We start from the raw sequence: 69,931 nt of genomic DNA, 5'->3' as shown, positions 1-69,931 counted from the left end.
AAGTCTGTCACCTTTGTCTGCCATTCTTCCAGAGTAGGTAGTTCTTGCATCTTCCAATACTTTGCCAGAAGAATTCTTGCTGCTGTGGTAGCATACATAAAAAAGGTCCTGTCCTTCTTTGACACCAATTGGCCAACCATGCCCAGGAGAAAAGCCTCAGGTTTCTTAGGAAAAGTCCATTTAAGGACCTTCTTAATTTCATTATAGATCATTTCCCAGAAGGCTTTAATCTTTGGGCAGGTCCACCAAAGGTCATAAAAGGTACCTTCAGTCTCATTACATTTCCAACATTTATTATTGGGCAAATGGTATATTTTTGCAAGCTTGACTGGGGTCATGTACCACCTGTAAATCATTTTCATTATGTTCTCTTTTAAGGCATTACATGCCGTGAATGGACTTCCCTAACATTCCTCACTTCTACCTATGTTTTTCTTGCATCTTCTGCTCATCACTTGCCAAATTGCATATAAGAACCCTCCTATTTCTACCTTTTTCTGGATTTCAGTCCTAGGTCCACTGTGAATACTGTTTGTATAGTCAGTATTATAATGTTAAACCCAATCTCTGAGCACCAAGAGTTTTCAGGGGAGCCAGCTATTTAATGAGCACTCACTCTGATTTGTGTGCATCATATACATTTTTTTTAGCACCATGAAACTGGCTCTTCTAGTTCCTCACACTCTAGCTCAAAATTTGTTTAACTGTTATATGTGTCTCTGAAAATCCATGTGTATGTTGCCTTGGACACATGAGCTTTAAGCATTCTTGCAAGAGGGAAGTCTTTTATGTGGAGCAACCATGTCCCACCCTGGACAAGTATGTACAAGGAATTCAAAATGTACCAGAAACAAAGCCAATTACCACCAGGTCCTACTCCATTGTCCTTTGTGGGGAACCTCCTGCAAATAGATTTCAGGCATCTGTCCAAATCATATCAAAAGGTAAGACACACACATACACAACTTCCTGGCATTCTCTCACTATTCCCTATTTTTATTTTGGATCATACAATTGTTTGTTGATGTGGAGTGTTGCTGGGTTTCTTCTTCTTGTTAAATTAAAATAAAACATTGGTAATATAATGTTTTGTAGGATTTCAATGAAAGTGATATTCGGGGAGTCCTCATCAGATTTCATGTAAATTGATTGCTATAGGTTTGCTTTATTTTATTTTTTAAATGAGTTCTTTTTTTTAAAAAAATGTTGGGCTCAGTAAACATATTTATATACACCTGCTGACTTCTTCCTTTCTTTACTGTATATGAGCACCATACAGTATACAGTGTGCATTGCTTATATGTGGCATGGAAATTAACCTGAGGCACCTTAACTTTCCATTTTCTTGCCACTTAGTGCATGAGTGAATTTGGAAGTATTTTAACTCTTCTCAAATAGAATAACAATGAGAAACGTAGGTCTTCTGGAGCGTACTGACACCCCATAGGTCCCTTGAAAAACTGGGTTAGTGTGACAGTATCTATTTGTTACATTATTGGGTTAAAGAGTCTTCCTGTATTAAGGTGAGCATTTATAACTGGGGTACCAAGTAAGCCCCTTCAGTTATCAGGCTACATCTGCACTATATGTTTAAAACATTATTATGGTGCTTTAAACAGTCATGGCTTCCCCTAAAGACTCCTGGGGAACTGTAGTTTGTTAAGGGTGTTGAGAGTTGTTTGGATACCCTTATTCCTGTTACACAACTACCATACCCTGAGTGGTTTAACAATCAGTCCCTCTTCCCAGAGAACTCTGGGAATCTGAGCTCTGTGAGGGGATGTACATTCTGATTCTATACGTTTTCTCGCAGAGTTCATTGGTGCTCACTCTCAAGAAAACATGCATGATAGAGCACAGTATTACAACCTAACTGTGCATATGCATGCCTATCCAAAAGGAAGTCCCACTTAGTTCACTTTGCTTACTCGTAGGAAGCAGCATGCAAGTGTGCTGCCTATACCTCCCATTAAAGCATGCTAAGATCACAAACATTTTTTTAGTAGCAGTCTTTTAAGGCAGCTGCCTAATGAATCATACACCTCCATAATACTTTCCTCAGCTCACCAAGCAATATGACCAGATATTCACATCCTTCCAGGGATCAGCACCAGGAATAAAAAGAAATGGAAGGAACTGCATCGCTTCACTCTCTCCACGCTGCAGAACTTTGGGATGGGGAAGAAATCAATGGCTGAACGGATACAGGAGGAGGTCCATTGCCTGGTGGAAGTGATAGCAACTACTAAAGGTTTACTTCATTCTACCAAGGAACAGACTGAAAATTCAAATAATCAAAATTTTGGTGGATTTAGACAGTTTGGGGAAACAGGGCCCTAAAATCTACTTCCAATAGTTTGGAGTCTACAGTTACCCATGGCAGCAAGTAGTAGCAATGTCATCTGCCTCCTTCATTTTTAAAGCAGATGAATAGCTATCATAGGCAGCAGCTAAACTACCCCCCCAGTTAACAAATAGAGGAAGGGGATCCTGCCCCTGTCATTGCACCTTGAAACTGTTTTTTAAAAGGAACATTTCAGAGCCCTTGACTATCCAAAATTGTAGCAGAGTAATTTCAGTGGTTGCCAATGGTATCCATTAATTCCACAAGCACACAAATCAGTCCCTGGAGTGACGCTATATGCCATGAAGATATTGCTGCTAGTACAACTCCCATAGGGTTGCCATATTTCAAAAAGTGAAACTTGTTCAGCTTTTTTTGGTAAATTTGTTGAACCCCCCCCCCCCCAGTTGTTGTTTTTTTAAAAAATGAAGTTGAACTATTTTAAAGGAAATTCACCAAAATATAGATTTTTCAAGTGGGTTGTCATATGTCCAGATTTTCCTGGATATTCAAGCATCTTCCCAGACACTGCGACTGCCATATTCCGGCTATGTCCAGGAAATTCTGGATGGATGGCAACTCCCATCATCTCCATTTGAAAATGCCAATGGCTAGAGTTAATCAGAATGATGTTTCAGTCCCCATGATCTCAGGCACTTTAGCATCAAGCCAACTGCAAACATCTCCACTGATTTTCCAGGAAGCATGTGAGGGGGAAACTGTCCTGTGACTTGAACCACTTTGTACCTCCATTCTAGCACCTGAGGGCAATTCTAGCTCCACAGGGATGGAGAGTGTGTGTTTGGGTTTTTGTGTGCAGAATAGGGGCAGGTGGCCTGCTTAAGGTGTGCTCTGCTACCCCTCCCCAATCCTGCTTACAGAAACTGAGTCAGGTTGCTTGCCTGTGGAAACACCTCTAATTTTTATTAACCGACCAATCAAATCAAATCAAATCACATAAATTCCAAATTACAAAGCTGAATTTTAAATTTTTTTGAGGGGACCCATATTTCAAGATCCGAAGGGGGATTCTGATCATCTTCTTGCTGCTGCGTTAATGTCCAAATCAGTCCAAACAAAGTTCATATTTCTATCCAGTCTTATCTTGCTGTTTCCGCATCTCATCTTGTTCGTATATTTTCTCTTTTTTCTTTATGATCTCTTCTGATAATCTCCTTAAGGCGATAAACACCAATAATAATCCTGTGTGAATTTTTCCGTTCTTCCAATCCTCAAATTGAGATGGTTTCCATATATCATCCCATTCATAGATAACATCGCTTTTCCCGTTATTAATCACAGAACTGTCGTTCTTAAGTCACTCTGAGAAGTTTCACCCACAATATAAAAGCAGCTCTATTTCTCTCTTTCTCCTCCCAGACTTAAGTCCTCCGACAGAACTTCCCAATATGGCGACGGTATTTTTAACTGCATCATTCCAAAGCCCTTATACATTCCACGCTCTTCTTAAAGCATGCTTTGGTTAGAAAGTTTATCTCCACACAGACATAAATCCACAGCTTAAGTCCTTCAAACGACATTTCTGACTTGTGAGGGAGGGGGGGATTCTTGTTTAATCACACAGAGGAAAGAAAGGAAAGGTTTTTTCCTCTCCCCAATCCAGTCCTTTTGCCATACCGAGTCTTGGTGTGTCTTCATCTGGTTAATTCTTGTTCTTCCGACTCGTCTTGTTTATCAGAGATCTCTTCTGTTAGCAGTCTTTACTCCCCCTCCTTCCTTGAAATATGTGCATTCGCTTCATCCTAATCGTTTCTTTTGAAGTTCTTGCAGCTAGAGGTGTGGATCAGAGGCAGCGTCCAGGAGCTCTACCTCTCTTTCAAATCAGAACCAGTGAAGGCGGTGCAGGGCCTGTGTGAGTGTCTGGAGGCGGTTGGAGGATGGATGGAGGCTAACAGATTGAGGTTGAATACTGACAAGACAGAAGTACTGTTTTGGGGGGACAGGAGGTGGGCAGGTGTGGAGGATTCCCTGGTCCTGAATGGGGGTAACTGTGCCCCTGAAGTACCAGGTGCACAGCCTGGGAGTAATTTGGGACTCACAGCTGTCCATGGAGGCACAGATCAAATCTGTGTCCAGGGCAGCTGTTTACCAGCTCTATCTGGTATGCAGGCTAAGACCCTATCTGCCTGCAGACTGCCTCACCAGAGTGGTGCATGCTCTGGTTATCTCCCGCTTGGACTACTGCAATGTGCTCTATGTGGGGCTACCTTTGAAGGTGACCCGGAAACTACAACTAATCCAGAACGCAGCAGCTAGACTGGTGACTGGGAGCGGCCGCCGAGACCACATAATACTGGTCTTGAAAGACCTACATTGGCTCCCAGTACGTTTCCGAGCACAATTCAAAGTGTTGGTGCTGACCTTTAAAGCCCTAAACAGCCTCAGTCCAGTATATCTGAAGGAGCGTCTCCACCCCCATCATTCTACCTGGACAGGGCCTTCTGGCAGTTCCCTCACGGCGAGAAGCCAAGTTACAGGGAACCAGGCAGAGGGCCTTCTTGGTAGTGGTGCCCTCCCTGTGGAATGCCCTCCCACCAGATGTCAAAGAGAACAACTACCAAACTTTTAGAAGACATCTGAAGGCAGCCCTGTTTAGGCAAGCTTTTAATGTTTGATGCATTACAGTATTTTAATATTTTTTTGGAAGCCGCCCAGAGTGGCTGGGGAAGCCATTATTATTATTATTATTATTATTATTATTATTATTATTATTATTATTCATTCTTCTCGCCAATGCATAAGTCCTACTCAACGATCAATTACATCTTCGCTTCAAAAAACTTAATATCTAAAATAATGAATACTGAAATTGGAATAATAAAGATAACCAAGCACGCATTAGTTAATATGGTATTAAAAATAAAGAAAAATTATAAGGAAGCCATAAATCGGAGGCTAGACACGAGGATCTTCAATAACAGTCAAACAGTAAATAAGATAGGGAAATAATTATTAGACATATGGGAGATTAATGAGAAGGGGCAAAGTACTCAAGCAATAATATGGGATACAATGAAAGCGATGATGAAGGGAATTAGTATTTGGGAATCTAGTAAATTGAAAAAACAACAAGACATTAAAAAGTTAGAGAAAGAAATTAGGACACTGGAAAAATCAAAATATTAATGATAAAGATAAAAGAAGTTATGCATAATTGCAGGTAAGACAGGGAATATGCAGGAGAAATGATTTTGAGGAGATATGGAAGGTGTTTGTAGAATTTGTATTGTTAAAACAGAAAGGGGTCAAACCATCACAAGAGGTGTTGAAATTTTGTGGGGTTGGATAGTTACAACGGAATGATTTCAGTGGTGGGGTGCACATTTTTTTACTTATTTATTTATGATTATTACTTTGTCAAAAAAATTAGTTATAAGTTTAATGTAAAAAAAAAGACTTCATAAAATGTTGCTGCTTTTGACCCCTTGCTCATCCATCTCTGTGATATTAGAAAAGTACAGTAGCCCTAGACTTCAAACAAATAAAGACGATTGTATGTAGCAGATCCAGAATATTCAAATCACAAAAAATGACAGTTTGGCTAGGGAAGTGTGGTCTTTAAGCTTAGCAAAAACTTCCCATTTAATTTAATTTACCCAGCTTTCATAATTTTGTTTTCTATTAAGTTGGAATGATTTATTTTTAAACCCTCCATTTTGAATGGATATAGATGTTTATGAACCCTGTTTTCCACATAACACATTTTTAAGGCTGCTATGTTTGGGGATGAATACTAAGACCCACGCTTCTAAAATGGCTGTTAAACTGTGAAAATATCTGACACCCAATTACATTGGGTTGTAATTCAGGGGTCAGCAAACTTTTTCAGCAGGTCCACTGTCCCTCAGACCTTGTGTGTGTGGGGGGGGGGTGGACTATTTTTTTTTTTTAATGAATGAATTCCTATGCTGCACAAATAACATTTTAAATAAATGTTGCATTTTAAATAAAAGCATACATTCCACTTATGTAAAAACACCAGGCAGGTCCCACAAATAACCCAGAGATGCATTTTAAATAAAAGGACACATTCTACTCATGTAAAAACATGCTGATTCTCAGACCTTCCGAAGGCCGGATTTATTTTTTTAAAATAATTTTTATTAACAGACCAATCATATCAAATCAAATCAAATCACATTAGTTCTGAATTACAGAGCCTAATTTTAATTTTTTGTTGGGGGTACCCATATTTCAAGTTCCGAAAGGGATCCAATCCTCTTGTTGCTGCTGCTTTAAAAGTCCACAAATCTGTCCAAATAATGTTCAGAATTCTGTCCAATCCTTTCTTCCTGTTTTCCACATCTCTTCTAGTTGTTTTCATATATTTTTCCTTTCTCTTTGTCTTTGTGGCCTCTGATTATCTCCATAAGCGGGTTGAAACAAATTTGTATTCCTGTGTAGATTTTTCCGCTCGTCCAAGAGTCATATTTCAGACAGCTGAAGAGTCATATTTCATCGCTTCCATAAAGAAAAACATTCTTGCTGTCTACTCATTCACTTTTCACAGGTCTGTCCCTCTTTCTCAGTCCTCGAGGAGGTTCTACCAGGAATCCAATATGAAAACAAAGCTTCCTCCTCCCGATCATGAATCTTTCGACAGGACCTGTCAAAATGGCGACTCCCTTTTTGTTGCTGCGCCATCAAAAGCCCTTCTTCTTTTTCTCGATCTCACAAGCCAAACTTTTGGTAGTAAATCATTTCCACACAGTTTTTAATCATCCTGCTTAGGTCGGTTATGCGACGGTTCTTTTTGAGGAGGGGTTATTGGTCAATCACATAGAAGAAAAGAAGAAAAGTCCCCCCCCCATCCAGTCCCGCTCCAGCATACTGAACCTGGTGTATTTTCTTCATGTTGTATTCCGTTAAATCCAACTCGTTGCTCTCGTTTCACAGAGGTCACTTCAGTTAGCAGTCTTCACTCCCATTCTTCACTTGATTCTTTCGAATCCGGGGGTTAATTATGGACACAGCAGGCAAGGCAGCGTTCCCCATTCCCTTGGGGCAACGAAGGGAGGCTGCATACTCCCATATTAGCCTCTTAATTACCTCATGTGGGTCGGGGAGATGTTATTGTCAGCCATCTTCCAATGCGCCCCCTGGTGGCCCCCTCCGAAGGCCAGATTTAGAAGGCGATTGGGCTGGATCCGCCCCCCAGGCCTTAGTTTGCCTACCCATGGGTTATATCCAACATTTGCAATTCCCCCGTCCACTGCAGAACCCTCAAAAGGAAGGCCCACCAGGAGAGGCTTTTTTCAGGGGACCTGGCAGAGGGAGAAGCTGAGAAGAAAGATCATTTGCACAAGTAGTCTTTAATCTGCACAGCCATTTTATACACACCACTTTGTCTCAATGTGTCCAATCCTAAACAGTGTTTCACATTTGCTCTTTTCTTCCCGACTTTTTTTGGGGGTATTTTTATTGAAAACATTTCAATTATAAATAAAGTGACGCAAGGAAAGGAAAGGAAAAGAAAAAGGTACAAAACTGGGTAGAAAGAAACAATATATGAATATATAAAATATACAAAGAAAACTCTAACCCATACATTATTATATAAATTCAATATTATTATCCCGATGCATATGTAAATATTAAAAGCCTACTGCATTTTGTATAAAGTCCTCAACTTCAAGACGTGTTCAAAGCAATAAAACTGTACCTAATAAAATTAGATACTAAGGGGAGGATATGGTTGGTTCCTTGCAAGTGGAAGGAAAGCTAATGGAGGAAGAAGGTCAGCAGGTAAGAAACTCTATACATTAAGAAGTATATACAAGAGGGCAGGCCTTTTGTTTTCCTCTGGACAGCCAATTAGGCTGAGACATGGTGCCGAGACCATGGTCATCTAGATGGCTTTATGGATGAGTTGGGATTTGAACCTGGGTCTTCCCAGTACAACTCTAACATCCTAACCATCAACCCATGTTGGATCCTGATGTAGCATTCCCATGCTTGTGTGATTGTGCATCAGCTTCTTAGTCCTTTCCCTGTGTAGTGCGGCTATTCCCAAACATTGTGACTCCGGGTCCTTTAAAGCGGGAACAAGTCAGTTGACAAAGAAATGCTAGAGAATGGTTCATGAGTTCCTAGTAATGAGCAAAAGGGGCATTGTAGTTTATAATTAGTGCCGAATTCTTCTAGTGCAAACTGGTCCTCTGGCAGGAGGAAGAAGGGGAACGATGCTGGCCGCAGAATGGGGAAACAGGACAAGAAAAACTGCAAAGTTGCAGCGTCATTGAGCTAAAATAAGCAGCAATGCAAAGAACAGGAACTCAAACTGCAGGTAGGGGAAAGTGCAGAAGGTTAACAATTTGAGCCACTTTCAACAATATAGCAGAAAGGTCAACAACAACTTTGAGCCTAACCAAATTTGTTATGGCACAAGCTTTTGTAGACAGAAGCCCATTTTATTTATCATCATATATATTCATCTCATGTCACAATAAATCTGTAGGAGTGGTGTTCAGTTTTGTTCAGAGTAACAACACTGAAATGAAGGAATATGACTAAATTAGGCCAATTTATTTCAACGTGTCTGTTCTGAGTAAAAATGAATTGGCCTAATTTAGTGTTGAATATCATCCCATGTCTTTAAAGTACCAGAGTGTCAGGAACTGCTGACCACTGCTCCATGGGGGAAATAGGGTCAATGCATTTTCAAAGCACAAAACCAGTTAAATTCTAGTTTCAGTTATAAAAGAATGCTTCTACAAAGAACTAAGAATGGTCTGCAAGATCAGGCCAATGGCCCAAATAGCCTGGCATCCTGCTCTCAGAGGGGCCACCCAGACACCTGGGGGGAAACCAAAAGTGGGAGCTGAGCACAAGAGCCCTCTCACCTCCTTTCATTTCCAGCAACTGGTATTCAGAAGCATTACTGCCTCTGACCATGGAGAGAGACCATAGCCATCGTGACTAGTAGTTAATTCCAAACTTAATAAACACCCATTGTCCATTCCCTGACAAAAATCCACATGGGGATAAACTGACCTAAATCTATATCCCTTTCAAACTCCTACTTACTGGAATCTTGAACCTATGTTTATGATGATAATGGCAAATGAACCTTTACAGAAAAAAATAACAGGGATTGTGCCATTTATTTTTATTTGAAATCAAAACAGTAACTAAACAAGAGTTTTGTGAAAAGTTCTGTTGTGTCCCTAATCACTGGTGTAATTGACTAGCCTGCAGCTGTGTTAGCAGCAATGGAAGATACCAGGGGGATTGGAATCCAGGAAGGTAGAAAAAATGTCTCTTGCTGGCGTTCTGGGCGTGTCTCAAACTTTGTCACTTTCTTCTAGCTCAGCATCTCTTAAAAAGCTTCTGCCCTTTTGCCTTTACAGTGGACAGAGCAAGGATACAGATGGAGCTGTTAACTGGGGCAGGAGTGCTCCTTCTTCTTTTTCTGCTCACGGCCTTGTCCTTCAAACTTCACAAAGCTAGAGGCCAGCTACCTCCAGGACCCACTCCCTGGCTCTTTCTGGGGAACCTCCTGCAGAAAGATGTCCTGCCTCTACACAAAACCTACCGCAAAGTAAGTGCCCTCTTTTGCAAGGCTGCCACTGGAATCCTTTCGTTAAAAAGGCAGAGAATAAGAAATGGCTCAAGAAGCAAAGGCAGAAATAAAGGCAGGAGGTGAATGCATATGTGAGATTTCCAGGAATACCAATCCTCTTGTGCCACCACCTAATCCAAATGCTCCTTGGTTCTATTCTCATAACTACCCCATAATTTGGGAAGCATTTTCAAGATCCATTAGGATCGGATGGGTGAGATTTATTTCACTTTAACTCATCCAGCTGGCATGATTGAAGTTCTCTCCCCTGCCACCTTCATTTGATTGCATTTGGAAGTGTTCTTCTAGCCTGTATTTAACTCCCCCCCCCTTTATTCTGCTCTTTGCTTCTACTCTTAAGGTAAATTCATCACTATCTACTTCACGTTTTAGCTCTCCTCACACCATGACTCATGGTATTCCAATTGCCTTGTGATCTTTCCACTCAAAGCAACCTTGGCATGAAAGATCCATGATCTGATGAGTCCAGATGTGTGTGTGTCAGGGTTTCTGGGAGAGAGGAGGAGATGACAGAGGAGACGGAGAGCGAGTGGGAGGAGGGGCAGAAGGATGAGGAAGAAGATGACGGAATTCTGAGGGAATCCACGAGTCTGAGCAGCGAGTCAGAGGATTCTCAAAAGGGGGTTACCTTAATCAAGCAAAGGGGAGGAGAAGGGAGAAGCGGAGAGGAGCCCAGTGGAAGACAGAGGAAGCAAGAGACGTCTCAGCCGGAACGGAGTAAAGGGGGTGGAGTCGTCAGCCTCTCGGAGGGAGCAGGATTAGGAGAGAACAGAGAGAGGGGGTTGGAGCAGGGTGTTCAGCCGGAAAGGGTGGAGAGCAGAGCAGGGGGTGGTGTAGCGGTCGAAAGAAAGGTCAGCAGCAACGTACGCGCGCCAAGTTCAAACGTAGAGGCGCGCGGAAGTGGAGAGAGCTCAGGGGAGGAGCCCGGCCCTAAAGCCAGAAAGAGGGGGGAAGAGGCGGCAGAGGATTCAGCCTCAGGCGAGTCACGGAGAGAGGGAACCCAGGGGGGCAGGAAGACCCTGCGGAAAAGAAAGGAGAGGAAGAGGTGGTCTAGAGCCAGGCTATTAAGTTGGTGCGGAAGAGGGGAGGAGTCAGAGGGGACTTCAGCGGTCTAACGTGGCAGACGTACGGCCACAATGCTGAACTGTATGAGAAGCAGAAATCTTCAATAAACTTTTCCTGTAAATAAGCTGCAACGGAGTGAGGTCTCTTGTGAGCTGGGACCAGACCTGGGTGGCCGTGACAGTAACTCCCCTCTCTCAAAGCAAAAATTTTTTTTTGCGAAGCTCACGAACGGGAGCAGCCATGAGCGCTGAGGAGCAGCTGGTTGCATTGCGGAATCAGGTTACCGCTCTCACATCGGCAGTCATTGCTTCGCAGAAGAAGAATGACGACTTGGAGAAGACGTGCCAGGATTTGCAGGCAAGGTGGGAGCGCGCGGACAAGGCGGGGGCCCCAGGATCCAGAGCGGAGGGCATTGCGCTTGGACGGAGGGGGGGTGCCCTAGTTCCGCATTTTAATGGCAACTTGCAAGACTATCCCAATTTCAGAGCGGACGTTGTATATGCACTGCACTTACTCCGTCACGATTTTAAAGATGAGGAGGAGAGAGTGGGGTTCATTGTTTCGCACCTGCATGGGGAGGCCAGGGCTTGGCTACGCAATTTGTGGCGCGAAGATGGACCGGCCCGTCGCGATTCAACTGCGTTCATCAAAGCGATGGATTCTTGTTTTCAATCCTCTGTGGATGTGGACATTGCGCGCCGTCAAATGCACGGGCTGAGGCAGGGGAAAGCGACTGTGCGCCAATACCACTCTAAATTTTTTGCATTGCTCACCGCCTTAGATTGGCCAAAGGACAGTAAACCGGTCAGAGATCTTTTTTGGGAGGGATTGAGCCCCCCCATCAAGGATGAGATCGCTAGGGGGGACAGACCCCAGACCCTAGAAGACGTGGTGCAACGGGCTTTAGCTCTTGGAATTCGACATGAGGGGCGTCCGTGGCATGAGGAGGACGGGCCCCAAGCGCGTGCGCAAGCAAGGACTCTCCCTTTTGGGCACAGGGACTTCAGCCGTGCGCACCCCTCGCCAATGGGGAAGGACAGAGAGGAGCCAATGGAGATTGGTGGTGCTAGGGCTCAGAAGCCATCCCAGAGCCCTGTCCCTGGTGCAGCCAAAGCGAAGCCTCCTAGAGGAACCAGGAAGTGTTACATCTGTGACAGTGCGCACCATATGGCGAAAGAGTGCCCCCAGAGGCTCCAGAAGCACACTGCAGCGCTGGCAACTGTAACAGCAGAGGTGCAACCAGGGGAGCAGCTTCAGGGAAACGACAGTGCCTGGCTGGAAGCAGAGCTACTGGGGCTCAGCCAGGCGGATCTGTAGACAAGCCCCCAGCATCACTGCAGAGCGTGGACCCTTTGCCTCCCAAACCGGCAGTTCTGCTCACAGCAACACTCCAGTTGCCTGATGGGAGACTCCTCGAGGTTCCAATAACGATCGATTCGGGAAGCAACGCCGACTTCATGGGACTGCAGTTCGTTAAGCAGCACAACATGGCGCTCCTGCCTGCAACGACGCCTCTGAACGTGGTCACGGTGGACGGCAGGAAGTTGCTGGGGGGGCAAGTGGTGCAGCAAACCCCTCCCATGATGATGCAGATTGGCAACCATCGAGAGCTTATTAGTTTCAATGTCACCCACTTATCGGACACACCCATCGTGTTAGGCATGAGTTGGCTGGAGAGGCACAGTCCCGCGGTTGCGTGGTACCAGAGGCAGATCAACTTTTGTTCATCGTATTGTGCTCAGCATTGCTTTCAGACCGATCAGGGAGGAGAAGCCGAGCAGCAGTTGCATCTGGGTATGGTGCAAACAGTGCCTCACAAGTACCAGGACTTCTTGGAGGTTTTCTGTGAGAAGGAAGCTGACAAGTTGCCGCCTCATAGACCTTACGACTGCGCGATTGATTTAGTGCCAGGGGCGCAATTGCCTGCTGCCAAGCTGTACTCCATGTCGGAGGACGAAATGCAAGAGCTTCGGGAGTTCATAGACCATAACCTCAAGCGCGGTTTCATCCAGGAATCTAAAGCAGCGGGAGGCAGCCCTGTTTTCTTTGTGAAGAAGAAGGACACGCCCCAAAAAAGGCTTATAGTGGATTACAGGTTCATCAACAGCTTGACTAAGCCCAAAGCTTTCCCCATGCCCAAGATTGACGACCTTTTAGCGACCGTCAGGAGGGGCAAGATTTTCACCAAGCTGGACCTACGTGGAGCTTACAATCTCATCCGCATCCGGAAAGGAGATGAGTGGAAGACCGCCATGTTCACCCCTCTGGGCACATACGAATACAGAGTCATGCCTTTCGGCCTCCAAAATGGCAGCCACGTTTTTCAAGCATTTATGCACCACGTGCTAGCAGGTCTCCTCTACAAAAAGTGTGTCTGCTTTCTCGACGATATCCTGATTTTCTCGGAATCGCCGGAGGATCACGATAAGGACGTGAGGGAGGTCCTGCAGAGGCTGAAGGAACACAGGCTGTACGCCAAGTTGGAAAAGTGCCAGTTTGATGTCAGAGAGGTTGATTTCCTTGGCTACAAGTTGTCCGACGAGGGACTGGCCATGGACAGGGCTAAGGTTCAAGCGCTGTTGGACTGGAAAAGCCCTCGAAATCGGAAAGAGGTCCAGAGGTTCATCGGCTTTGCCAATTTTTACCGCAAGTTTATTAAAGGTTTTGCGAACGCGACGGCGGCGATCACTGACACCCTCAGTTCCAAGAAGAAGAAGTTCGTCTGGACCGAACAAGCGGAGCGGTCCTTCCGGACGCTTAAGGGTCTTTTCGCCTCCGAAGAGCAGCTGCTCCACGTGAATCCCGGCAGACCCATGCGGGTAGAGACCGATGCGTCGGATAGAGCGGTTGGGGCCGTTCTTTTGCAAGAGGATTCACAAGGCAACTGGCGACCGGGTGCGTTCTACTCCCGGAAGCTCAGCAAGACGGAGCGCAATTATACCATATGGGACAGGGAGTTGTTGGCCATTCATGCAGCTTTCGAAGCGTGGCGACACTTCTTAATAGGAGCCAAGCACACGGTGCAGGTCCGCACGGATCACAAGAACTTAGAGTATTGGCGGACGGCTAAGTTGCAGACCCAGCGACACATGCGCTGGGCGGAGTTCTTTGCGGACTTCGACTTCAAAATAGAATACATCCCAGGAGACTCCAATGTTATTGCAGACGCGCTGTCCCGAAAGCCGCAATACTTGGAGGAAGCAGCTCCAATCGCAGCAAAGCACATTTTCGCACCGCAGGCGTGGACGTGCGCTACCATCGCAGTCGACCTGGACGCGGTGCGACGCGCGTTGCAAAGGGATCAGTTTGCACAGTCTAAGATGGAGGAGCTACGCGGAGGGTCGCGACACAACGATGAGTTTCAATTACAAGATGGACTTTTGACTCGTAAGGGTGCCCTTTACGTGCCCACCGACGATCTTCGAGCCAAGGTTCTGCAACAGTTGCATGACGCCCCTAGTGCAGGCCATTTCGGCAAAGAAAAGACGATGGAGTTGGTGGCTAGAGACTTTTGGTGGCCCCAGATGAGAGGAGAGGTGGCGGACTACGTCGCCAGGTGTGATATCTGCCAGAGGTCCAAACCAGTGCACCAGAAGCAGGCGGGATTGCTAGAACCGCTGGAGACACCGCAGCAACCATGGGAGAGGGTAGCGTTGGACTTTGTTACAGACCTGCCCAGCTCCAGAGGTAAGACGGCGGTGTTAGTGGTGGTGGACTTGTTCACCAAGATGGCGCACTTCATCCCTTGTGCCAAGGTGGCGACGGCAGAACAGACCGCAAAGCTCTTCATCGATCACGTCTTCAGAGTGCATGGACTTCCGCAGTCCGTCTTGTCCGACAGGGGGCGCCAGTTTGTTTCCACTTTCTGGCGAAAGCTTCTGGGCATCTTGCACGTCAAAATCAACCTGACATCGGCGAGGCATCCACAAACCAACGGTCAAGCGGAGAGGGTCAACGCGATCATGCAGCAGTACCTGCGGTGCTACGCCAACCAGCGACCTGCGGCGTGGGTGGACTATCTGCCGATGGCTGAATTCGCCTACAACAACACGAAACACGCTTCCACCGGGGTGACGCCTTTCTTCGCGAACAATGGCCGTCATCCCAGAACCTTCCCGAGATTTGCGGCACCAGGAGGGGGGGGGCCTCAAGATGCCGACCAGTTTGCAGCGGAGTTGCAAGAGGTGCACGAGGAGCTGCGGAGACATTTGGAGCTGGCAAAACAGGCGTATAAGGTGCAGGCCGATAAGCACAGGAGGGCGGGAGAGGACATCCAGGTTGGGGACTGGGTGTGGTTAGCAGCCCACGCGATGCCGGCCAGGTCATTGGCCAAGAAGAAGTTAGGACACAGGCAGCTAGGGCCATATCAAGTTGAGGCTAAGATCAATCCGGTGGCTTTTCGTATAGCCCTTCCGGAAGGTTCCAGGGTGCACCCGGTCTTTCATAGGTCGGTGCTCACTCCCTACAAAACCCCACACAGGTTTCAAGAGTCAGGAGCACCCCCAGAGCCACGTAGGAGGGCGCCTGAGAGGGGGGAATCGCCAAGACCAGAACCTCTTAACGAGGTCACAGAGATACTGGACTCGAGATGGGGGGAGGAGGGAGTTGAATATTTTCTCGCCAGGGAGGGCACACCAGCCGCTGCTAATAGTTGGGTGCCAGGCTACGAGTTAGACGAACCCCTTTTGAAAGAAGAGTTCCATGCACTTTTCCCACATAGACCCATGCCAGCTGAGTACTTTGATGACTGGCTTTTCACACCCACATTGTCAGATAGCACGTTCAGGGGTTTCTCTTCCCCCGAGGAAAGAACACCAGAATCAAGCCCGCCCAGGGGATCGTGCTCGGGGGTGGACACGGAAACCCCTTATTGGTGGGAGGAGCAGCCAGAGGAGGAATGGCGTAAGAGGTGGCTGATAGGTCCTTGGCGGGCAGCACCGGAGGAAGTAGCGATGGAAGCAGAGACTGAGAAGCATTTGGGAGAAGAACCCGACTTCGAATACACTTACACAGAACTGCCAGCAGAGAACATTGACGTAGACGACCTGTATCCTGAGCCTACCCCCGAAGAGCCGCAGTTTCCACAACCGGTCCCCGGCGAGCGGGAGGGGGGAAGGGGGGGCTTCGAGGGGGGGATGGATGTCAGGGTTTCTGGGAGAGAGGAGGAGATGACAGAGGAGACGGAGAGCGAGTGGGAGGAGGGGCAGAAGGATGAGGAAGAAGATGACGGAATTCTGAGGGAATCCACGAGTCTGAGCAGCGAGTCAGAGGATTCTCAAAAGGGGGTTACCTTAATCAAGCAAAGGGGAGGAGAAGGGAGAAGCGGAGAGGAGCCCAGTGGAAGACAGAGGAAGCAAGAGACGTCTCAGCCGGAACGGAGTAAAGGGGGTGGAGTCGTCAGCCTCTCGGAGGGAGCAGGATTAGGAGAGAACAGAGAGAGGGGGTTGGAGCAGGGTGTTCAGCCGGAAAGGGTGGAGAGCAGAGCAGGGGGTGGTGTAGCGGTCGAAAGAAAGGTCAGCAGCAACGTACGCGCGCCAAGTTCAAACGTAGAGGCGCGCGGAAGTGGAGAGAGCTCAGGGGAGGAGCCCGGCCCTAAAGCCAGAAAGAGGGGGGAAGAGGCGGCAGAGGATTCAGCCTCAGGCGAGTCACGGAGAGAGGGAACCCAGGGGGGCAGGAAGACCCTGCGGAAAAGAAAGGAGAGGAAGAGGTGGTCTAGAGCCAGGCTATTAAGTTGGTGCGGAAGAGGGGAGGAGTCAGAGGGGACTTCAGCGGTCTAACGTGGCAGACGTACGGCCACAATGCTGAACTGTATGAGAAGCAGAAATCTTCAATAAACTTTTCCTGTAAATAAGCTGCAACGGAGTGAGGTCTCTTGTGAGCTGGGACCAGACCTGGGTGGCCGTGACAGTGTGTTTTCCCCTTTAAAGCAGCAGAGTGGGGGCAGGAAGGGTACATTGTTTTGCAAAGAGAGGGTCACATGCTCAATACCTGGAGAGCACCTGGAGAGCTGCTGCCAGTCAGTGTAGGCATTACTGGAGTAAATGGGCCGATGGTCTGACTCTGCATGAGGCAAATTGCTGCGTTCCTATGCTCAGAACCACCCATGCCGTCTCTTTAATGCTAGCATTTTTGGAACACTTCAAGGTTTCCCTGCATCTTGAAGAAATGATTGAATTGAACTTAGCACGCTAAATGCGAAGTGAAGTATTAATGTGCTTTGGGCGATAGCTGTGAATCAGAGGTGAAGTTCTAATGTGAATGCAATCTCAGTCTTACACTAGGCTGTTTCCTTTATTTGAGGTGAACTTATCACGTTCTCCCCAGTGCTAGAACTGAGATAAGTATAGCTGCAGAGCCCATTCAAGGTACTTACGTAGGTCAGGTGAGGATCTCTCCCCCCCCCCCGCATGCACACATTCTTTGAACTCCATTAAAAAAAATATTTTTAAAAAAGGAAGATCAATGCAACTGATCTGCAGTAAGCAATGGTATGGTGTGGGCAGCAAATTGGAGCAGATTTCCAAGAATGATATCTTACAGCTCAATGACTCGTGCTTTTCTTGGATTCTGTCCTCAGCTTATTGAGAAGTATGGCTCAGTCTTCACCATCTGGCTGGGGCCAAAGCCTGTGGTTGTGCTTTGTGGATATGATGCGGTCAAAGGTGCATTGGTGGATCACGCTGAAGCGTTTGGTGGGCGGCCACCCATACCTCTCATTGAAAAAGTGACTGGTGGCTACGGTGGGTGTTCTTAACTATCTTATCTTCCCCTTAATTTGAGATGCAGTTGCCAAGAGTCATGGCAATCTTTCCCAGGAATTGATGGCTGTCAATCTTCTTACAAATCTTGGGGACAACGAGCCATCTAAATCCTTTGGGAGAAGATCCTTGCCTCTGGACAAAACATGCTGCAGACTTCAGTGTCGTCTGATTAAACATAAATACAACAGTGCCAATTGTATTTTTCAGGGCTCCTCAACCCAGACAATGAAAAATGGAGGGAACTGCGCCGCTTCACTCTCGCCACACTGAGGAACTTTGGCATGGGGAGGAAACCGATGGCTGAGCGGATGCAAGAGGAGGCAAACTGCTTGGTGGAAGTGCTGGCAGCCAAACAAGGTTCTCTAGGCACCTTCCTGGTCTAGTATAGAGATGGGGAACCTGCGGCATTCCACATATTGTTGGACCCCAGCTCCCTTCAGCCACAGTCAGCATAACCAATGGCCAGGGTTAATGGAAGCAGGGGTCCAAAATATTTGGAACATGCTAGATTCCCATTCCTGGTATAGGGAACACAGAGCAGCCCTTCCTTTAGGGGGGAACAGTGTTAAGGAGGAAGTAAAGAAGAGTATGCTGGGGAATACAGATGTGTGACCAGGAGCAGGGGAATGTGGTGGATGTAGTGTATCTTGATTTCAGCAAAGCTTTTGACAAAGCCCTCCATGATGAGATAACTGTTATGTGCATTTATAGCTGGTTGACTGAAGAGTGCTCTCTAATGGTTTCTCATCATCCTGGAAAAAAGTAGTAGTAGTAGTAGGAGGAGGAGTAGGAGTATCCAAGTCACCTTCAAAGGTAGCCCCACGTAGAGTGCATTGCAGTAGTCTAAGTGGGAGATAACCAACACATGTATCACTCTGGTGAGACAGTGCACAGGCAGGTAGGGTCTCAGCCAGTGTACCAGATGGAGCTGGTAGACAGCCGCCTTGAACACAGAATTGACCTGTGACTCCATGGACAGCTGTGAGTTCAAAATGACTCCCAGGCTGTGCACCTGGTCCTTTAGGGGCACAGTTATGCCATTCAGCACCAGGGAATCCCCCACACCTGCTTGCCCTCTGTCCCCCAGGAACAATACTTCTGTCTTGTCAGGATTCAACCTCAATCCGTTAGCTGCCATCCATCCTCCAACCACCTACAGACACTCACACAAGGACATTCACCACCTTCACTATTTCCAATTTAAATGAGAGGCAGAGCTGGATATCATCCGCATACTGGTGAACACCCAGCCCAAACCCCCTGATGATCTCTCCCAGTGACTTCATATAGATGTTGAAAAGCATGTGGGAGAGGATAGAACTCTGAGGCACCCCAAAAGTGAGAGCCCAGGGGTCTGAACATTCATCCCCCAACACCACTTTTTGGACATGGCCCAGAAGTGGGGTGCCCCAGGGTTCTGTCCTGGGCCCGTTGTTGCTCAGCATCTTTATAAATGACTTGGATGAAGGTATTGAGGGAATGCTAATCAAATTTGCAGATGATATCAAACTGGGAGAGGTAGCTAACACTGCAGAAGACAGAATTGGGATTCAAAATGGCCTTAACAGATTGGAGACCTGGGCCCAAACTAATACAATGAAATTCAATGCAAGATTCTACACTTTGGCATGAAGAACCTGTTTCCCTGCACATTACACATGCATTGGCAGTATCTCTAATGTGTTGGAAGTACATTTCTCATAGGTTGATGACTCGCTGGATTGTGGTAGTGAATTCTGGCATTCATTTCACCTTTTGTCCTTGCGTGTGTTTGTTTGTGTGTCCTTGCCAATATCTTAGGTGTGTATGTCTGTGGAGGAATTAAGGCAGCGATCCTATGGCCATTTACCTGGGAGTAAGCCCCACTGAACACAGTGACTAACACATCTCTCTTTTGGTAGCTTTCTTTGGGGGAGCAAAATTGCTTGCTCCCATGCTTTTCATAATGCTTGTTTTAATCAGCCTCTTCATGTTATAATTTTTTTCAGAAATGTGTCTTGCTAGAGCTGCTGTATTTTCCATATAAATTCTGTGTGGAAAAAATGATTTCATGATGAATTCAGATGAAATTCTCTTCTTCTTCTTTTTCTTAAAAAAGTTCATCACTTTTGGCACACCACCTTCACTTATTTGAATGTGCCAACCTTGAGCTTTAATTTCAGAACACACAGAGATAAAAGACCCAAATTCCAAACTATCAGTCACCGAGAAAGTTCACAAAGCCTTGACAGATGAAGGGCAGAGGATACAAATGCCAGTCACCTTTTTAACCCTCTCTTTGTGGTTGTAGGGCAGGCCTTTGATGCATTGCCAGACATCGCAACTGCTGCTTCTAATGTGCTCTGCTCTGTTATCTTTGGGACCCGATTCAGCTATGAAGACCCCCAATTAAAGGAGCTCATGGATGTGATCAAGAAATTTGTGAACCTCTTTTTCCATGTCTCCGGAGTGGTACGTCACCCTCATGCACTAGGAAAACTGGGGACTTCTCCCAGTCATTGAAAGTGTTCATTTATGCAAAATGCTCCTTTTATGAGCAAACATTCTCCTGCATTCCGAAGGAGAACAATCTGGACATAGGTTTTCCATGTTAGTGAGAACAAGGGTTGTCACCTATCCTGTATAATACAGGATAGCCCTGTCAGCGGTGTAGCTTGGGTGCCCGGTGCAGCGCGTGTGTCCTGCAGCTGGGGGTGGGGCAAACTACCCATGGGGGCGGGGCGAGCCAAGGCAGGGAGCGCTGCATGGAGCCTCTCTGCAGCCTCTCCCTCAGCTGTAGGGCGGCTGAGGTGGTGGGTAGACACAAGTCTCATGTTGCTCAAAAAAGCAGCATGGAGCTTGCAGGCAGTAGGCCGTCGCCTCCCCCTCAAGAGAGACACATGGCTCAGGCATGCTGCAATGTCCCCCGCTTTGCCTAGCTATCAGTGGTGTAGGAAGGGAGCTGTGGTGGGTGCGGGAGTTATTTTTTCCAAAAAAAAGAAAAGTTTTGTGAGCCCAATTTTTATTTATTTATTTTAAAAACACAAATTTTGCCATTTTGTCATACACACCCCTTAGTGATGACACCCAGGGCGGTCTGCACCCACCACACACCCTACACCACTGAGTCCTATATTTCAATGTAAAATGCTGTGTCCTATATTGATTCAATGCAGAATGCAGTTTGTCCTGTATTTCAGGTCAACTCTCTCCCTCCTCCTCCAAATGCATGTGTGTGAAAAGGTGTGTGAAAGGTTATGTATTTAAGTTCTGGGTAGCAAAACACAGACAGATTTACAATTTTTTTTTTTGTGTGTGTGTGTGTGTGTGTGTGTGTATGTCAAATTCCAGAGGGGCCATTCTGTTAGACTGTAATAGATTGTAATTGATTGTTTTGAAGTCATTTCAGTACCAGATCTTAAAAATAAAAATCACCCCCCCTTGCCCTGCCCTGTATTTTGCCAGAAAGAATGTGGCAACCCTTCTCTAATACATAGGTGCATATATTAAGGTGTGAATTGGGCCCAAGGTGGGAAAGTAAGCCACTGAAGATGGGGGCAGGAGAGGGGGGAGGGAATCACTGTCTCTAATGCACTGCATTGCCTTGTCCCAGGCATACAATGCTATCCCAAGGATTATGGACTTCGTACCTGGACCACACAAGAGTTCCTTCACTGACTCTTCCAAGCTCTTCCAGTTTATCCGAGATAGCGTGGAATCTCACAAATTGAACCTGGATCCACAAAATCCTGGTGATTTTATTGACTGCTTCCTGCTCAGGTTGAATAAGGTAGATGAGAAGTTTGTTGGCGGGAGAGAAGCTAAGGGAAGTGGCTTATTGCGTGTAACTACAGAACTTGTATCTTTTCAGCCTGGGGATTCCCACCCCCACCCCAACCCCAAAAGCTTAGGGCAGACTATTTTGATTGGAAATTGGCTATGCTCTCCAGAAAACTTTATATGTATATGGCATATAATGTCATGTCTGCTATAATTCTTTGCCTGTAAATTCAGTAGTGCATCCCTGTGATCCAAAGTCACTCACCTGGGTGTGCATCAACATGTCCACCTTGCTTGGCCATAGCCAGCAGCACACAGATCTGTTGGAGATGCTGATCAGGTAATGGGGGAACATGAAAATTTTGAGGGCTCCTTGAAGTGGAAGGCAATGAGAGGAACACACCAAGTGCATCAGGCTAGAGCTCCAAAGGAACATAGAAAGCAGGGTCAAGAAGAGGAGAGGAGGCGGCTGTGGCTGAGAGGCAAGTAAGTCAGATGGCCTTCCTTTGCACAGAGGGAAATGCTGAGCCACAAGGGTTATCTGTGGCAGGGTCCCACAGAGGGGTAGGTGGTGGAGGCAAGGGAGTAAGACACACCAGATATTAGGAGTTTGCTTGTACAAAGGCCATAGGAGAAGGAACTGGATCTGCTTCACCTTCACCTCAGTCCCTTTTCTTTTCCATTTAGCCATGAACCTAAGCTGCTACCTCTATCCAGATGGGTGGGACAGTCTCAGTAAGTTCCATGGGACATCCAAATTAATGTGTAGAGTATTGCATAGGATTGCCGCTTTTGGTGGCCCCTTCCTATAGCTTGATCTAGAATAGGGTTACCAGACGTCCCCATTCCCGGGGACAGTCCATGGATTTGCGAATAAGTCCCTGGACAAATTCTATCCCTGGAATGTCCCCAGATTTCATCTAATGTCCCCGGGAAACACAGCAGTGGCAGTCTCAGCAGCCCGGAGCTGTTGCCTCTGGCTGGCTTCAGGAGCTGCTTGGAAGTCCCCATATGATGGTGGGGCAGGGACTCTAAGATGCAGCTTCCAGGCTGCCTCTACCTTCCCTGACCCCAGCAACTAAGCTATGAAGGGAGGCTTCATGCTGCCTATCGGAGCTTGCGTGCAAGCAGGAGGGGGCAGGAAGCCTCCCTTCCCAGCTGAAGGATCCCCACCACCTCCTGCTTGCACGCAAGTAGGAATGGAATTGGGGCTTCTCCAATGGGAAGGGAGGCATTGCACTGCCTGAGCCTCGCCACCGCCACCGCTCTTGGCCCTCCTTCTCTGCCTTCCATGCCTGACCCACCACCGAAGAACCAACAACTCAGGGGCTGCCCAGGCTCATGGAGAAAGGAGATAGGAGCCTCAGAGGAAGGGGAAACGTGGCAGTTGAGGTCAAGGCAGTGGCCGCCCCTCTGCCACTGCCATTGTTGCAGCATCAACATCCCAAACGTGTAGTATTTATTTATTTATTGTGTCCCGGATTCATTGGAAAAAATCTGGTAACCTTAATCTAGAATGGAGCTAAAGCTGAGAAAACCAACTTGCCAGCTTACTGATGCACAGCTGTCTGGTGCTGCACAAATTCTGGTCCTTTATTTTAAGCAGGTATTTCCCTTCCACCTCTTCCCTTTCTTTCTGCATTAATTTACAGGAACAAAGCTCTGCTCAGGATATCTGTGTTGAAGACCTAGTGATGACTGTGTTTGCCCTCTTTGTTGCTGGTACAGATACCTCAAGCAATAGCATCTTCTATGGCCTCCTGTTGTTGGCAAGGTTCCCACACATACAAGGTACACAGTTTTAGCACCCCAACAGACGCTTCCAGATATTTCAGAGCTCCAGCTTAGCTCTCTCACCACCCCCACCCGCAGTCTGTGTTGTCTCTCCCACAAAACTACAGGCTGTTTCTCTCCCCACAAGTGCCACCCTTAGAGAAAGTGAAGAAAGCCATGCCCACCACACTCTAGTAGAAGTCTAAACTCCTCTACTTAACAGCTGGGACACCCTGGGCAACGTATTTCTGGAGTTTACTTAACAATGAGCCTAAACGTGCCTGTCCATTTCTTGGCCCACATCCTCTTAGAATCAAGAATGGCCAAGTTGAAAGAAACCCCAAGAGATTTCTCTGACCACCACAATCCCACAACCACCTCAGTATTTGAAATTAACAATTTAACCATGTTTGAAAATACATTTCACATTTTAAATGTGCACTGGATGTATAACCTTCTGAGGCAGAGCATTTTGCTGCCTGAGGCAAAACAGAAAATGGGGCCCCACGGCCACCCCTGCCTCTTACTCTGCTGCTGCCATCACCTCTGCCACGGCAACCTCCTGAGGCAATGGGAGGCAGCCTGGAGAGTCCCACACCTGTTGAAGACAGTGGGGGAGGGAGGAAAGGACCAGAGAGCAGCAGGTGGCAAGGAAGACTGGTGGGGGAAGGTGGGTGCTGAGGAGGCAGTGGCTGACAGGCAGAGGAGATGGCTCCTCAGGGGGCTGGATCTGCTGCCTCCTCCACTGTCCCTGGGCTGCTGCCTGAGGTGAATGCTTCACCAAGCCTCTTGGGCGGGCCGGTCCTATTCTGAGGCAAACAGGCCAATAAAGCAGCTATTCTCTCTATACAGTAATCTTTCACCCGCTCTAGAATGATTTCATACATTAGAGCTTCTTTCTTACATAGAAATGTAAGGCTATCATCACACTCTGCAATTCAGGTGGCTGCCAACAGGTGACCAAGCCAACTCTAGCACTATGAGCAGCAGGCAGGAGAGTTGAGGAAGCAGCACTGGTGGCAGGGGGCCCAGGGGAGCTGTTTAATAGAAAGGGATGAGGCATTTCACAGAGTGGTTTAGCAAGTTGCTCTACGAAGCATTAACCCTCTATTAAGCATGGCTGCAATGAGGTTTAACACAAGCGGAGAGTGACTTTCATAGAGCAGTTTAGCAAACCACTCTGGGAAGCACCCCCAGAGTAGGTGAGGTGTAATGGAAGAGGGTTGGCCAGTGTGGGGAGAAGGTAGTTGGCAAATGGGGAGGCAGAGCTGGCGGGTGGAGCGAGCAGGGACAGACCTCCTAATTATTCTTTTAAGATAGCTCAGACTTGATGGATTGATTATGGGAAACTGCTAGAGTAGTGGGCCTTGGACTTTCAGGAATAAGAAACTAGGTGCAGAACAAAGCTTAACAGATGCAGAATTTCATCTTCATGCTCCTGTTCTGGTTTTAGCAGGAGCAGGTTCCTTTTATTGCTTCTAGAATTCCACTGGTCCCTTCAGTCGAACGCAAGTCCTTGGCAGTGCTATTTTTCTAGAAAAAGAGGTACTGGAACTCACCATGAATGCCTCCCTTGTTCTCTTATAATGGCAATAGCGCCCACCTGAGAGGTGCAGGGAACTGATTTCCAGCTGAAAGAAAAGCCCTCGTTCTGGGTCAGACAAACCTGTGATTAACCCTAAGCATTTTTGATTACTGGCCTGGATCAAGCAGTGAATCTGTCATGCAGCAAGTGACTGTGGATCATTGGGCCATCACTTCAAATTGATCTCTCAAATAGGGTTGAAACTGGAAAGCGAAAATCGGCTGTATATCCTTGGTTCTACACACTGTATGATGCAGGCAGTCTGAGCCTGTATTGTCAATATGGGGTTAATGGGTTCCAGAATAACATGCAATAATATTATTCATTGCAATAAATTATCATTCTTTGCAGCCAAAATCCACCAAGAGATTGATGAGGTTGTTGGAGTCAACCGTGCTCCTGGCATAGAGGACAGGGTGAAGATGAACTACACCAATGCATTTGCCCATGAGATGCTGCGTTATCAGCTAGGGAGTAGTGAGGCTTTTCCACGTTTGACAACTCAGGATGTGGATTTCAAGGGCTACACCATCCCTCAGGTGTGGCAAGTCAGAAAATAAACAGGGTATTTTGGTGAAGGGCAAATGTATTGTGCAAAGGATGGTCAGATATGACAATTTCAGTTTTTTGTTTCTCATTTCTCCAGTCATAAATTCTAGTTCTCCACTTTCCCACATCACTTTGCATGTTTTAAAAAGAATTTATGAAATTTCATCAGCATTGCAGTGTGAATTTCTCCTAATATATACATTTTAGCTTATTACAACGCAGCTTGTATGTTATTTTCATCAGTATATGAATTTTATGCACACTTTATCTTAGTATGTGTGTTTTTGTACACATGGCCAGAGAATTGCACTGCTAAACTGGGAGAAGTGCAGATTTTGAATTGTTGGTAAAACACTACACACACTTTCCCCCCCACACATCTTGATACAAGTGGGGCTTAACATAGTGCCAAGTGGGGTATGCATATGGGGAATGAGGTCTGCTTGTGCAGCAGAAATTCCCCACCTATCCTCCCCACCGATCCGTTCTTTAAACCTTGCATTTTTCCCAACCCTCCAGAAGAGATTTAGGGGGTGAGAGGCATGTGGTGGGAGGAGAGTGGGGAGAGTCTTGTTGTGCCAGCGGACCTCATTCCATGCACACAACTACTTAGTTGAATCTATCAAATCCACACTTTTCAAAACAACATGAGAATGAAAACAGAATGAGAATGGAAAATTCGAATCAGTTCGAATTTTATGATATAGTCTCTCCAACAAAACTACGGTTTACAGAAATGCATCAGTAAGGGGAAAGTTTGCATAAAAATGGGTAGATCCATGAAAAAACATTCAAAAATGCATTACTTTCGGGGTGGGGGGTTGCTTGTGAAAATTGTGTACATTTGTCAACGCTGCATACAAATGTGTTTATTAGGAGATATTTGCACTAAAATGCTGAGGAATTTTTATGAGGATTTTAGAAAAAATGCTGCGGGGGGGGGGGGGATGAGAAATTGAGATAATTGAAACTGACAGATCCATCCACCCTTAGCTCCCACCATCTTTCTGCTACTATCCTTCTATGAACCACTGAGGAGATTTATTCCATTCAGCTCTCTGTCAAAGACAAGACTTCTTTATTTGCTCTCTGTTAAATTGAGCCGACAGTCTTGATTATGCATCTTCTTGTCTCCCTAAAGGACACCATTATTGTTCCACTGTTCATTTCTGCGCATTTCGACCCAGCCTGCTGGAAGACTCCTGAAAAGTTTGACCCGGGTCACTTCTTGGATGCAGAGGGTGAATTCAGGAAGAATGATGCCTATATGGCTTTCTCTGCAGGTAAAAGTAAGAACTGTTCACGGGGTTCGCAGCTGCATTTAGGTACCAAAAATCCTACAAAAGCTTGGAGCAGGACTGAGGGACCTCAGGGAGCTGAATGTGGTCCTCCAGGCCTCTTTGTTTGGCCATCAGGACTCTCCTCAAGCAAACACCCCCCTCCCCAGACCACACCCCTTTCTCCCAGGCTGCACCCACCACTACCCCTGCTCTATGCCCACCCTGAGTGCTCTGGCTGACTGGAATATGTCCTTGAACTGTGACAGTACTTCTTGCTTAGCTGGCTAGCTGGCGGGCAAGGGGCAGGTGCAGAAATAATCCTCTGACTTTTGCAAGGCTGGATAGAGCCTACTGTGCAAAAGGATGCTCCATTGCTCTACCCGCTATTGCCTCTGGTCCTGCCCGCCCAGATCATGTGAAAAGGTTTCCCGCTTCTGGCATAGAGAGTGCTTCATGGCAGTGCCGGATTAAACCCTGTGGAGGCCCCTAGGCGGTTGAAATCTTGGGGTCTCCCTAGTGCGTGCATTCCCGTGAGATAACATTGAACTAAGAAAGCTCGACTGGAATTTTCTTTCAAGATCTATTCAATATTATTTTGGTCCGTTGTTGTGGGGCCCATAAAAGGCATGGGGCCCATAGTTTGGTGCCTACTCTGCCAATTTGGTAATCCGGCATTGCTTCTTGGAGTCTGGTCTTCTGCTATCATGGCTGCTGCTGAAATTCCTGCTTCATCCACATGTGTTGGACTTGCTCCCTGCCATTGCTATTGACTGTCTTGTTTTTGAGATTAACACCTCGAGCACACGCAAATCCACATATAAAAGTAGATAAAAGGTAAAGGACCCCTGGACGGTTAAGTCCAGTCAAAGGGGACTATAGGGTTGTGGAACTCATCTCGCTTTCAGGCCAAGGGAGCTGGCGTTTGTCCATAGACAGCTTTTCCGGGTCATATGGCCAGCATGACTAAACTGCTTCTGGTGCAACAGAACACCGTGACGGAAACCAGAGTGCATGGAAATGCCATTTACCTTCCCACCGGAGCAGTACCTATTTATCTACTTGTACTGGTGTGCTTTTGAACTGCTAGGTTGGCAGGAGCTGGGACAGAGCAACAGGAGCTCAGCCCGTTGCGGGGGTTCGAACCACTGACCTTCTGATTGGGAAGCCCAACAGGCTCAGTGGTTTAGACCACAGCACCAGCCATGTCTCAGCATGTAAAAGTAGCAGCCATGAACACTATTGTGTATGGAGACAGGAGCTTCAGATCTGAGCCTTGAAGCAGAATGTTATTTGTCAAACTATATAAATATGGTGGGAGGGAGATATCCATGACTAAATCTCTCAGAGTGGGATGGGGCAAAGGTACAAGCAACCATGGGAGTGATGGAAGGAATGTGCATTGTCCTCTTGCATTGGGAAAACAGCATAGGGAGATGGTTAACTTTGCAGTCCCAGTGTGATTCACCTGTATTCCCCAGAGTGGCTGTCTTTTACTTTTGCGGAGAAGGGAATGCAGGTGATCTGGTCACATATTGCCCGATAACACATCTTTTTGGCCAATAAGTCAGAAGTTCTCAACGCATACTTGATCTTAGTAAATCTCCCCAAGTGCATTTAAGGGTACACAAACAGTCCCTCTGGGACAAACCACAGCTCATGGGGGTGGGGTGGGAGTTTTTATAGTGCAAGGGTGGATGGTTACCCCCCTCCCCATGCTGCATCTGCCCCCGTGCTGCTTCTAAAAGTGAAAATAATAATAATATGCAACAGTTCTGCAACCAAACAATGTTTACCAAAAAGCATATATTGGAGGAAAGTGGGCCTAAAAATGAATATATTTGCAACTATAACATACAAAGATGCATCACAGTAGGGAAAACTGATTGCAAAAATGTGAATATTAGTCAAAATTACATGTAAAATTAGTTTATTAGGGCAAATTCTGCCTAAAATGCTGATGAGGTTTGACAAATATATATTTTTAATGACAAATTGTAGCAAAATATGGGCAACTGAATTTAAGAGTGGGAAAATGAATAACAGAGCTCTTACAGATGGTAACCTTTATAGTTTAACATACATTTAATGGTTAATGAAATACCACTGCATTCATATTGTGGGGCTATCACATTATCTCAATGTACTGGCTATATTATGTTGCTTCTGGGAAAATGTCTCTACATACACATAATAATTTGAGGTGACTCCTCAGGAGTCAAGTGTTTACTGGGTACCATAAATGTCTCAGGTGATGAACTAGTTCTCTTTCCCTTTCCGTCTTCTAGGGAAGAGGGCCTGCCCAGGAGAGGGTCTGGCCAAGATGGAGCTTTTTCTCTTCATTGCCACCCTGCTCCAGAACTTCACCTTTCAACTGGTTGCAAACCCCAATGAGGTGGAAATGGATACCCTGTTTTCTGCTTGCAGAGATGGGAAGCACTGCCTCTTACAAGCCATCAGACGTAAAAATGTGAAATGAGAAGGAAATTCATGATTCCAGAAATACTCAGAGATCCAGAACAATGTCTCTCTGTCTCCGTGTGTCTATTTGTTTCTCTGTCCAAAAGCTTCAGGACTGTGCTAGAGTAGAAAAGTGGAGGATGTGGAATCTGCTGAGTGTCACCAAGTGTGACACACGGCATTATGGTTATTCTAAACTTGAGGTTCTGATGTCACATAGCTCCCACTGAGAGTCCTATCACTCTTCCCTTGCCTCTAGTGGGCCATTCCAAAACCACAACCCTGACAATGCATTTTGAATATACAGTAGGCTTCATACAAGAACCCATGCCTAATTTTCTTTGCTGCCTCTCTCAAATGTAACCATAGAGCAGCTTCTGGCTAGAAGTTATCTGTGAGCAAATAAATGCTTTATACTGAGTTAACAAAGTGAATCCTAATCTTCTTTGCCTGGTTTCAGTTGGAGGCTTAAAACTGCATACAGGTTGTTGAGATATTTCAAATGAGTCATTGGCAACAGATTATTGTTTTTTAATCTTATTGGATTTACCCTGGATTGAATTGAGGGGGAATATGGGTGGCATTTGTTGTGTGCAAAAAAACAAACAAAAAAACCACACTTGAATGCATGAGGAACACTGATCCCACAATTAGAACCCAACTGAAAGTAAAGAAAGCCTGTGAGTAGACGTGCCAAATAAATATAATGCTTATCTCTCTCCTCTGCACCTGCTCAAGAGGCAGTACCCCCAAATTCCTTAATTCTGTCTATTTAATTCTTCTTCTTCTCTGAAGAAGATGAAAGTAACTCTCTTTGTTTCAGTGTATCTGAAGAAGTGTGCATGCACACAAAAGCTTATACAGTGGTACCTCAGGTTACATACGCTTCAGGTTACGGACTCCGCTAACCCAGAAATAGTGCTTCAGGTTAAGAACTTTGCTTCAGGATGAGAACAGAAATCGTGCTTCGGCGGCACGGCGGCAGCAGGAGGCCCATTAGCTAAAGTGGTGCTTCAGGTTAAGAACAGTTTCAGGTTAAGAACGGACCTCCGGAATGAATTAAGTACTTAACCCGAGCTACCACTGTACCCAGAACAAACTTAGTTGGTCTCTAAGGTGCTACTGGACCATTTTTTAAAAAAAGAAAATTTATATATCTCACAGGCAGGTAAATGACAAGTGGTCAAAGGGAAAATTTCTTTGGAATTAGAGGAAACTGAGACTACTTGTAGGAGGACCAGATTCCTTCAGAAAGTGTGAACATAATTTAAAGTCATTTTCACAAAGACACAAATGAAATATGTAGTACGGGCTAGTAAAAGGCACAAACCCATGAAAAAATGCCAGCGTGGCTGAATAAGAAACAAGAAGATGTGGAAAAACTTGGCCTAAATAAATAAATCATTTCATTTGTATGCCACCTTCCCAAAGTTAAAACCATGCTCCAGGCAGCTTACAAAGTACAAAAAATACATAAATACGAACATAACAAAAGTAGTCATGAACAATAAACACAACATCGAAAGGTACACAACCTGAACCTTTAAAAAAAATAAAAAACCGCATTTATTTAGACACTGCTTAAGATATATTGTAACCAAATTTGGCACAATGGTCCCTGAGGTCAAGGAGCAGTTTCCTGACTATATTTGAACACCATTTTGAAACTAAATAACAAGCTAGGTCTTTCAAAAATGCACTGATTAGGACAACTATTAAGATATTTTAACAAAAATTGGTACAGTGGCTCTTCAGATCAAGCAGCAGGTTTTGGTCTATCACTGGATGCCATTTTGAATCAAAATGGTGGATGGAACCTTTCAAAATTGCACTGATTGCCAGTAAAGGGTTGCTGTTGGTTTCTTAGAATTCCTATGTAATGCCAGCAGTCCCCACTAGTTGATTGTAAGGAAAGCCAGTTAAGAGATTTAAAAATAAACACTAGTAGTAACATGGTTTTACCCACCTCAAGGCTTTACAATAAAGTAGAACACAGGTTTTAAAATATACAAATACAGCGTTTAAAACCACCCAGAGAAGCAGTACGTCCTTTAGTTGACAAACGTGTGATAAAGAGAGCTTAAGGGAGGCAGAAATAAATTCTTTCAAAAAGTAAGCCAACTCTTTGCATCATTCTTCAGTTGCTCAGCTATGTTCCTGTGGGTACCGCAAGCCAGATACCACAGCAATCTTGCATCTGCCTACAAAAGGCAGACAGCTTTAGACAGAGTTCTCTGTCTTAGTAGCCAGCTACTGTTTCCTGCTGAAGAGTGGCTCCACATAGCTCTGAAGCTATTGGTCTAGGAAAAAGTCTCCAAGGCCACTTTCACCACTTCTAGGCAACCTGTTTATTGAACATTCACACTGATTTGTTTGCACAAAGATTGCTTGGAACCTGCCCAGTACCCACTGTTTGTTGAGCATTCATTTGGATTTGTTTCCCCAGAGGTTATGCAACGTTTACTATTTATTGAGCATTATATGAGCTTTCATCAGTTCATCATTACCCTACACTTTCACACCTTCCAACATTCCTCTGATGAAAATAGGGAGTCCATAATAATAATAATAATAATAATAATAATAATAATAATAATAATAATACTCCACACATTTGACTAGGTTGCCCCAGCCACTCTGGGCAGCTTGGAGGGTCTGCACTCTTCTTACTGCAAAAAATCTGAGCGGGTTGCTTTTTTTTTTTTTTAAAGTGAGCTTGCTGCAGATCAACACTTCAATCCACTTTTGCAGCCCCAACCTAAATGAGCTAATATATGATCAAATCCCTCCCACAGAATATTGACCACCTGGAAGCAAACCAAATATGATGGAAATGTAGTAGTAATGCAATAAGCACACATACCTTATTACAGATTAGTGACTGGTTTCAAAACTGAACACGAAGCGGACAGTAATTAATTTCACAGTGTAAGGGATGTAAACAAGAGTGCGATGTACCAGAGCTCTCCTTTGCAATTATTGCTGTCGAAATAATTCATAAAATGATTTAAAGTCAGATGACGCCAAACACCTTTAGAATGGTAAAATCCCAAGAAGACTGGGAAGAGGGCCAAAAGGAGTTCCCTAAACTGAAAGCAGAGAGAGATGAGATTCTGTGTGAATTCAAAGTGCTCCCTCATGGAGACAAAAACAGCACAGAAGACTGTGTGCTCAATTATAACGAGTCTGATAAGTCTATTAGGAGAGAGACTCGCTGTTAAATGAGTTAAGTGGAAAATGTAGGCCAAGATGCACAGTGAAACAAATAGACAGAATTTCTGGGAGGCCAGTAGAATATAATGAGACTTACTTTTGAGTAAACTCAACATGTGTTAAACTAATGGTAACTTTGGATGGCCAAACTGCGGGAGGCAGTGGAGGACAGAGGTGCCTGGCGTTCTCTGGTCCATGGGGTCACGAAGAGTCGGACACGACTAAATGACTAAACAACAACAAAGTTTGGATGGATCACACTTCTGGTAAACGCACAGAAGCATAAGCACCTGGGAGACAAAAACAAAACAAAACAAAACAAAACAAAACATGGTTCTTTCAAATAGACCTCCCCTTCAAGACCCACCAATATCTTCCCAAGTTTTTCAGAGAGTTGGCAGCAGCTTTTTACACTCTAGGGCTTGGCACCCTGGAATTTAGGATTTCAAAAGGTCGTGGGTTTATTGGGGGGAATGTACACCCCCCCCCTCAACAACTGTATTTTGTGGGCAAAATCTGAACCCGGAGCCATGTTTGATCTTTCTGTGTCTATCTTGATACAGAAGCAGCTCTCTCCATCTATTAGAATCTATAAGGTATGTTAACTGCAGACAGTTTTGCCCCGGCAAGTTCTAGGAGAATTATGGTACTAACTGTGTCTCCTAGGAGTTCTGAAAAATAACGAGTTCCACAAACAGAAAACTGTTGCTGCTAGACAGAGATTTAGGGTCATGGAGGGAGACTCTTAGGAAGCTGCTTGCTTGCCTTTGGCTGGTGGCCCTTCTGTCTATTAGTGTGTGTTGTGTTTTGTGTGTGTGTGTGTGTGTGTGTGTGTGTGTGTGTGTGTGTGTGTAACACAGGCTAATACAATGAAGACCCACCCGGTCGTGGAAGTGGCTCCACAGCTCCTGGAATATAAACTAGAGTACTCTCCAGATCTGCGGTGTGACAAGCAAACAGACTTGGTGCCTGTTTGCTATCATTGCAAATCCTGCATCTTGTCCTGGAAGGCTCTCTCCACCCGAGAGTGGTTTGTGCGGGCCAGCCATATTTCTAAGGGGCAATTCTTGAAGGGGATCATAAGACGGTTCCAAAGCCAAGACCTCTTGAAGTATGCCTGGAACCTCTTGCAGTCCACCAATAGCAAGGATTTCACCTACAGCCGTTCCTGCGTAAGCTCCAGCTTCGCAGCATCTTCCACCTTGGACCGGGCACTTAATCCGAAGAAACTGGAGCATGCCATGGAAGACCTCTGGAAGTGGTTCTTAAATGCCAGTTTCTGGAGCAAAGCAAACTACCTCCTGCTTCTGCTGCAGATGTGTGACTCACAGTTGTTGCTGATGGCTGCCAACCTGGTTAGCATCCTCTTGAGCCAAGATGAGGCCACTTGCAAATCGGCGGACAACAAAACAGGTAATCCTAATGCATTAGGGGGCTGAAGGTGCTATCTCTGACTCTCAACCAGACATCCCAGTAATGTGTGGAGGGGGAAATGGACAGTATCCTTTACTATTCTGCTAATCCTCATTGCATAGATATGTGTGGGGCAGCCAGCATCCTGGTCAACCAGCGAAACTGAATCAACTGTCCCAGCTTACATTGCCCAAGGATCTAGTTACATTCAGAAGTTCACGTGAAGAGGTGGGTGTGGTGGGGAACCTCCAGATGCGGCTGGACTTCAATTGCCATCACCTCTGGGTGGGTCTGATGGGAGTGGGAGTCCAATAACATCTGGAGGGCCATAACGTCCCCATACCTGACTTCAGAGAGGACCACGTTAAGTGTAGCTTGTAACTGCTCTTCCTTTGGTTGCAGACCAATGAGCAAAGAACCTAGATATAGAATCATTTCCTGTGAAATGTTTGTCTCTTACTGTTTTGTTTTTTCGTTATTTCTATCTCCTGTGTTATTTAAATCTTTCCAGCTGTGCCAGATGAAGATCAAACAAGCAAGGATGTGATTCCTCTTAAGAAGCAAGAGAAATCTATCTCCCAAGTTCGGAGCCACCTCACATCTCACACCTCGGGTTTTACCTTGGGGGTTGCTTCAGAGAAGAGTGACTTATTTGGTATTATTTAATTCTGTTTATCCATCCATCCATTTCCCATTCCTAATACAGTCATACCTCTAGTTGCGTTAGGTTCACGGTGCGTTTTTTCTGGTTATGAACACAGCAAACCCGTAAGTGTTTACTTCCAGGTTCGCCACTTTGTGCATAAGTGATCTGCGTGCTTTGTGCATGCGCAGGAGTGCTCTATCATGTCACGCACACACACAGAAGTGGCGCTCTACTTATGGACTTTTGGGGGGACGAATGGCACCCCAGAATGCATCACGTCCATAAGTAGAGGTACCACTGTATATATATGCCACTTTTAATATGCAAAATCCAGTTATCTTTGTGTCCGCCAAAATGTCACAAAATAGTGAGCAAGCTTTCAAGTTCTCCAGAGTTCTTCCTTAGGCTAGAAGTTAAACTTGTGGTGGGGCTGGGAGATGTTCACATATCCCTTTTGTCAAATTACCCTAACCAATGCCATCCCTATCACAAGAACAGTGTACAACAAAGCTCATGCTGCCAACCCCATCAACCTCTGCAGCTGATCCAACAGACTAGACTTTGTCTTCCAGCCAAATGTCAATGTCTGCCTCTAACAGTGGCACCCCACTGGAGCAAAAGAGGTCCACACAGTATGAGCAGGAGGGTGGGTGGGGAACAGATGGCAATGTCACCGTTAGCCTGAACAAAACATGCTATGGCATTACTTAACTGCCTCCTTGTGATTTCAACTCTGGTGGCAGTCTTGGCTCTCCAGCATAGCTTCTGTGGTCATGCTGGCCATCCCAAGGTCATGGTTGGGAAACTCTCAGTCAGAAAGTTGAGATCAGCCTTCCCCACTCAAGTTATGCCAAGGCTTGTTAATACCCCTGAGCTGCACCACCCTGCAGCTCTGGTGGGCCATCCTGCTCTGCTCTTCTTCTCATTCCACCTAATTCCCCTTCCAGCAATCCAGTCCACCAGTTGTAATTATAGATAACAGCCAGAATAACAGTAGTGGATGTTTTGATGAGATCAGTGATAATCAAGACAGACCATTGGTCTGTTTAGCTCAGTGTTGTTCCCAGCAACTGGCAGCATCTCTCCATGATTTCATACCAGGGTCTCTTCCAAGGTCTCTACTTGGAGATGCTGAATAGAGCCTGGGACCTTCTGCCTGTGAAGCAGCATCTCTACCACCTCTATGTTGATTCATGACTTTTCATTGTTCCTGGGTTTTCTCCAGGAGGTGCATCTTGTTTGTAAATAATTGCAACTACTACCCAGTTGGCATAATGGAAATCTGGTGCTACATAGTCCCTCTTGAGATGTGGGACTGTATGAGACATTGGCTACGTCACCTACAAAGCCATGGCCTGTATATAACATATGTATGAGGAGGTCCAATTGCTCAAAGGCACAGGCTGCTTGTTCACTGCGGGGCTATAGAGGGTAACTTAAGCTTCTTATCCTGCCCGTTCTTTTTATGGCCACTCTGTAATACTCCCTTGGTTGGTTTTCTCATCCACTTGACAGGTCGTCTACGTTTGCAAAGGCTTTGGAGCAAAGAGTCAGATCGGATGTCAGAAGTATTGTCAGAGTACATGGATGAAGCCACCAGCAGTTCTGTCATACTGAATGTCACGGAGCCTGTACCCACCCATCCCACAAAGCCCTTCAAAGTCAACAAGTTCAAAGACTTCATTCACTGTCTGCCCATCCACTTGTCCAAGTTCATATTGCGTAAGAACCTCTTGCCTTCCTCACAGTGCCAGATTTACTTATACACAAGCTAAATTAAGCTACATTCAAAGGATTCAGATTATGAGGAATCTCTAAATACATTCTTTTAAAAACTAAATTTAATATTTTACATAATTGGTTAAAAAGGAGAACAGGGAAAGCACTCTAAAACATACAATATTGCTCTGATATGACAACAATATACTTAATGGCTACACATTTGTCATATTGAGTTCATTAATTTGTGCAGAAATAACTGTATTTTATAAGGTGTCCATAGTTAGATGGTTAGTTTTTTGTTATATCCTTACCTGTGCCACCACCATATATGCCGATATTAAACTTCGTTATTTCTATTCCCATTGCCTTTTCTGTTGTTTTTGTTGTTTTTTTTTAAAGTTTTCCGGCCTCTTAAACTTGACAAAGCTTGACAAAAGCTTAGGGGCTTCAGCATGTCTTAATAAGTCCCTGAAGCAGCTTTCTAATGCTTCGCTTTTAGGAAGCAACAGAGCAACAAGCTTCTCTTTGTGATTCTCTAGGAATGCTGGACATGAAATCCTTGAACAGATGTGCTCTTGTGAGTGCACACTGGGACTTCCTGGTCAAACTAATCAAGAGGGATATGATAGCAAATCGTGCTCTCCAAAGTGAGATTGCATTCCTGCAGGTACTGTGGGATTCTCCTCAACCCTTGTGGTTTGTTAAGGGTACTGGGCATTGTAGCTCTTTGAGGCGCAAACTACGGTTCCCATGATTCTTTGGGGGAAATCATGTGCTTTCAATGTATTGCGTATCTGCAGTCATAGTGTGTGGAGTGCAGTCAGTAAGGATGGACCTGCCCTCCCATGCAGAGGCCAAGCTTTATCTTGCACCAACTGCAGCCATTTTTGTTCTAACATTTCAGTATTGACATATTTAACTAAATGACTTTGTCTTCTTTCTGTTGCAGGGGTCATGCCCTAAAGGAGCAATTTCCAACTATGCCAAAATTGTCAATGTTGCCATTCCTCGCATAAACTCTGAAGGTGACATCATCCGAAGCAAGGCCAAGTTAATCGTAACTATAAAGGTGCATTGTGGGTGTTCTGCATTCCTGGATTTTCTTGGATTGGGTTTGAGTAGGTGGTGGGAAATTCTTGGGCCCTATTCAGTTCTCTGCCATTGGTTGATCTCTCTGTTGAGAGAGAGAGAGAGAGAGAGAGAGAGAGAGAGAGAGAGAGAGAGAAACCACAGAGAGAAACCATGTCTGGAGTATGGAAGTGTGAAGCTGTGTCAACCTGAAGCTATGTTCCTTTTTCCCCAAAGAAAGGAATAATAGCCCATATGTGTGCACAGCTTGCGGTGGGAGTCTGCGTACTTGTCTTGCCCTAGCACACTCTCCATACTGGGTAGAGGGGGCTTCTAATGATGGAAGTGGTGGTGGAGACAAAGCCCATTTCTGCCAGTTGAAGCAGAAGGCCACCTACTTCCTCGTTTGTCATTCTCTCATATAACCAGCCATCATTGCTCCTCATTCTGCTTTAAGGAGAATGAATACCTGCGCAAAGCTTATCATGGACAAGAGGTAGACATTGTCAAGATGGAAGAACGGAATGTCTTCTGCAGTGGGTATAATGTCCGGATTCTAATAGACAGGTATGTGCACCCAGCAAGAAGTGTGTTTTGCTTCATTCCACCCTCCTCCCCACCCAAAATCTCTACATGTGCCTCACAACAACCAATGTTCCACAACATATGGGGCATTTTGTAAACCCATGAACCTCTGATGATATTTTCAAAATAGTGAACACATATAGCTTTCCCCCCAGGAGCAGCACGCTAAGGAAAACCTCCCTGTGTCTTTTATCTGCTTCCTGCCTCTGAATAAATTGCCACAAGTGGTACAAGTAGGACGTACATTCCCATAATACATGCAAGTAGTCCAGTTCAGTTCATTCATAGAGGCCAACAACACTTGGAGGAAACCAGATCTGGGCGGCCTGGCTTAGACTTTGAGAAATAGTAAAAATGACTGCAAGGATGAATGTTTGGTTAGTGTTGCATCTGTTGCTACAAACAGGGATGTGGTGTGAGGGCATATGAAGCTAAGCAGGTCTGGATCTGCTTGCTGCTTGGATGGGGGGCCTCCTGGGAATACTGTATTAGCTGTCATGATGAATTCCACCATGGAATAAAGGCAGGATATGAAAGAAATAAGTCTATCAAATAAAACCAGGTTCTCCCTTCAACCTTCGCTACCTCTTCAGTTTGGATCCAAACAGAGTGATTCACTATGGTGGTGGGAAGCTGATGGCCACTGGTTCTGTGGACCGGAAAGTCCGTTTGATGGATGTGGATGAGATGCGCTATGTCCCTCCTGTCTTTCTGGGACATGCTGGTAGCATCCGGGCTGTGTACCTCAATGAACAGAAAGGATTGCTTCTGAGTGGCAGCTATGATCTCAGCATCAGGTGAGCTGTGCTGATCCTAACATCTTTACATTGCATTTTTTTGGGGAAAGGCAAAATATGGAAGGTGTTAAGGGTACTTGTGGCCCATTTAATTCAACGTCCTTCGAGTGCTTCGTCGCTTGTGGGGCTTAAAAATACTTCACATTGTATTATTATGCTCCTTGAGTCTAAAATAAGTTATGTATTCCCACAACAAGGATGAGAGCTCAGGGGTAATCTGTGCAGAGGTACATTCCAGCACTGGGTGGAGCCATAGCAAATGATGGTTGGAGCCAGAGAGCTCCAGAATTAGCTACTGTATTTTATTTTTAAAAAATAATAATTATTATTATATACCATCCTTCATTCTCCAGTTCCAGGACACTTCACACAGTAATGAAATACAGAGCCACAGACTATAGAACACAACAGCAAATGAAACAGCAATGCACTTGCAACTCACCAGCAGAATTTCAAATAAATTGTTGGTTGACTAATTTGTTGGTGGCTCCAGTTCTTTAGGGAGTGTCAGCTTCTGAACGCTGTTTATTGAAACTCAGAAAGCGCAATAAAGAAACACACAGTATAGTGCCATGTGTTACATTTTATTCCATAATATATTATACCCGTATCATCAAACTATTTAAACTTTAGTATATACTAGAGAAGCTATAAAACCTGGTACCAACAGATCGGACAAGAAGATAGGTGAATGGAATGTCAGAACTTAAAGCAATTTTCATGCACATATCTACCAATTCAATCTCACCTTGGATCGGCAATTGCCACATATTACCAATCCCCATACTAATTTAGTAGGCTGCATAGTAGAAAAAGGGAAATGAAGCATTAACCCCAGTATCATGATCCAAACAGAGAAAGACCGTGCAAAGCATATTGCTTCCAGATACTTATTCCCATTTGTTTGGTTGCACCCCTATCTAGATATGCTTGAAATTTCAATAACTCGTTATATTCTGGCTGTGTACACTCTTCTGTTTACTCAGCATCTCATGCACTTCCGCTACTAGTTTGGAAAGCAATGTATACACCATATTGGCCACAATGCATATCTATTCTGTTGTTTCTTGAGAAATACTGCATTTTGATGCAATTTTCCCTAAACCCGCTTTGATCCAAATTGATGGTGGAAACAGCTTATATTTTAAGCTGGTAACATACATGCAACTTCAATGTTTGTTTCTTCTCATCCTCTTGATCCGTATCTTTTAGAATGTGGAATATCCTCACTGGGGCATGTGTGAAAATTTTTAACGGCCACACAGGAAGCATCACTTGCCTGGATTTGTACAAGAGCAAGTTTGTGTCTGGATCCAAAGACTGCACAGCAAAATGTGAGCAAAACATTGCCTGTCTCCCAGGGAAATACGGGAAAATCTACATACTATAGTTAAATTTAAACTTTGCAGAATGAAAAGGTAAACAATTGTAATGCAGAACTATGACCACATCGTCAAGATACTTTTAAAGCAGAATCATACCACTTTAAACAAACATGGCTCCCTCCAAAGAATCTTGGGAACTGTAGTCATTAGAAGGCTCCTATTGGCACTGTGGTCTAAACCACTGAGCCTCTTGGGCTTGCTGATCAGAAGGTCAGCGGTTCGAATCCCTGCGATGGGGTGAGCTCCCGTCGCTTGGTCCCAGCTCCTGCCAACCTAGCAGTTTGAAAGCATGCCCAAAAGTGCAAGTCGATAAATAGGTGCCGCTCTGGTGGGAAGGTAAACGGCGTTTCTGTGTGCTGCTCTGGTTTCGGTGTTCCATTGCACCAGAAGCGGCTTAGTTATGCTGGCCACATGACATGGAAAACTGTCTGCGGACAAACGCCAGCTGCCTCGGCCTATAAAGCGAGATGAGCGCTGCAACCCCAGAGTCGTACTCGACTGGACTTAAGTGTCAGGGGTCCTTTACCTTTACCTTTTATTGCAGAATAACAACGTGTTGCAGTACATCCTCAATACAGTCGTACCTTGGTTCTTGAATGGCTTAGTTGCCAAACAAATCGACTCCCGAATGCCGCAAACCCAGAAGTACGTTTTCCGGTTTGCGAGTGTTTTTCAGAAGCTGACTGTCCGACACAGCTTCTGCTTGAGTGCAGAAGACTCCTACAGTCAATCAGAAGCTGCACCTTGGTTTTTGAACGTTTTGGGAGTCGAATCGACTCCCGGAACAGATTAAGTTTAAGAATCAATGTACCACTGTATCTAACGGGAGTGTTCCAGTTCAAGGTGCCAATCATGCCTTCCTCCATAAGTTGCAAGGGGTCAAGCAAGAGTGTTCATGCACACCGTTTTCCATTTTTCCTCTCCAGTAGATACTCAGCATTCTATTTTGGCTGAAGGCCACTAAGGCTGCTCAGTCCTCATTGGGATCTTCTTTTCTGCTTCCAGAGCAAGTGCTGGGGGTTGCTTGGTTATCAGGAGGAAGGGGACTGAGTGACTCTTTGGAGCAGATGCTGCTGCTAAATATGCTGCCACCTTTAGAGATTTTTTGCAAGAGAGTACTGTCCATCTCCCAGCCTATCTGTGTCTTTGGCAAGGTCTCTGAGATCCTGCACTCGTCACTTCAGCTTAATGGCATCAGGGTTGTGCTGAAAATGAATTAATGGCATCTTTTTGTGTTTTTCACAGTGTGGGATATAGAAACTGGAAAGTGCGTTAAGACTTTCGCACACAAAGCTATTGTTTGGGCTGCTAAGATGAATGAAACACATGTCGTGAGTGCCTGCGATAAGGGCGTAGTGAAAGTGTGGCATGCTGAGACATGTATACTGATAAAGGTAAGATTTAAAACGCAGTGGCTGACTCTGAAAATGCTGTCAGCTCTGTATGTGGCACCAAGCAACACATTTAAGGTGGAGTCAGAACAGTGGTGGGGAAACTCAGGCCAGGGTGGGCGGGCGGGAGGGTAACATGGCCCTCCATACTTCTCTACTGCTCTTGCCAAAAGTTTGCGTGCAAACAATGGGGCTCTATCTTCCTTGGGAACACAGAGAAAGGTCAGCGAGACCTTTCAAGCTTCTTTGGCATTTCATAAACACAGGGATAGCAAAGGGACTAACCCAGGCAAGCGTCAACAATCAGAAGAGAGCTGGCTTACAGTGACCACTCATTCAGAGTGAAATATGGGAACTGCCACTGGCAGCAGGGGTTTTCTAGGCAGCAAAAGGAATTTAGTGTGCAACTTCACCAAAAGTGGTTGCTAATTGCAATACATCATGTCTGTGACACACTCATAGAATTCTGAATGTTTGGTGAGGCAAACCTTCTCTGTGAGAAAGTCTTGCTGGTCTTTCTTCAGCAGGGCTAGTCCGTCTATATGTTTAATCACAGGTAAAGTTTTAATTATGCTTTCTACAAATTTTCCTGGGATTGAAATTAGCCTAATCAGTCTGATGATTCCTTGCTCCCCACTATTTTTAAAGGGGTTATTTTGATCCTCTTCCACTCCAGTAAGAAAGCTGACATTTCTGATAGGTTAGATGCTTAGCATTCAGCAACAGGTGGCCAGTGGAGGTTAGTCACATCTTTACCACCAACAAAGTAAACAATGGCATCATAATCCTGTGGTTGCTGGAAGCCTCTAAAGAGCATGCAAAAACAAATCTGTTTTTTCCCCAGACTTTACAAGGGCATCTGGGCCCTGTGACATGCCTGTCGTTTGATGAGTGGCATCTTGTGACAGGAAGCAATGACGGCTATATCCTGGGATGGAGCATGTATGGAAATCACAAGAGATGTCTGGGGGCTTTCAGACACCCCATGTAGGTATTGTTTATTGCAGTCAAAAAGCTGCAGACTTTGTGATGTCCTTAGCAATGACTCTTGATTCTTATGTGTTTGGAGTAGTTTTTATAAAGGACAAAGCTAACTGGAACTGTGAATTTTTCCCATTGCCAAAATCCCTTCTGTACAAGATGAGACAGCTCTCTGCTTTTGAACCATACAAGGTTTATATTTTCTTTGAACTCCCACCCACCTCCAAGATGGCATAAAACCTAAGACCACAGAACCTAGCATGATTCTACTATGAATGGCTTGTCTCCACCTTCAAAGGTCCTCTACGTTAAAGCTGTTCATAGGATTTACCACTTCAGTTAATATTTAGTTTATATCACATCTCAAAAATGTGTGTGTTGTGAACTGGTAATGATGAAAGGATACAGCAAGAAAGAAGAAGAAAAAGGAGAAGAGTTTGGATTTGATATCCCGCTTTATCACTACCCGAAGGAGTTTCAAAGCGGTTAACATTCTCCTTTCCCTTCCTTCCCCAAAATAAACACTCTGTGAGGTGAGTGGGGCTGAGAGACTTCAAAGAAGTGTGACGAGCCCAAGGTTACCCAGCAGCTGCATGTGGAGGAGCAGGGACGCAAACCCGGTTCCCCAGATTACGAGTCTACCGCTCTTAACCACTACACCACACTGGCATGTGGTTACAGGCCTCTGAAAGATGGTGGCCATTTTTCACTTTCCACCCCCATCAGACTACTTTACTCCAGAAAGGCAGTAAGTTGTGCCTCTTCATTCACTAGGCTGTACTCCAGGGATGGTGATCTTGCTGGCTGGGGCTGATGAAGGTTCGAGTCCAACAACAGTTGAAGAGTCACCTACCCTTGCTGTACTCTCTGTGGTCCTCTTCTCTAAGTTCATCTCACTTCTCTCAGGTTCCTGCTGGCCTGCCTTGGCACATAGAAGAAGGTGCCTCTAGCATTTCTGGACTCGAGCCAATGCCAGTTCTCGGTTCAGGCGGTTCTCCACCCAGCCCCTTATGTCAGCATACCATCCTTCAACACGGTGTTGACTTTCTTTCTCCCTCAACTGCCTAAAAGTAAATTGGCTCACATTTTGTTTGCTTACGTTTAGCGCTCTGCTGATCCGGGTGCGTTCTTGCAGTAACTTTTCACTTCAGGTGGCAGCCTGTTTAAACCTCAATTTGTCATTTTCCTAGTAAACAGCACTTGCTTGACATATTTTCTGCTCAGAGTAACACATGAGGGAAGGGTAGGAACTAGGGGTGGTATTCCACTAAGTTCTACTCAGAACAGACTAATTCAAATTAATGAACATTGACTGCATTATGTGCATTCTACGTGTGTGTGCAAATAGACAAAGTTGTACTAGTAATAATCCCCCCCCCAATTTCACCTCATTCATGAATATTCCTTGTAAAACACATCCTCCATTTGTTTACTTTGAGGAGTGTTAATTCATCATTCTACACCAAGACACCCTTACAGTCTCAATGTTGTCCTCATAAGAGCAAGTGCTGTATTTCAACAACTTTCCTTGTTTGTAGGGAGGTTCTGTCCCTGGGATTTCTCTATCTCAGAGTCATCAGTGGCTGTGCGGATGGGAAGATACGCATATTCAACTTCCTGACAGGGACCTGCCTGAGAGTTTTGAGAGCCAATAGCAGAGGTGACCCCGTGGTGTCCTTCTGTATAGTGGAAAACACGTAGGTTGCAGACATTATTTCCCAGTTCTTAAATAATAAAGGTTGTCATATACATTTCTGAGGAAATGTGTGGGCTGGCATGTGAAGGGCCTTGGATTGCTTCCGGAGTGATTGTCTGAATTGCTGGTAGACGGCACTGCTTTGCAGTGGTTCTGGTCCTGTTTGGATGGATGTTTCTAGAGAGTGACGCTTGGGGAGTGCTCTTCAGCCCTGTGGAGTCTTCAGTGCAGGGTTCCTCGGGGTTTCATGTTATCCCCTATGGCTGTTTAACATCTACATGAAACCAACGGAACCATCCCCATGCAAATGACAGCTTTAGAGAAGCAATTTTCATTAGGACTGCACCAAGGGAACGAGAGTTTAAAATTTCTCCTCCCCCATTTGCTACAATTCTATAATTCTCAGTCTTCCGCCCCGCCACATGATTGCTATTTGCATTTGGGGAAAAAATAAAATCATGTCACTAGTTGCAGGAAAAGGCAGTGTGGCAGTAAGCTACATCCATACCACCTTTCCTTCCTTGCAGATTGAAGGTTCTAATAATGCCTCACTCCTCAGTTTATAGCACTACACGTTTGGTACTTTCTGACAGTTGGCCATGGTGTTTTCTCACTCCCTTTGCCTTTCTTTTAGGCTACTGGTCAATGCACTGGGCAGTGTGGTTATGTTCCAGTTTGAGGAAGTAGTGTGGGACCACACACTAGCTTCCGAACAACTAACTAAAAGGAAAGAAAAGAGCAAATTTGACGACAAAGCATTGCAAATAATGCCGCCACATTTACTGTCTGGGCGGAAGAAACGGTCCCACAGGAATAAATGGAAGCTTTACAACACCACAACAGTATTTTCCTATGACATTATTCGGAAGTCGACGAAATACTTCAGAAATTCTACTCCAGGTACTGCTCCTGATGCCCATCAAGGATTAAGTTAAATGGCAGGTGAAATCCTGCAAGTGTTGGTAGGCGTCAAGAAGGGAGGGACTTCTTCACCCTTTTACAAATTCTTCCAGGGTGTTTAGATGGCTTGTATACAGCCTTGGTCACCTCTCCTTTAAATTTTAATACCCTGTGATGATAAGCATCACATTTGATCTATGTTGCATTTGACATGCAGTAAAAGGGTGGTCCGATCCTCCTTTTATCACTTGCAAAGAGGAATGAAAAATCTATCTGTACTCCAAATGTTGTTGGACTATAACTCATATCATATGCAGCCAGTTTAGCCAATGGTTAGAGATGATAACTGCTGTCAAGCAACATCCGGGGACCTAAGGTTGAAGGATATATCATCATTTAGGATTATGTGAGCAAGCTGCAGTGAGCCTTGGGCTCACACAACTGCCCCTGCCACTCTGCTGTGGCTACAAGGAAGAGTTTGGAAGGTTTTGCTCAACCACAGCCTGTTTGTTTTGCCCCAACTGCAAAACCATGGTTGATGTTAGCGATGGTTTATTTGACACAAGCTAGCTTTGAACTACATTGACATTAAGCACAGCTGCTTGGTTTGGAGAACTCAACAAGCTGTGGCTAAGCAGACGTGAGAGCTTCCAAGTGCCTCTTCATGGCTGTACCAGAGAAGATGGGTGACCTTTCAAACCTTAGGCTTGCGGCGGCTCACTCCAGCTTGTTCATCAAACTATGCTTTAGCATGACACCCCAATGCAGCCATTGAGTTGTGCAAATGCCGAGTAATCAGACTCCTTTTGCCCACTCAGTTTGCTGCAGGGTAAAGCAAGCACAACCAAAATCTGAGCATATGAACCTGTTCTGGGTACATATGCAAAACAGATGGCTGTGCGGGAATATTTCAGGTCATTGGTGGCTGTTTGAAGATAGAATGAACTATCTGTAGGTTTTAATACACAAGCAATCTGCAATGTCCTGCTTTATACTGTTTTTTGGATAGGTAAAAAGCGGAACTCATGTAATATAATCATGGATTTGTGAGCAGGATTGGGGGACCTTATGCCCAGAGACCAAATCCAGCCCTGACCGCAATGCATCCTTACAATAAGATAACACCTCTTACTTGCCTGGATGAAGGATGGAGACACGTGGCTGTGTGTGTGTGCATGGGCGCACATGCACGTGCAGAAACCTAGCCCTTTTGTGTCTCAGCTACTGTAGGAAGATAAAAGTTACATCCATTGTTCACCCACTTGGGCCACACCCAAGACTGTCACATGACCCTTAAAAGGTTCTCCATGAGGAAATGTGGCTTTTAGACTAGAAGATATACAATCTAGGGCCACCTTCCCTTCATCAGATGGCGTCATATTCTCCTAGGTTATTATTGATTAAACTTATTAGTCACTTTTCTTTTTTTCATATACAAGATACTCAAAGCAACTTAACAACAATAAACATATAACACATATATTAAAAGCAACATTAAAAAATTATAAAACCTACCTCCATTACAGAAAGAAAGGCTGGATATTTCTGGGTTCCTAGGAATATTCATCAGAAATCTTTGTGTAGTTTTGCAAGATGGGTTTGATCTTGGTTCTCTGGAATAATGAAGAGTAAGACGGGTTTCTACTGAAGTACTCCTTTTGAAAGTGTTCTAATAAGTTTTTCAGAATTATACAAGACCAACTGCACAGTAGTTAGATAATCCCTTTGGTGAAGAAGTCCTATCAGACTACTTTTCACATTTTTCTAATTTCACAAGATTCCAATTACCATATTTTTCGCCCTATAGGACACACCGTCCCATAAGGCGCACCTAAAATTATTTTCCCCCCCAGGCGCGGGGGTGGGGCGGGGGAGGCCCGAGCTTCCCCCGACCCCAGTCCCCAAACAGGCAGCTCTCTGCAAGCCGTGGGAGCCCAGCGCTGGCTCCCGCTGCTTGCAGAGAGGTCCGCGAAGCCTGGACGCACTGAGCTCAGCGCGCTCAGGCTTTGACATGCAGACAACTCTCTGCAAGCAGCGGGAGCACTCCCGCTGCTTGCGGAGAGGTCCGCGAAGCCTGGAGAGCGAGAGGGGTCGGTGCGCACCGACCCCTCTCGTTCTCCGGGCTTCAGCAAAAGCCTGCATTCGCCCTATAGGACGCACACACATTTCCCCTTCATTTTTGGAGGGGGAAAAGTGCGTCCTATAGGGCAAAAAATACGGTAACTAGAATTTCTGGAGAGAGGAAACAGATATCAAGTGATACATTGCTCATATATGTTCAGGATGTTTGTAGCTGACACAAAACTGATAGTTAGATAATCCCTTTGGTGAAGAAGTCCTATCAGACTACTTTTCACATTTTTCTAATTTCACAATATTCCAATTAACTAGAATTTCTGGAGAGAGGAAACAGATATCAAGTGATACATTGCTCATATATGTTCAGGATGTTTGTAGCTGACACAAAACTGATAAGCCCAAGCTCACTGGCATGCACAGTCCCACTGATCCACAAAACACAACTCTGGAGTTAAGCCATTTGAAGAGTGCAGCCATATAGCCATATTCTCATATACTTGGAAGAAAGTCTGACTGCGTTCAGTAGGACTTCCTTCACAATAAGTGTGCTTTGGACAGCAGCCAAAATTATTCCCTTCTTTTCTAGCTCTTCGTTATCAAATTTTGAAGGAACCTCTTCCCAGGATGCACAAAAATGTAGTAACCCTGGAAATGAAGCCAGATGAGCAGACTAGACTCTTTTCTATTGCCGCGCGTTCAAAATCTGTAACAACTCTAGTAGGTAAGGAACGATGGTGTATTGAAAATGTGCAGCTGCATTTAAAGGTGCCATTTGTTCCTGTAGTCCAGCTTTAGGCCACTAGAGCTGATTAGCATACTCAAAATAAACAGTATGCAAATTGTAGATTTGGGAGGTGTAGTGGAAACGCCAAAGAAGGATCGAGCAGGCTTAGGATTGGCCTTGCGCAATCAACCATTCCTTGAAGGCCGCCTGTCCTCGCAGGAGCACTCCTGCCCTTGAGGGTGGCCCAGCTTGGGCTCGATTGCCCAGATTATGGGACTGGGAGGAGCCCTAATCACCACAGGTGGCGGCCGTGGAGGCATTTGATGCAGAGAGTCTGGGTGCGGGGCAACATAGTCAACGTTGCTGCATCACAGACTGGACGCTGCTGTTCCTGAGGCCGCCTCCCCCCCCCCCCCCATGGCTGGAACAAGGGATTTGGTGATCTGGTGCTATATGTGGGTTGTCTGAGTGAAGGTATTGTGGGGATTGCTTCTTTGTGTAAGAGTGTGGATCATAGATTATCTGGGGAGGTTTTACATGAGAAGCCTATTTTGTTCAAATAAAAATCTTTCCTCCCACTAAGCGCTCTATGGTCCATCAGAGATCCATTAAAAAACCTGCTATTGACTTGGCAAAACAGGAGGGGGGAATGTAGATTTTAAAACAGACTGACGGAAGGTGAGGGTGGGGAAAGTAAAATGTGGGTCAGGGCATGGGAATATCCTTTACTACATGTTAAAGTGAAATAGTAAAGACGCAGGTGGGAAATGGGATAAACAAAGCACCACAAAGCAGCAGGTTAAGGGATGTTAAATTAGAAAGAGAAACAGAGCCAATATACATTTTAGATCGTACAAATGTCAAACACGTACTCTACCCTTCGTCTCCATAACATCCACCTTACACTCCTGCATGACATAATAGTAGCCTGGAACTGTGCTTGTCTTGGCGCACCATGGCAACCACTTTGACATCATCAGCAACAATGAATTCATCTCACAGTAAAACCCAGTGCTGCAGTTAGGTGAGTTGAAGACTTTGGGCCCTCCTTTACATGGTAATGTGCAGAGTGAGTTCCACATTTTTGTGAGCCATTGAGCAACAAGCTTATCATCTGGCACCACTCCTTCCTCCTAGTCATATCCCTTCCCTCTTTGGACTTTCGCCTTTAAAACTAAAGTGCCACCCAACATGATTTATTCCTCCCCACCTCAAACAAACACCCAAGCCTTCTCCCCATCCTGCTCTACTCATCAGGCTTTGCAGGCCCCTACCCACCTACCCATATTCAGTCATTCAGCCCCCCCCCCCATCCTGCACAAACCACAGCCCCCAGTCTCACAGAGAGAGGAGAGGGGAAGCACTCAGCAGGAAGCTAGCTACTCTTCTTCTAGCTCTTCTGACAGTGGAGCTCCTGATCCCCATAGGTTCCTCTTTCAATCCATGGATTTTTAAAAGACTTCATTTGGGGGGTCTTCTGATCTCCCAAGTAGGGGCCCAGACCTGTTCTCCAAGTTCTGCCCTGCCTTCCCCCAGGTGCTAATCTTCACTCATCTCACTTTTATTTTTGAAAACAGGAGATGAGTTAGAGGAAAACAAGCCCTTAGCCAGCAACTTTGCATCGGGCCAGGATGCTGATGCTTTCGTAAAGCACATAAAGAAGAGGCGTTTCCATGGTCCCCTGTCTGGTGACCAGATACTTCTCACTGTTAGCACAATGCAGCATGCCTACCAGACAGACCAAGTCAGTGCCAACATGGCATACAATATGAAAATCAAAGATGCCTGGGGGCCTGCCTTTCTCCAGAAAAAATTGCCCCAAAAGACCCCTGCTGCCCAAAGTCCAGAGCAACTGAAAATGGATCCATCAACCCAGCTGAAACGACTGAAGGCTGCCCGTTGCATGATTGGCATGGAAAGGATTTCCACACCTTATGAAACCAAAACGCTGCAGTTAAGCTTGAAGAACTCCTTGCTTGGAAGCAGGGTGAAATCTTTCATCCCAGCCCCCACTATTACACGTTCCCAATCATGCAGCAACTTGGCCAGAGGGGGAAAGATTTCTCGCCAGGCAAAGATACCATCTCCACCTGCCATAGGGCATGTCGTTGGTCACTTTACAAGCTCTGTCGAATCCATCAAAGTGCCTCGAATGAAGATTGCCCAACCCGATAGAGACATGATACCACGGCGACCCAAACTCTTCTTCACCCACACTCCAAACCCATACCGGCTCAATTCTGGGTTCCGGCTTCTGACAACCCAACAGATGAAAGAGTATGAAGAAGCTAAGGCGCACGAGTATCAGGCACAGAAGACCAAGGTTATAGCAAACAGAGAAAAAGAGTGTAAAAATGCCTGGCTAAGGAAAATTAAAGGTCTCCCCATCGACGATTTCAACAAGGAGGGCAAAGTTGCAGCTCCTGAACTTGGAGAGAATGTTTTCATCTGAACTTCGCTTTTCAAAGCAGCCTGCTAGTCCTTCCAAACAACTGCCTACAAACCAAACAGCTGGCACTGGAGAGCTTTGGGCTGAATTTTTACCCTCAGCTTGAAGCTACCTTTCAGAAAATGCTAACAAACTCTATTGAATTATCCAGATTTTCACATGGGAAGGTGGGACTCTGGGCTGCACTGGAGGTGGGGTGGGGTGGATATGATGGGGAAGCTACTTCACTCTCCAAAGAAATGTCTTTCCAGTTTGCAGTGAGTGCAGTTTACAAATACTCCTGGTCTCTAGAGAAAGGTTTATTAACATGACTCTACAATGATTCTGTTTGAAAGCTTTGTTTCAAAGACTGTGTGTACACTTCTCAAAGCTCACCATATAGCCCAAATCTTAATGAAAATGTTCTAAACTTTGCAGTCTTATTGAGGACATCCTCCAGGTGTCCAAGAGTCACCATCAATTAATATATGTTCACAAAATAAAGAAACCTGGCTACAACAGCTCTTACAGCGGTACCTGCTTTGTAATGAACTTGTTTCCTTACTTGTTGCTTTTCATGTGGGTCTTGTTCCCACCTTCCAAACAGGGTGGAAGGAGCAGCATATTAAATTCCCCGCAATATCAGACTGTCTCTATCCCACTTCATGTTTAAGTGGGCCTTAAAGACAATTTTTTTCTCTCTGCAGCCTTCACTAGTTGAAATAAATTAGACTGCTAATACTATACAATATTCTAAATTGTTAATATGTTGAGTTTATGCTGGGATAGCTAATAGTTTGGGGTAACTTTTTAGTTATTAGTGTGTTTTTTATTTAGTGTTTTAAAATGTTACTTGTATTCGTTGGTGTCTTTTGTATATTTATTAAGTTTATTTATTAAACTTCGAAGTATCTAGGACAATATTGTTCCTCTAACACTGAAAGCCTAAAATATACCTTAGAGTGACAGGTCTGAGAGTATGCTTAGCATCTCCTTCACAGGAAGAAGTTGAGCAGATCCATTTTGTCCCTGATGCTGGTGTGGTTTTGGCATTGATTCATCTTTGACACCTGCTTTGTGTGGTTCACAAATTATACAAGGGGGAAGACAAGGGGATAACTAATCCCATAGCTGTAAATCTAACTGGGTGAGACCAGCTGAAACTGAAATGTTGTTTAAATTGTTTAAATTAAATTATTATTTTGTGGTTGGTTTTACTGTTGTTGTTTTAATTTGAACATTGTAAGCCACCCAAAGATCCTGACAGTTTACAGACTTTGTGTTAATATTGCAGATAAATTAATAAACAAAATAAATAAATTTGTCCTTAGTCCTGCTTTGGGGGTGGGGCCAAGGGAAAATATAATGAATAAATGTAATTTTCTATGGAAATTGCAGTCGAGTTGGTGCTGGTCTTTCTGTCCTTTAGACTTCTTTTTACCGTTTATTAGCAGTTTTAGCAACAGCTAACCATCTCATATGTTTGCAAAGATAGTTTAAACCACCATCTAGTTTTTCCTGACTCTGGCCACTGAGTTACTATCAGTATTTAGTTCTTCTTATTGACATAAAATACCATATTTGATATGGAGGTTCCTAGCAGAGACACAAACCTACAAACTGTTCACATTTAACAGCTTTTGCCATGCTGAAATGATCTGCCTTTTGGGCTGTACCTTTGCAGATTTACTCTGAAATTACAGTGCTATCCTAGTCATTTCTACTATGTACCCTCATGTTCAATGTGACTGATTCGCAGATTGCAAGCTATGTGCACATTACTGCTTGCCTCCAGCACCTTCCCACCACTGGTGTTTGAAGCTGAGTAGACATGACAATAGCCATAATCCATAGGTATCCTGTGACTTCTTGAGAAATACTTCTGTTTGATGTGTTTTCCCTCAATCCAGTTTTAATCTGATTAGAAAACAGAAGCCACAGTTAAGGTGAGGTGTGTACATTTCGGGTAGCATTGTGCACTCACGGGTGACAGCACTTGCACAGAGGGCAGCTTCAGTGAACTGGATTAGGCAATGAACATCATATGAAGACCTCCCTGCCCCCTCTCTGGTGGGAACAGCAACTTGAAATATGGGGGTAGGAGGGAGACTACCTCACCACATTTGAAACTAGAGCCTAGGGGTGCTTACTGCCTGTAAAGCAGGCATGGCCAAACTTGGCCCTCTGGATGTTTTAGAACTACAATTCCCTGACCACTGGTCCTGTTAGCTAGGGATAATGGGAGTTGTAGTCCCAAAACATCTGGAGGGCCAAGTTTGGCCAAACCTGCGAAGAATTTGCATCACATTGCACGAGTTTCTTGGGCCCAGCAGCATTTTAACCATGCTGCTCTTGCACATATACAGTTGATTTTGACTATACTCCTCCTCATAGCTTCGATGGGAACAGCCTCAAATAGCTGCATTGAATAGTTAAAACAGTCTGAATAGTTAAAGCCTTCTGGAAATGATGAAACCACCTGCAGAAGAAGCATGACAAACTGAATGATACGGAAACAGAAACAAACAGGGAAGGACAGGGGAGATCTCCACTGAGGCCAGGGCCAGATTTAGATTTGATGAGGCCCTAAGCTACTGAAGGTAATGGGGCCCTTTATATGTCCACCTGTCCTTTGTCAACAACAAATTGTCGCTGGTTTTTGTGTTGAATATATGCTATGTGGTAATTTATGGACCTAATAGTTATCTAAAGCCATTTGCCACTGTTGCTGTATGTAGATTTTATTTTACTTGGTTTTTTATCTTATATTTTGGAAATGTACATCCAGGTGCTCCCCCCCTTTATTATTATTATTATTTTTGGGGGGGGACTAAGCTATAGCTTGCTTAGCTTATACGTACATCTGGCACTGACGGAGGCAGAACTGACTGCAGCCTGTAGAAATCAACTGAGAAATTCAAGATTTTAATGTTGCTCACAGTGAATGAACAGGCAGGTAGCAATAAAGAGCAAGTTTGTCAACATTTGAAGCCATGCAAGTCCTGGAAGGGAAGGCTTCTGCGTGCAACTGACACCTGGGTTTGGATGGGTCCTGAGGGGGCAATATAGGATGATTGGTCTCTCCTTGTATATATGGACAGTATCTTAGGAGGAGTGGCGTGGTGGTGGATGGAAAATATTGTGAGCCATTCTCTCAGCATCATTGCTTCCCTTTGCAATAAGCGGCTATATATATTTGGCATACGGATTCACATGCAACGGCATTAAAACACACGAAATAAGCCGTGAGCCGGGAAAAGCACAGTCCCCCGTCCTTCCTGCCGCTTCCTTTCGTTTTTGGGTGGACATCCTGCTGCAGCAGCTCAGTCCCCAATACGCCGGCGAAGACATCTGATATTCTCCGCGCCGCCCTAGGACACGTTTAAAACAGCTGCCGATGAAAATGCGGAATACTGGTACACGGAACCTGAGATGTGTCTCTCTTTTCTTTTATCTGTCGGCCAAAATGGATGCTCTTCGTTGCTGTTTTTTACTCCCGGAAGTTCAAGAAGCGGGTCGCTCTTGTATTTTTTCTAGTTCTAACTAATCGCGCGCGTCGGTCGCAGAGCGACGGCGTGTCGGGTTTCGCCCGCTGGGCGGCATTGTGACGTGGCAGAAGGCGGAAGCGATGTTGCGGCAGGTGGGGATGTGGGGGACAGCGGGTGGGTGACTCGGTTTCCTTGCGAGCAGGGCGGGTCAGAGGGAGTCCTTGAGGGGGCGCGAGTTGGGGGAGGGCTCGGGGGAGGGGCTAGATGGCTGGGGGGCCGCGGGGGAAAGTGGGTCGCAGGTGGGGTCGTTGTCTGGGGCTGCACGACTTGGGGGCTGCTTTGCTTACAGAGGAGGAAGGGGCGGGCGGCGGGATGAGCCTCACCACCGACCTCCTTTCCTCTATGCACAAAGCTAAGGGCTTGTTTGTTTGGGGGGGAAATGTTGCTTTCTTCGCACTTGGTTTTCTTTTACCCCTCTTCTTTTTTTTTGCATTTGCTTTATATGCATCGCATTTCTTTAGGATTTCCCAAACCCTAGAAGCTAGGCATCATTAGAAGGAAACACTCTGTGTCAAAATGAAGAGTAGCGGTGGCTGTGAAGTTTTTTCGGCCGTAGTAAACTAACATGATTCCAAGTTATTGGGGGGGGGGGAGTATTGGATTGTTGCTTTTATTTTGGTTATGTATTTTGTGGTTGTATATTCTAATTCTGTTCTGTGAACCGCCCAGAGATCTTCGAGTTCAGGGCTGTATATCAATTCAATCAACAAACAAACAAATAAGTTGCCACCACAACACACTTTGACTGCTGTATTCCTTGTGCACACATAGGAGTCAGTTTCATTTACCTTTGTGCTACTTATTTCTGAGTAAGCATATTTTTATTTGTATATTTTTATTATTTATTTATTCATACCCCACCTTTTTCCCTGACAGGGACTCGAAGGCAGCAAACATATTAAGTGGCAAATTTTCTTTCCAATTAATTGTCTTGGCGTTCTCCCAAATGATTTGGTTCTTGCTGTGCAAAGTGCCTTTTCATAATAATTAATACCCCTGAAAATGAAACTATATGAAATACCACTTTGAATGGTCCTTTAAGATGAGAAAATATTAAAATATCATTGGACTTTTTCAGGCATTTGCAGAAATTTACAAAATGCTGAAGGTTTTAAAAATGCATTAAAACCCCCCACATATTTCGGATCTGAAACAAGTGGCCAGAAAAAAATAGATAACTGACAACTACATTATCTAAGGAAAAGGATGTTTATGCAGTTGAAGTCATTACTGTTCTCTGAAATAATTTGTTATGCTCTATAATGTCTCAAGAGAACAGAGATCAGATAAAGTGTTCAGAATGTATTGTCTGACTGTATAAGCTGCCCTCCTGTGGTCAGTGCGTCTGACTGTTAGCCAGAAGGTTGGGGGTTCAAGCTTACCAAGGGATGGCTGTGGCAGGATTCCTGCATTGCAGGGGTTGGACTAGATGACCCTTCCAACTCTACAATTCTATGATTTTATGTAATCTCACCACTGATGTTGTCTTTTCTAACCTTGCCCATGTGCTTGTCCAGGACAGTAGTGATGACACAGAAGATGTGTCACTCTTTGATGCTGATGATGAAACCTCCAGGAGGCCGAAGAAATCAAAGATCAAGTAAGTAATTGCTAGAATTGTCTTGGGCTGCCGTCTCTTTGGTACAAGACCTGTCATTTCTTGTGTCTGTCTGTTGTGGGAGTGAGCTTGGGGGAAATAAAAGCTCTGGCACTGGCTTTCTTATATGCTTTATTGAATAGCTTTCTTGTAGGATTTCTGTCTTGAATATCATATGATATATATATTTAAATTTCACATGCTTTATATTCTTGTTTTGTATGGGTCAAAATAGGTCACATCAAATATATATAGAGAGAGAGTCTGCATCTAATAAGTATTTTTGATATATTTTGGTAAGGAATCAACCATACTGTCTGTATCTAGTAAGAAGTATTTTTGATATATTTTGGTAAGGAATCAGTCATAGAGAAATCCAGTCAAGCTGGGCAAGGGCTTCCATTCTAATAGCTCTGGAAACCCTTCCCATTTACCTTGAGGAAATGGCACTGTGGTGCTATTCTGGAAATAGACCAGGATTATATGAAATGGAGGAGATCTTGTGACGCAACCCCATGCTCTTTGTTTGTGCTGGGGACCATGTAAATTTGATCACAGCAGGAGTTTGATTGCCTTAACTGCCATGTAGGTACTAAGGCCTGTGGATGCATATGGAATCACAATTGGGGTCTCTTGCCACCCGTAGGGAATTGTGGCTGCAGCACTGGATAGGAAGCTCTCTTGTAGTAAGTCAGACCAGTGGTCCATTCAGCTCACTGTTGTCTACACTGGCTCTGTGGGATTTCAGACGGGTCTTTTTCAGCTCTACCTGGAGATGCTGATGATGAAACCTCGGACCTTCTGCTCTGCTACTGTGATATGGCCCTTCCCTTCATGGAACAGCCCCCCAATGTTGCATGCCATCCACTTTGTTTTAAGTTTTATCACAGATATTGTTCTGCATCACCTCGATTATTTATATCCATTGGTGGTATATAAGATTATTTGCAAATAAATAAAACCTTATCAACCAAAGACTTTTGGGGGCTAAAAATAAAATTCAAAATGCTACAGTGGATAGCTTTCCAGACAACTCAGCATTTGCTTGCCAATGCATTGTTGCTGCTATGGTTTATTTATACTGTCTGACACAAAGGGTGTGTTTATGTTCTTATCCAGGTGCAAGAAACCTGGTTTGGAGCATTTACAGATGCTGGCATGCTAAGGTGGCTTTGAAATTCTCTAGTTCAGAGTGAGCAAAGAAAAATTGATCCAAACAGAGTAAATGGATTTGACATATGCATAGCATTGAATGCACAATGTATCATTAAGCACAGAACTGCTCCAGGCCAGTCTTCTGGTGTCTGAAAGTGTTTGACAAAGCTCTGGATAGGTTCCATCTGAATGATTTACCTGTGCATGCAGATTATTATTTTAGAAGGAAATAGATGTATTCTTCTGAACTGCAATGTTTACTTGCCGCTGTATTCTTAGCAAACTTTGCAAGGAAGTGCTGTTAGAGAGGTCTATCTCACCAGCTAAAGATTGACGCTTTCTGTCTGCCCACACTGATTATGCTATGGTAATTAATTAGTTGGTTTTTATAATTACTTCTGTTTTTATGAAGTGCCATAACATGGAATTACGATTGAAACTATAACCCTTGTTAGGCCTTTTGATTTGGACAGAGTGAACAGATAAATGCATTACTAAATTATTGTCTACATGTGCCTTTTACAGACATCCAATAGCCTCCTTCTTTCACTTGTTTTTCCGGGTCAGTGCAATAATCGTCTACTTACTCTGTGAATTGTTAAGCAGCAGCTATATTGCCTGTATGGTGACGATCATCCTACTTCTGTCATGTGACTTTTGGGCAGTGAAGGTAAATACTGTTGGGAGTTTGTCGGTGCTATAACATGGCTGTTCTCAAAGGAGAGTGGGCAGATTGGCCAAGTTCTTAGATTTTGAATTAGAATTCTCTCTTCTAAATCCCTTAACTTCAGTAGGAAAAGTAAGCAAGTGTTTTTGCATGTACTCTCATACCTCTAGGTATGTGCAGAGTACATTTAACCTCTGAAGGAACAAGCTTCCTTTTGAAAGCGTGGGGGGGATAGGGTATTGATTAAACCCAGGGTATCCCTAGTCCTGGTGTGATACACTAACCACTACACCACAATGGCTGCCAACATGAATTGAGATCCAGCCATTTCTCGGGATGATTGTAACTGGCTGGTTTCATGCAGAGAGGCATCTAGACCGCTCCTGAGTAGAACTCAGCATCTGTGATGGAGTTGCACCCTACATACCACCCATGTAAAGCCATTTGGTGGGGAGGAATACAAAAAAATAAATACCCCCCCTTTTCAGACTGCAGTCCCCTCTAGGGCATGAGATGTCTGTGGTTTCCCAAGGTGCTGCAAATCCCAGGCACATTCAGAAGCATCCAAAGCCACCAGGCAGGCTGCTATGTAATAGGAGGAATCAATTCATTCCTGCCTTCACTTATCCCATGGAGTAATTTCGTATTTCTCTCTCTAGAATGTCACAGGGAGGTTGATGGTCGGCCTCCGCTGGTGGAACCAAGTTGATGATGACGGCAAAAGCCACTGGGTGTTTGAAGCCAGGAAGGTAAAGTTCTCCCAGTCCTTGAGAGAAGTCTGCAGTTGGTGGTATATGGTGTTGTTTTCCAGGGCTGTAGACATCTTTCATTCAATATGCCATTTGGGGGACATAAGACAGGTTGAACTGGAGCAACAGTTAATGTGGGTGTGAAATCTGGCTTTCCCTATCCTCTGCTTTAGAGACAATGCTACAAAGACCTGTCATGAATTTCCCAGCGAAAGAACACAGATTATATTACTGAACATGGAATAGAGTATTTACAGTTAGGCATATAAAGACCAAACTATATTTATACAAGCTATATGAACTGTGATGGGATAATGAGCTGCTTGTGCGTAAAAGCTTGATCCCTCTGGTGTTTGGCTGGTCAACCAAACCGAGGCACTAACGGAGCCTCCCAAGGCATGACTCCGTTAGTCGCTGGTAGAATCTGACAGTGGGCGTCTACGAAATTTACGCCAACATAAAAGTTGTTTCACGGACATGCGCCTTCGTGACTCTCTGCGTGACAGCTTCCGGCGAAGGGTGGGAGTTGCCAACGGGGGTCTTGTTACCTCTGCACTATTCTCACTAGAAGTATCCCAGAGCCCTCCCTCCTCCGACTCCCCTTCTGCCGGAGCTTCTGCTCTCCCCCTGCTGGTTCCCTCCTCCGCTGCAGAATCTCTCCTAGTCTGCTGGAGCCTCTGCACCATCTCTCTTTCCGATGGCAGTTCCCTGACATCCACCTCCCCCTCAGGGCCCCCTTCACCCCCCGCTTTCTCTCCCACTGGCGGTGAGGGCGGAAAGCCCCTAAAGGAACTCTCATCGTCGTCCGAGGATTCAAACACTTCTAACCATGGCGTACCGTCTCTCTCCCCGTCTTCCTCTTCTTCGTCGGAGTCGGCTTCCTCACCCACCCCTGACTCTGGGAACCCTCCAAACTCTCCTTCCTCATCGGTGGTCCCAAAGTGTTCCCTTCTAAATCGTGCCACGGGTTGCGGTTTTTTTGGGAAACGCCGATGAAATGTTTCTATTAAAACCTCGTCATTGACTACCTCAGCTGGTACCCAAGTGTTTTCCGACTCTACTTCCCCCTCCCATTCTACCAGATATTCCACCTGATCCCCCTTCCACCTGGAATCAATGATTCCTGCCACGTTCATGTCGCGTTCTCTCTCTTCTATCACGGGCGTTCGGGAGACCTCTCTCTCACGCTCCCCCCCCCCATTCACGTCCCTCTCGGTACGGCGACAGTAATGACCTGTGAAATACTGGGTGCAATTTCATGTGACTGGGCAGTCTGAGTTTGAATGCTACTGGGTTCACCTGCTGTATGACCTCAAAGGGTCCCAATCTTTTGGGTTTCAGTTTCTTACAACCCCCCTTGAAAGGTAGTCCCTGGGTGGATAGCCACACCCGGTCTCCCACCCTTATAGTTTCACCTTCCCTCCTATTTCTGTCTGCTTGCTTTTTATATTCTTCCTTGGCTCTCTCTAAGTTAAGTTGTAGCTGACGGTGGATGGCTTCCATCTCTTCAACAAAATGTTCCGCCGCCGGCACGCTCCACCTCTCCCCTCCTTCTCCTGGAAATGCCCTGGGATGACACCCATAATTTGCCATAAAGGGACTCATCCCTGTGGACACGTTCTCAGCGTTGTTGTAGGCAAATTCTGCCAGAGGTAACTTATCTACCCAATCATTTTCTCGGTCCTTTACATAACACCTCAGGTATTGTTGTAAAATCCCGTTTGCCCTTTCCGCTTGCCCATTTGTTTCCGGGTGCCGGGCAGTGGAGAAATTGATTTCCACGTGCAGTAAGCTCATAAGTTTCCTCCAGAACCTGGAAGTAAACTGTTTCCCTCTGTCGCTGACCACCCTCAAGGGGGCGCCATGCAACCGGAAAATATGCTCTACGAACAACTTGGCGGTTTCCTCCGCTGTGACCGCATGTGAACAGGCTATAAAATGACACATCTTAGTTAATAGATCTACCACTACCATGACCGCCGTTTTGCCCTTGGATTTTGGCAGGTCCGTCATAAAATCTATGGAGACTGCCTCCCATGGCCTTTCTGGTGTGGGTAAGGGTTGTAAGAGCCCCGCTGGCGCCACCCTCTCCCCTTTCGCTCGCTGGCACCTGTCGCAACCCCTGACATATTCCCGTACGTCCTCCCTCACCTTGGGCCACCAAAACTCCCTGGTAACCAACCACATGGTTTTGTGCTGTCCAAAATGCCCCGCTGTGGGGCTATCATGCAACTGCTTGAGTACCCTGCCCCTCAGTTCCCCATCGGGTATGTACAGTGCCCCTTTGTAATACAACGCCCCACTCTTTTCTTCAAACCCCCCTGTGTTCTCCTCTGTCCTCCTGAGTTCTCTGAGTTTCTCTTGGGCGTATTCGTCGTTCTCCGTACCCTCTAACAGTTCTTTCTGCCCCACCAAAGCCGCCCCACACACCCAGCAGTCTTCAGGGATTACATGCCTTGCTTCCGGCGCGCCCTCCCCCTCTAAGTACTCAGGCTTTCTGGAAAGAGCGTCCGCCCTTACGTTCTCGGACCCTGGCACGTAACGAATCTCAAAATTGAATTTGGAGAACTCCTGGGCCCATCTCACTTGTCTCTGGTTCAGCACTCGGGCTGTTCTCCAGTACTCCAGATTTTTGTGGTCAGTCCGGACGTGAACCTTGTGCTGCGCCCCAATCAGCAAGTGCCGCCATCTCCGGAATGCTTCATGAATGGCGAGCAGTTCTCGGTCGTATACTATGTAGTTCCTCTCGGATTTGTTCAACTTCCGCGAGAAGAATGCACACGGTCTCCATTCAGACGTATCTTTCCCCGGCTGGAGAAGCACGGCCCCTACCGCTCGGTCTGATGCGTCAGTCTCCACTCGCATTGGTTGCTGTAGATCCACGTGCAAAAGTTGCTCCTCCGACGCAAACGCTGCCTTTAAGCGTTCAAATGCCCGTTGCGCTTCTTCCGTCCAAGCAAATTTTTTCTTGCTGCTAAGACAATCCGTGATGGGCGCGGTTAAATGGGCAAAGTTCTTGATGAACTTCCTATAGAAGTTTCCGAAGCCCAGGAACCTTTGCACGTCCTTCTTGGTCTTTGCTGTTTTCCATTCCAGTACCGCTTGAACCTTGCTGGGATCCATAGCCAACCCCTTGTCAGACAACCGGTACCCCAGGAATTCCACCTCCCTGCTATGAAACTGGCATTTCTCCAGTTTCACCCACAGCCGATTTTCTCGCAGTTTGCTCAGTACTTCTCTAACATCTTGCACATGCTGCTCCTCATTCTCTGAGTACACCAGGACGTCATCTAAGAACGCCACGCAGTTCTTGTAGAGCAATGGCCCCAGGACGTGATTCATGAATGATTGAAAGCAGGCGGAGCCCCCTTGTAATCCGAAAGGCATAACTAGGTACTCAAACGCCCCCAAGGGGGTGAACATAGTGGTCTTCCACTCATCCCCCTTCCTCACACGTATCAAGTTATATGCCCCCCTAAGGTCCAGCTTGGTAAAAATCTTCCCTTTTCTCACCCGTGTCAGAATGTCATCAATTCTGGGCATAGGGAAAGTCACTGGTTCTGACACAGCATTTAGAGCCCTGAAATCACACACAAGCCTGGGTTTGCCCGTGTTTTTTTTGTCCACAAAGAACACTGGGCTGCCCCCCACCGCTCGTGACTCTCTGATGAAACCTCGCTTGAGGTTCTTGTCAATGAACTCCCTTAACTCCTGCATCTCACGGTCTGACATGGCATACAGCTTGCCCACTGGCAATTGTGCTCCTGGGAGTAAGGTGATTTGACAGTCAAAGGGTCTGTGCGGGGGCAGTTTATCTGCTTCCTTTTCACTGAAGACGTCAATCAAATCAGCGTATTGTGGTGGCACCTTCCCCTTGTCAGTCACTTCCATCCCTGCTAGAGTGGCTCTGGCCCCTGCCTGACCCTCTCCCTCCTTGCAGTGTTCTAGGCAATGTGCTGATCCAAAGGAAACCACCCTCTGATGCCAGCCTACTAGCGGATCGTGTAGTGCCAGCCAGCTCATTCCCAGAATGATGGGAGCTCCTCCCAAGGTGGCTACATTAAACGCTATCAGTTCTGTGTGTCTTGCCACCCTCATAATCATTGGTACAGTCTGTTGGCTCACTTCTCCCCCCAACAGTTCCCTCCCATCAATCGTGGTTACTTGCAAAGGCTTACTTAATGGGAGAGTTTGTATCTGATGTTCAGCAGCAAACTCCTTACTCATGAAATTACAGGAGCTGCCTGAATCCAATAGTGCTTTTATCTTTAGTGGGTGTCCGTTTGACAGTTCCAGCAACACCTCTATCACAAGCGCTGGTCTTGGAGGTTCCGGCGTGGGCACATTCACTACTCCCTGGCCTGGCTGCTGTGCCCTGATGTTGGCAACCAGGCGTTGGCTTTTACTTGTTCCTCTATTTCTCCTTCCTCCTTTTCCCCAACAGTTCCCGCCATGCCCTGCCATTCCTTCCTTTGCGGACAAACTCTGGCAAAGTGCCCTGGCTGTTGGCAGAGATAACATCTCTTGGCACTCTTTCCCTCCTTCTTCCGCCCTTCACTGGTGTTTGAAACTGCGCGCGCGCGCGCTGTTCCCAGTTCCATCGGCTCTGCGGGCGGGAAAGACTGCTCCGGAATCTCTGGAATGCGGAAGTCCTTCCAACGTTCCCCCTTTCCTTCCCGCTTTTCCAAAGCTCTTGCTTCTTGGCGCGCTCCTATGGACAGCGCAGATTTAGTCAGCTGATCCATAGACTCCGCCCTGGGCACCCGGGAAAGTTCATCTTTCACTGTCGGAGAGAGCCCTTCTTCAAATAACATTTGAATAGGTTCACTTGCTAGATCCCACCCCAGTCTATGAATAAGCATAGTGAACTCAGTCCAGTACTCACGTACAGATCGGCTCCCCTGTTTGCACGCCATCAACTGCCTCCGCACCACCCCCTGCTCAATCTCGCTGGAAAACATCAAGTCCATGGCGCGAAAAAACTTCCTCGTGTCCTTTAAGATATCATTATTGGCTGCCATCAGGGGTCGAACCCAGTCCTTCGCCCCTCCCTTTAGATGGCTAATTACGGACGCCACTCTAGAGCTCTCATCGGTGAAGTCATCAAACAGTAGATTGAGAGCATATTGCATCTCCGTTCTAAAGGCTTGATAGTTCCTGGGATCCCCCCCAAATCTCTGCACCAATCCAGGCACCTTTCTGGCAAGTGGGGCGGTTTTCCCCTTATCCGCATCTTGAGCCCTCCTCTCCTCAAGCCTCGCCGTTTGCAGCGCGAGCTGGACCTCCAACGCCCTGTACCTTTCCTCCAGGCTTGGACCTGCTCCAGCTCCAGCTCCTGTGGTTCCGGCTGGTTCGCTCATGATGCCCTCTGCTTGCACAAGCTGCTTTCAAAGACTGTCAGATTGCTGTGATGGGATAATGAGCTGCTTGTGCGTAAAAGCTTGATCCCTCTGGTGTTTGGCTGGTCAACCAAACCGAGGCACTAACGGAGCCTCCCAAGGCATGACTCCGTTAGTCGCTGGTAGAATCTGACAGTGGGCGTCTACGAAATTTACGCCAACATAAAAGTTGTTTCACGGACATGCGCCTTCGTGACTCTCTGCGTGACAGCTTCCGGCGAAGGGTGGGAGTTGCCAACGGGGGTCTTGTTACCTCTGCACTATTCTCACTAGAAGTATCCCAGAGCCCTCCCTCCTCCGACTCCCCTTCTGCCGGAGCTTCTGCTCTCCCCCTGCTGGTTCCCTCCTCCGCTGCAGAATCTCTCCTAGTCTGCTGGAGCCTCTGCACCATCTCTCTTTCCGATGGCAGTTCCCTGACATGAACAGTGATGTCAACTGTTTTGTACTAACCAGATTTCATTAAGTGTTTCGGAGCCTGTATAGCAGAATACCCTGGTTACTATTAAAACGATGGCATGTAACTTTTAATTATTGAAATGTAACTTTTAATTATTGTGAAGTCTTACAATGGAAAAGGAGAAGCCTTGTGGCAGGAAGCAAACATCCTAGAGCTTGGTCTTGATCCAGTAATAATATGTGGGATTCAAGCCCTGTTACATCTGTACAGGCCTTTAAAATGATAGGAATAATGAGCATTCCAAAGATAAAATAACCTTCACCTCCACTATGGCTACTCTGAGATACTATTTCCAGTTGTGGCATGCTTTCCTTCCCCATTATTTATAGAAGAATTCATTGATTTTAGTTGGCTAGTAGTGGAACACCTCTCATCATTATTCGACTAACACTCATTTTCAGTATATGCAGCACTGCTCAAAAACTACTTTGGTTTGATCCTTTATTTTGCTGTATGCAATTAAAATATCACATTCTGTTACTTAAAAAATACCTCAGCTGCTTTTCATTCGGATGTTTTAGTTCAGTTTGCTGAATGATCTTTTTTTCAGGCTATTGTATGTCCAAGGTCAGTGCTCCCAATTTTTAGAAGCTTTATAAAGAGGCTATTGTGTCATGGCATTGTGCCATGCCTGGAAATGTTGGGGTGATGGTTTGTGGCTTAAGGTGGTGGAAATCCATGGTATTCTGATTAGGTGGCTCTTTTTTTCCCCTTCTAAAATAACAGGCTGAAATATATTTTTCTCAGTAGGAAACATGGTTGCAAAAATGCAGTTAAGTGTTCTACCTGTATGACTTGCCAGTGCAATTTTTAGGTCCTGCTGGTTCAGAGCATTACATTTGGTAAGCCACGTTAAAAAAGAAAACTTCTGTATTTCTCTCCAAATTATTAGGCATCTGCTCAGACGAAGAAAACAACATCAGAAGCAGAGTCCAGAATCTTCTGGCTAGGGCTTATCAGCTGCCCTTTGCTCTGGGTGATTTTTGCCTTCAGCGCCCTGTTTTCTTTCAAAGTTAAGTGGCTGGTGAGTGGCCTGCTTGGCAAATATCTGACTGAACTTGTTCCTTTGAGTGTAATGAGACCTGAATTCCGCTACATGTCTTTGTCATCTCTCTCCACAGGCAATAGTGATAATGGGTGTGACATTGCAAGGGGCCAATCTGTATGGCTATATCCGGTGCAAAGTAGGCAGCAGGAAGAACCTGACCAGTGTGGCGACCTCTTACCTAGGCAGGCAGCTCCTGCGTCAGGTACTTGAGATTTTGTTTGCATGGCCATTTTTCCTGCTTCCCAGAGTGTATTTTGGTGCTTATCAATTGATTTTGCATTCCTTGAATTCATTGTGGCCCAGATATTGGCAGGCTTTTTGAATTCAGTCTAAATCACAGTATGATTACTGGAAAGAGAGTTTGTTCTGAGCTTCACAGGTACATTACTTCACAATTTTTCCTCTGCCTTATCCTTCTGAGAAAGTAAAGTACAGGATCTTTAATGTGCCCTGTTCTGTAGTTTGCCGGGCACCTGGAACCATGTGGAGAAAGGAGAATTGTTTCCTCAAGGCCTGTGGCTTAATGACCACCTTGAGAAAGACAACAAGTCTTTCTGTACATCTCCCAGTGCTCGTCTTTGACTTTTCCCACACCTCCTTTCCTATTCGGTGAGGCAGGAGGGCACATCCTTTTGGGGTCCTAAGACCTTGTGAGTTTGTGGCCACACTGCCTTCTCCACACTCATTCACCCTCTCTTCTCTTAGCATGTAGGGATGAGTAGTTTTAAACCCCTCCTGCCAGCATGTCAACATCCCATTGAGCCACGAAACTGATTGGCTCTGGGAGGAGTATGCTCATCAGATCGATGCAAGGTGCAGAGCACAGTAACAGTAAGTCCCATGTAGTTCCTTGGAGCCCCTGAATTCCTTAGAGGAAAAGTCCAAATATTGACAAAAGCAATCCAGCCATCTGTAATTTGGGTCATTCCCTTCTGTTTCTTCCTTCTCATTCCTGATGTTGCCTTGCCTTTTGATAAATGCTAATACAGCATTGTTTTCTCTGAAAAGATGTGTGGCTTCCATCTTCTGGGATCTTTCTATAGGGCATTATTTCTCAAAGCCTTGGCCATGCAAAGTTTGTAACAGTTTTTAATTGGTCCAGAAAATAATAGGAGGCTGCTTCAGGGTTTTCAACATAAGACCCGTATATTACTGTCCACACTTATATCATTTTTAAAAAAGGTTTCCAGGTCTCGGGGAGTGAAAATGATGCCCAGCTAATTATCCATAAGTGAGGTTCAGAATCCTGAAATCCAGGGTTTCTCAATGAGAAGTTACAAATTAAGCAATACTAGATGATTAACAATTAGTTCAGTATCTCAGCTGATAACAGAGGGTCTGAGCAGGATACCTTCCTCCACTATCCACACTCAATCATTTAATTCTTGTTTTGGCCCTCTGCTGCTCTTTAGCCTTCTACCCTGCTGCTATTTAAAAAGATATTAAAGGGAATACTTTTCCAAAGTTGGGAACAGTTCAGCTTCTTGGTGATCTTTCTCCCCCAGGCAATTCCCCTGTCTTTTAAAGTCCTGATCTAATGCTGCTTTCTTTCCTTTTATAGACTGTGCCCAAAGAGGAGCAAGCAGTGTCTTGAAGATCAGGAAGAGTCCCATTTTGTTTTCAATTCCTTCTGGAGAATGAGAAATATTTCCTTGACCCCCTGTACAGAAGATTTATAATCTATGTGTGGATTTTTCGTAATTAAATGCATCTTCTAGAAATGCATCTTCTAGAAATGCAGGTTACCTCTCATATTCCTTACAGCTTCTATTTTGCAGAGTCCTTCTTGTGCTCTCTAGGTGCAATAGCTCCACTTATACATAAGTAAAATATATTGATGGCAGAGAGTTCATGATAAGTACCACGGTTTATTGCCATCAGCATTTTTGTGAAATTTGAGGCAGTCCCAAAAGCTGAGAAGCCCTTTGAGCAGGGACTTGAGTAATCTCTCATCCCCTGGGAACTACAAAATCTGACCTCTAATATGAAATCTGAGATATTATCTACATAATTACAATATTATAGGTTTCTTGTTTTCTTTTAAAACGAGGAAGTATTTTAGCCCATAAATGTGGAGGGGGCAACTTGAAAAACATGTTGATAACTTCTTCTACCAGGAATTGGGGAAATTGCGGTAGAGTACCAATTTTGAAAGTTGAACAAAAGCACTTGGATGTCTCAACTTTCAAAACTGATTTCAGCTCAAACGTTTTCTTTTGTGTAGGACCTGAGACTTTTTAGTGTGGATTTCAGAGCACCTGGCTAGTACGGATTGGTCTCTTTCCCCTCCCTCTTCTTTATAAAACATTTTCTTTACTTTCTTGGGAGGACCAAATTCTCATGGTGCAACTATAAAGTAGGCTGCTAGGATTGCATCGGAGCAACCCTTTGTGGTTTTCGGCTTTTTTTCCTAAATAGCCAGCAGAGGTAAAAAGAAAGAGGAATGTATTTGCATCCTAATAAAGTTATGTAGAGTATTTAATGCATCTGGCCATCCTTTCCTTGGTAATAAGTTAATATAGGTAAAACATGCTGTAGGTAATCAGTAGAAAGTAGAGAAGATTCATGCTGATGTGATTATAACAGACCTTTCCTATAGAATTTTATCTCTGTTCTTGCCACAGGAGATAAATAACTAATGTGGTAGTCCATATTTTCGTATAGAATATCTGCAAACCTGACTTCAGAACCCTTCCTCCTTTTACAGATACGTAATAGCTGTGTTCCAGTGTGGTGTCTCAAGCTTGCATGCTTCTCTCCCATCTGTTCCTCTAGCGCACCCATAGGGCGATCAGAAGGTTTTGCTTCTGTTTTCACCGACCCCAGTTCAGTGTTATGCCTGAACCTTGACAAGAGTGTGGTTTGTATTAACTGTGGTTTACAGAAGCGTGTCAATTTCAAACTGTGTGTTAAGAAATTGGCTTGTTTCAATAAACAAACCATGGTATGAGCAACCACACTTTGGATGAGTATACTCTTGATTAATTGGAAAGAGAAGCCAAGGCTTCCCATCTCTTCTTCATGGCTGAGGGATGGGTGAGGGCATGAGTCTGAGGCTCATTTACCTAATGCTTATACCATAGTTTAGCGCTCTGTTCAAACACAGCCAATGCCAGTTAAAGGTCCAGTGCACATATTGCCCCAATGTGTCCATGCTACAGACATTGTGGGACAGGAAAGCATCTGTGGCTTGCATGCATGTGTTCACATACATGAACATGTGTTCACATACATGCACACTCCCGTGCACATAAAATGTATTATATGAACTGGAGCTTGTTTTCATGCAGTCATATGTATTCTGCATCCATGTAATCTTCCCATCTACATATGGGGTGTTATTGTGTGCATGCACAACATTCTACAGGTATAGAATGCAAGCCTGAGACGACTTCTCCTGCATCACTTGTAGAGCAACTCAGTGCAGTATGAGAATGAACCCTAAGATACTGGAACACCAAACCATTACATTTTAAAAAGGGTAATTTAACTGGTTCAATTTGAGAAGGGTGTGTGTGTTAAATTTGGGGGCTCGTTCATACACACAACCTGTGATGGCCAGAGGAATTAGAAAAACTACCTTGAGCCAGTCATCTGCTTGTTAAAGTCACAGTCACATTTCATCCAGGATTAGGATTGTGGTCCTTTACATCAAACGACCCTCTTTAAAAACTGCATTTCCTCACACTCCCTTTGGAGTCATGTGAACAGGCTCCTGGATTGACCATATTATGTAGCTGGCTGGCTGGCTGGGTTACTTTCAGACAAAGTGCTAAATCATACGAGCATTACTAACGCTGGCTGGATGCAGTTTTCTAATCAAATACAACACTTTTAATATGACATATTTGCATTAATCTCAAGGTGTTTAAATGGAAGTTGCAGCTGTATTATTCAATTACTGTTAAGAAAATGTAGTGAGATGACTGGCAAAGAAGCTCTGTTACAAAGAGGAGAATACAATGTTGTCTGATACTGGTTAAAAAGAAGAATCCATTTATTGGGCAACATTATATTCAACGGAGTGCTGAATACTGATAGTTAAATGTTTGTGTTTGGATATCTGGGTAATGTAAAGCTGTGGGTTATTGTTTCTTTGAGGGATACTAAAGCAATGTATTTAAAAATTCTTGTGCACGCTTGTGAAGCCTTTTGAATTAACATGTTTTTCAAAAGAAATATATTTTTTTAAAAGTTCTGTACCTTTGAACTGGTTTGATTAGTGTCCTGGATTTCTTTGCCTGCAGTGATGTGTAATGTCTGTCTGGCCGATTAACAAGCTTACATTTTTAACTTGGCCTCCTAAAGCCCTCCTTTTTTTGTATGTTGTGCTTGCCAGTATGGGTGGCTGCCAGTACCCATTTTTCACAGACCCGCATTTGATGTCTTTTGCAGAGAACCATCACCTAGTGCTCTGTGGGCCAGTGATGGGCATGGCCCAGAGGCAAAAGTCACCAGAGCAACCAATGAGACTTTTACCTTTGTACATGCAAAGTGTGAGTGTGTGCACATACACATACAAACATACACGTGCATGCAAGAGATATTGGCACAGTTATTGACAATCTCCTTTCTCCACAGGATCGTGTAGTCCTTTTTGTTCATATGAATGCCACTGCTAATTGTTAATCTTGATGACCAATCAGAAAGGGTTCTGTCCTCATTGGCTGGTCAATGGAACTCTAGGAAGAGGAGCCTGCTAATTGGTTGCTGGAATCCCCAAGGGAAGGTATAAGCAGCCCAAGAAGAGTTAAGCTTGGGATGCTACAGCACTGGTGTGATTTAGTGCTCTGAGTTTGCTATTAATGAGGCCATTGCAAGCCATAGCTAGGTCTGGCTCATTTTATTTATGTGTCAAGCTTCTAGACCACTCTTCATGCCACAGAGCCATTTCCAGCACCATTTGAAACGAAGCATTGTGCCATTGAAAATAAATAAAATACTGTTTAAAATTGCAGCAGATTAAAATGATGAAACAGCAGGACAACAAAAAACAATCCTAAGACCCAGAGTCGCTGGCGAAATGGTTGCCACATCAGGTAGTGACTGACAGATATAGGAATAGCCATTGCAGAGTGCATGCAACCGATAGATCTTTTATATGATT

General features: G+C 45.1%; 3 protein-coding genes and 2 long non-coding RNA genes across 8 annotated transcripts; 3 read left to right on the top strand and 2 right to left on the bottom strand.

Moving 5' to 3' along the window:
* The first annotated feature begins 9,533 nt into the window (after positions 1-9,533).
* Positions 9,534-29,605, top strand: LOC309363984 (cytochrome P450 2B4-like). The gene is made up of 9 exons (XM_081900567.1): positions 9,534-9,905; positions 17,590-17,752; positions 17,981-18,130; positions 20,064-20,224; positions 21,366-21,542; positions 23,185-23,323; positions 25,242-25,429; positions 26,581-26,722; positions 29,005-29,605. Exons 1-9 carry the CDS (start codon positions 9,735-9,737, stop codon positions 29,193-29,195), a joined length of 1,482 nt encoding a protein of 493 aa, XP_081756693.1. The 5' UTR covers positions 9,534-9,734; the 3' UTR covers positions 29,196-29,605.
* Positions 29,606-33,087: 3,482 nt separating this feature from the next.
* FBXW10B (F-box and WD repeat domain containing 10B) lies at positions 33,088-50,725 on the top strand. The gene is made up of 14 exons (XM_081895018.1): positions 33,088-33,802; positions 34,314-34,457; positions 35,964-36,170; positions 36,710-36,837; positions 37,120-37,239; positions 37,696-37,805; positions 38,417-38,620; positions 39,833-39,954; positions 41,251-41,399; positions 42,241-42,383; positions 43,916-44,074; positions 44,708-44,973; positions 47,639-47,773; positions 49,354-50,725. Exons 1-14 carry the CDS (start codon positions 33,259-33,261, stop codon positions 50,226-50,228), a joined length of 3,306 nt encoding a protein of 1,101 aa, XP_081751144.1. The 5' UTR covers positions 33,088-33,258; the 3' UTR covers positions 50,229-50,725.
* LOC309360962 lies at positions 38,377-49,402 on the bottom strand. Of its 2 annotated transcripts, none has more exons than XR_014164265.1 (3): positions 49,280-49,402; positions 46,489-46,586; positions 38,377-38,567 (listed from the first exon to the last, which is right to left on the bottom strand). It is a non-coding gene; the product is annotated as an uncharacterized lncRNA (long non-coding RNA). The 2 variants fall into 2 exon arrangements; XR_014164266.1 differs by lacking the exon at positions 49,280-49,402 and adding an exon at positions 48,649-48,771.
* Positions 39,033-46,178, bottom strand: LOC309361011. Its single transcript, XR_014164287.1, has 2 exons — positions 46,099-46,178; positions 39,033-39,141 (listed from the first exon to the last, which is right to left on the bottom strand). It is a non-coding gene; the product is annotated as an uncharacterized lncRNA (long non-coding RNA).
* Positions 50,726-53,755: 3,030 nt separating the features above from the next.
* Positions 53,756-69,022, top strand: LOC309360883 (Golgi apparatus membrane protein TVP23 homolog B). 3 transcript variants are annotated; one of them, XM_081895845.1, is made up of 7 exons: positions 53,756-53,844; positions 55,270-55,352; positions 57,030-57,174; positions 57,831-57,920; positions 64,669-64,800; positions 64,898-65,026; positions 66,386-69,022. In XM_081895845.1, the coding sequence occupies exons 1-7, from the start codon at positions 53,833-53,835 to the stop codon at positions 66,416-66,418; spliced, it is 624 nt and encodes a 207-aa protein (XP_081751971.1). In that variant the 5' UTR covers positions 53,756-53,832; the 3' UTR covers positions 66,419-69,022. The 3 variants fall into 3 exon arrangements, with proteins under 3 accessions (XP_081751971.1, XP_081751970.1, XP_081751972.1); XM_081895844.1 differs by lacking the exon at positions 53,756-53,844 and adding an exon at positions 54,117-54,152; XM_081895846.1 differs by lacking the exon at positions 53,756-53,844 and adding an exon at positions 54,543-54,561.
* Positions 69,023-69,931: the final 909 nt, after the last annotated feature.

Source organism: Podarcis melisellensis (assembly GCF_964234715.1).
Source record: "Podarcis melisellensis genome assembly, chromosome: 2".
Taxonomy (NCBI): domain Eukaryota; kingdom Metazoa; phylum Chordata; class Lepidosauria; order Squamata; family Lacertidae; genus Podarcis; species Podarcis melisellensis.
The sequence above is the reverse complement of the archived record's forward strand: the minus strand, read 5'-3'. Positions and strand labels throughout refer to the sequence as shown.

What these genes read in the sequence shown, in the direction of transcription:
- LOC309363984 (XM_081900567.1), top strand. Translation starts at nt 9,735, where the DNA reads ATGGAGCTGTTAACTGGGGCAGGAGTGCTCCTTCTTCTTTTTCTGCTC. An exon ending in AGTGCTGGCAGCCAAACAAG is followed by an intron (nt 18,131 to 20,063) that starts GTTCTCTAGGCA and finishes TTGTGGTTGTAG; the next exon opens with GGCAGGCCTTTGATGCATTG. An exon ending in TTTTCCATGTCTCCGGAGTG is followed by an intron (nt 20,225 to 21,365) that starts GTACGTCACCCT and finishes GCCTTGTCCCAG; the next exon opens with GCATACAATGCTATCCCAAG.
- FBXW10B (XM_081895018.1), top strand. Translation starts at nt 33,259, where the DNA reads ATGAAGACCCACCCGGTCGTGGAAGTGGCTCCACAGCTCCTGGAATAT. An exon ending in AGAGAAGAGTGACTTATTTG is followed by an intron (nt 34,458 to 35,963) that starts GTATTATTTAAT and finishes TCCACTTGACAG; the next exon opens with GTCGTCTACGTTTGCAAAGG. An exon ending in GGGGCTTTCAGACACCCCAT is followed by an intron (nt 42,384 to 43,915) that starts GTAGGTATTGTT and finishes CCTTGTTTGTAG; the next exon opens with GGAGGTTCTGTCCCTGGGAT.
- LOC309360883 (XM_081895844.1), top strand. Translation starts at nt 54,132, where the DNA reads ATGTTGCTTTCTTCGCACTTG. An exon ending in CCGAAGAAATCAAAGATCAA is followed by an intron (nt 55,353 to 57,029) that starts GTAAGTAATTGC and finishes TGCCTTTTACAG; the next exon opens with ACATCCAATAGCCTCCTTCT. An exon ending in CTTTCAAAGTTAAGTGGCTG is followed by an intron (nt 64,801 to 64,897) that starts GTGAGTGGCCTG and finishes CTCTCTCCACAG; the next exon opens with GCAATAGTGATAATGGGTGT.